This window comes from Lolium perenne, chromosome 5 (assembly GCF_019359855.2).
Source record: "Lolium perenne isolate Kyuss_39 chromosome 5, Kyuss_2.0, whole genome shotgun sequence".
NCBI lineage: Eukaryota > Viridiplantae > Streptophyta > Magnoliopsida > Poales > Poaceae > Lolium > Lolium perenne.
Window position 1 is genome coordinate 267,115,725 of NC_067248.2, and position 72,089 is coordinate 267,187,813.

At 43.1% G+C, this 72,089-nt stretch overlaps 1 protein-coding gene and 1 long non-coding RNA gene across 2 annotated transcripts; both read right to left on the bottom strand.

The window, feature by feature from the left end:
• Window positions 1–16,552: 16,552 nt before the first annotated feature.
• LOC127304446 (uncharacterized) lies at window positions 16,553–17,269 on the bottom strand. Its single transcript, XM_051335133.1, has one exon. The coding sequence runs from the start codon at window positions 17,267–17,269 to the stop codon at window positions 16,553–16,555; it is 717 nt and encodes a 238-aa protein (XP_051191093.1).
• A 6,041-nt stretch (window positions 17,270–23,310) lies between these two features.
• LOC127298433 (uncharacterized) lies at window positions 23,311–24,355 on the bottom strand. Its single transcript, XR_007849752.2, has 2 exons — window positions 23,832–24,355; window positions 23,311–23,749 (listed from the first exon to the last, which is right to left on the bottom strand). It is a non-coding gene; the product is annotated as an uncharacterized lncRNA (long non-coding RNA).
• Between the last annotated feature and the right edge of the window lie 47,734 nt (window positions 24,356–72,089).

Genomic DNA, 72,089 nt, shown 5'->3' on the forward strand with positions numbered 1-72,089 from the left:
ACAGAAAATCTGGACCGACCCACCCGAACGGAACCCACCCGATCCGGCCCAGCAACTACCCCAACCAAACCACCTTCTTTCTGGACTTCCCCCAACCCCCATCCGCATGCGCCACCGCCCACCGCCCACCGCCCAGATCCCGCTCGCCTTCTGCTTCCCGCCGCCGGTCGGTGCTGCTGTAGCTCCCCGGGCCTCCTTCCTCAAGCGGGACGCCCGCCCTACCACCATGGCGCGGCTCCGGCCTCGGACCTCCACCGCCCGACGCCGCCTCCCTTTTCCACGGCGCATCCCCGGCTTCCCACCTCCACCGCGCGGCGCCGCCTCCCTCCTGCACGGCGCGGCTGCGGCCTCCACCACCTGCTGCGCATCCTCCCGCCGCCGCTCACACCACCCGCCGCGGGCCCGCCCTCCGCCGCCCACACCACCTGCCGCGCAAACAGCCCCCCTCCTGCTTCCTGCCCCGGCCGGCCACCCACCTAGCGCGCCGCTGCAGCCGGACATCCCATAGACGGCGCGACGCCCAACCTCCCTCCCCAACGGCGTGGCCCCAGCCTCTGTCCTCCACCTCGATGGCCCCGACTCCCCCATCTTCCCTGTGACCGGCGAGCGAGGGCTCCACTGCAGCGGGTCTGGATGAGGCCCTCCCCTGCATCGCGCGTGGGGCGACGTCGGCCAATATGGCAGTTCAAGGAGGCGCGCTCCGCCTCCCATCTTCTACTGCTGTTGGCCATCACCCCCGGCGCGCCCACATCGGCAACCACCCCGGCGTGCCACTACCTGCCCCCACCCTAGCACATCGCCATGGAGCTCCCACCCCAGCTCGCGGCCACCAGACGACTCCAACGAGCATGGTCGCCGCCCCTCCATCCGGATCTCCAGCCGCACTGAACCCTAGCGGCAAGCTCGCGCAAGTCAAACCCGAGGTGCTACTCTCCCCCAACTCTGAACTTCCCGCTCCCCCAACTCTAAACTACTGGTACCTGTAGAGAGACACGACAAGAAGTGTGCACCTACTCTGAACTGAACTACCGCCCTGCTGAACTGAACTGCAATGTGTTTCGGCTGTAACAAAAGTTATCAATTTCTTGACTGAAAATGAAAATGATTGCATTTTGTATATGTAGGTGAAAGCGAAAATTACTCGGTGTGTGTAGTACGTTGCAGAGCATGTGAAGCTTATTTTCTTTCCTTTCTTGATAAACAGAAGATTAGCATGTGAAGTTCACATACGCTTTAACTTGTTACTCTTTTATTTCTTCTTAAATAGTGCCTCCACAAATGCTAGTCCGGTCTCCATCTCTCTTGATCTGTGTCCATGGTGGCAGGGCAATGTTTCCGGCCTAGAATTTCACTTCATTTTTGTATTGATTTGCTGCTGGTTGATTTTAAAATTGTTCGTGAGGTTGTATTGCTTCTGAACTACTGCAGCTGTGTCTGAAATATATATAGGCTAAGTTTGAACTATTACGTCACACAAAATAATTTCAGAAGTTCACTTTTCGGTATCAGAAAAGTTCATTGCTTGTTTCTATGACGGTGTCTTTTTTGAAAAATAGTACATGAAATATATGCATTTCCTGTTGATGTGTGTCCAATAGGAAAAGGCGTCGTATCTTATGAATCCAACCAGTTCGTGTACTCCTGCATCCGTTCAGTTCCGGCCGAGCGATCTAAGGGCCTGTTTGTTTGGGCTGTGGCTGGCTGGCTGTGCAGGGAAAGCTGCTGTATAGAGAAAGCTGTTGTGCAGGAAAGCTGCTGTTTCAAGTTTTGTTGTTTGGCAACCTGGCTAGCTGTCTGGCTGTGAACAGATAAATTGACTAAAATGCCCCAAATTTCGATAACATGTATCTGTTCTAATTTGAAATATTGATTACTATAAAATACCATGGATGTGTTTCATTTAGATTATTGCACATAATTGACTTAAAACTACACACGCACACATACCCATATAACTAACTTGGATGTGTGTCCATGGCTCAATACGTACAAAACTGCAACTCTCGTATTTAACCTGAACGGGGCTGCAGGAAATACTAGTACAAAGAATTTGCTTCTCGTGGGGCCAAGGAGATGTCGTGGTCGTGGGGGTTCGTAATCGGCGACAGGGTCTCACGCGGAGCTCGTAATCACGTTGGGCTGAGATCTTCTCTGGCCAGGACGGCAGCAGCGGCTCTCCGGCGTCCTTCCGGCCAGGCCGGCGGCGATTTCCACAGGGCGGGAGCTGCGGAAATCAGGCGCAGTCGATCTGAAAAGGCAGGAGCGGCGATAGTCAGGCGCGGAAGGTGAGAATCGGCCTGGGACGTCGGGCGTCGGTGGATGGAGGCGGGGGATGGTGGATGCGGAGTATCGCCGGCGGCAGTGGCCGAGCGGCAAGGGCTATTTTGCCTCAGGTCGCTCCTCTAGCGATGGGGAGAAAACTGTTCAGCTTGGCGGTGGCATGCAACGTAAATACTGCGAAACAACATGACCTAGTCTAAAAAACGGCTCAGCTATTAAGGAGAAGCTGCGGGAAGCACCTCCGAAGGTGCTTTGCCATCTCTGCCTATTGCCTGCTTCGGCTTTGGCAAAGCCAGCCCCCAAAGCTGGCCGTTTGTTTCGATTGGATGGCTTTTTTCTGTGGAAAGCTGAAAAAAGCCCAAACAAACACCCCCTAATCCTGTGCCTCGTATTGAGCCAATGAAAATTTTGCAATTGCACGCCCGCTTATGCACTTAAATAATGTCTCCTTTTGCAAAAATCCCCCTACCACTCTAATCACCGAAACCCCACCCGTGCTCCCCGCTCATGGCCTCGGTTTCCGCCTTCGATGTGTTCGGCGAGATCATCTGCTGGTGCAGAGAATCGAAGAGCCTCGGCGCCACCGCCGCTGCCGCCGGCGAGCTACTGCCGGAGGAGGCGTTGAGGAGCGCCACGGACATGGAAGGCAGCTAGATGAGGTGTATCCTGTGTAGGGCGCGCACCATGGATCTGCACGTCTCTGAGCTCTACTTCAGGCCCGCTAGTGTCCCGTCGCTGCTACAGGTGACAGACCTCAAATTGCTAACAAAATTGCTTCTGCATGTGTGAGATTTAACTGAATTTGTGTACCAATTAAACTGGGCAGATTTTGATGGATGCAGATTGCTTAGAGCATCTCTAGCAGATACGGCAAACCCCAAACCCAAATCTGCGTATGCAGGGCACCCAACACGGATTTGAGGTTCGAAAACCACACACACAGTTCAGATACGCGATAAATAAACTGCAAATTCAAACATTTGATACACGCCAGGGATTGTTCATACAAAACGCGGAGATCAACAGCGGAGCCTAGTGCTCCGGCCTAGTGCTCCGCTTCTCTACGTCAATGGCACCGCCGCGGCGAACAAAAAGCAGTAAAGCTCACCATACCGGAGCTACGTGTCGCAGCGGCGGAGCCGGCAGCCTAGTCGCTGTCGAGCTCGATGTAGCACTCGTCCTGCGCCACCTGCTCGCGGCGCAACTCCTGCTCTTTGCCGGCGTCGCGCGCGGACTTCTCCTCGACGAGCTTGGTCACCGTGCGGAGGGCCGCCTCGGGGACGAAGTCGCCCGGCTTGAGCGCGGGCGCCTCCTTCTCCAGCCTCGCCGCGATTGCGGCGATGTCCTCGTCCGCCGCGTAGTCGGCGGGGTCGAACCGCGGCGGTGGGGGCGGCCCTCTCGAGCTCGAGCCCTCGGAGAAGGCGAGGCGGCGCGAGGCCGGGCGGCGGAGGTCGCGCGGCGAGCTAGAGCTCGACGCCTCCATGTCTGGGAGCTGGAGCGGCGCGGCGGCGGAGCCCGCGACCTCGACGCCTCGAGGTCGCAATGGTACTGCGACTCGCGCCGCGCGAAGGCGCGCCGCGGCCTGAGCCCCTGGTGCATCCACCAGTACGAGCCGCCGATGCGGGCGGCGTCGGAGGTCCGCCGCTGCCGCTCGATCTCCGCGGCAGTGAGCTTGCGCTCGCCGGCGGAGCCACCGCCGCCCACCCTCCCTCCCCCGCGTCCTCCCCGACCTCCGCCGGACACCATACCGCCGGGATTTGTCGCCGGCGCGCGCTGATTTATCGTCGGAGCGGGGCAGATTACTCGTCGGTGGCAGGCGGAGAGGCGGAGGAGCGGATGGGGTTTGGGCCCCATCCACCTCGCCGACCGCTATATATGCGGACGTTTTGGCGATTTGGGCTGCAGCCTGGATCCAATATCCAGGCCAGACCACCGATGCGGGGTCTGGTGTGGCCCAAAAAAGGGCCGGAAACTGCATATCGGCCCGCCGCCGCGTTTGCAGGCCGATATGGCGTATCTGCTAGAGATGCTCTTAGGCGGTGTCAACAGTCCATAATAGGGGCATCGATGTCTCTAGATTATGTAACATTTACATGGAAATTACTTATTGTGTGATGTACTCCCTGGAGTTCAAGCGGACCATGTAGTGTGTGTCCATGGACGGAGGCTGCGGAAGCCGGCGGAATCAATGTCAGGGACCGGCGGCCTCGGCGTCACGGACGGGCAAGAGAAGGATCTGTCCGGAGGCCGCCACAGACCTGGACAGGGCACGAAAGATCACGTCGGGGCCGTCGAAGGGCACGTCGTTTCCACCTATGGCCAGCGCAGATGAATTTCCTTTGGGGACGCATGTTGCCGCCTTGGTACCGAGCTCATCGCCGGCGAACAAGCACTTTAGTGATAAGACGGGGCGACTCAAGTCGTGACGGTTGGACGTTCCAAGGTTAATTTGCAGCATTAATGGGCTGGACGTGGGCGCTTAAGTGCAAATGTACATGGGATTTTCGGAGCCACACACGATTTAGATCTCATGGTTGGGACGCTTCGGATGCACGGATGCAGGAAGGAGGCGGATGCATAGGATACGGCGCCATAGGAAAATAACCCAAGTTCACCTTTTGCATTGACAAAGTTCACTTCTATATTTCCAGGAGCTCGGGGAGCACATGGTCATTCTCGATTTGTTGCCGTGCATGTGGAGTCTAGGAGAAGTTCAGCTGTGGGATCCACACTGGTTGCCGCTGCGGGAGTTCGCAAGATAAGAAACGGTATGTTTCTATGTTCTTTGTGATGGTTTTTACAGACAACTAATATTTTGTTGGCACATATTATTATTCCAGCCACCTATGTAATGTATGTGGTCTCATTCAATATTCCAGTTTGGTGCGGAAATTTCTTTTCTATGTCAAAACTACTTGTTATGCTTATGATACTGACTATCATTTTCTCAACTCCCCCTTTTGATGAATGAGGGTTCGAGTAATTAGTTTTTCACAACATTGGAACAAGCATCTAGGGTCTGAAGTATCCCACGCATTGAAATGAAATTCTTTAGCAAGAGCAGCAGCATGAATCTGCATCTATTTTTCGAATGGATGATTACACTAAAAAATGATTGTTATGCAGTGCCCTGTAATAATACAAAGTATATGTCTGGAAGTGCATATAGGAGAAAATAGGTAGTTCATTGTATATAAAATAAATAGATGTGCTCATCTTTTTGTAACTTTACCTTCTTCTGTCCAAAAAGTTTCATCATATAGTTTGTTTGTTATTCACAGGAAGTTCATTCATTAGAGGAAGTTCACTTTGGATTGAAAAATAGTTATATCAGGACGCACATGGAGCCCTCCAATTGAAGAATGTCTAGTGAGGTGTTGTTCCTCGATTTGTGTAGTTTCTTACCAGAGAAAGGCCTGAACCAGATAGACTTATAACTGTGACGTCTTTCTTTTTTGCTTCTATAGTTTGAAGCCTCCATCTAAGAAGGCTTCCATGCAGCCGCAGGGAGTCCTTACCACAGCTAATGTAAATGATAATAGCACTACAACCAACACAAAAGATGATATGTTTGTGGAGTTAGATGATGTCCCACAACAGTTAGATCCTTACTTTGAATGACACAAAGCTAAACTTATATTGTCCCTTCTGACCTACCAGGGAACCAAGGACCGCTTTGGACAACAATACTCCCCAGTCTGATATTATACTCCAGGTGTCAGGGAGTTCATTTGGTCCATCACGGGAAGTTCTTTCTTTTGTTATAAGTTCATTGCCTCCATATCAAAACAATTTTATGGACTGAAACTTTACTTTTTTATGTCATGGAAAGTTATGCGTGGAAAGTCCACTTCTGCTCTCGCCAAGTTCAGTTTTTCATGTGAGGCAGTACAACAAATTAATTGCAAGTTAACCGAGTTGGTTTAAAACCCGTTGCGAAGTTCGGATTTAACTGTCTAGAAGTTTTGTTTCTCCAACTCACCTTCTTATTGTGAAATTCACTTTTTTAATTCATAAGTTGAAATCCCTTTTTTGTTGAAACATATAGAAGTTCGTTTTGCTCCAGATCTACTCACGGTTCACTTTGTTTAAAATGCCAAGTTTACATTTTATTATTTTGTGGGAGTTCATTTCATGGGCGCTGCTGTTTCAGATAAAACAAAACAATAAAATTGCAGCTGAAAAAACGAAAATAGGGAAATGTGGTTTACTTCCGAAGTTCATTTTTATTTGTCGAGGAGTTCAGAATCACCTATCACGGGGTTCACTTTTATTTTACGAACCCCATAAAATGGAAAACTTGTGCCTAAAAAGTGCATATTTATTAATATTTTTTAGTTGTACACTACTTTGTGTAATAAAGCTTGCTTCATACATCCACGGAGTTCAAACTTTTGAGCAAATTTCACTTTTTGCGTTAGATAAAAGTTTGGTCCAGAAAGTGCACTCTTTTCAGTCTGGAAGTTCTTTCTTTGATGTGACCTTTCATGGAGAGTAGCAACCTACAGTCTACCCTAAGAATGTTACTGTACAAAGATGGTATTCTTCATGGACAGTAGCAACCTACAGTCTACCTTGAGAATGTTACTGTACAAAGAAGGTATTCATATTTATACTTTACGCCTACTTTATTATAGATTTGATGAGCATGGAGGCCGCATCTTTTTAAAAATCTAGAAAAGTCAGATCTGTTGAAGCTTCTCTTTTTGAGCATGTGAGACTCAATTTAGTATCCTGCCCTGCCCCAATAAGGCATTGGAGAAAAAATTAAAAGAAAGATGAGTGCTTGATATTTTGCCATCTCTTATGGCCAGGGATCCATGAGAGAAATATGGCAACATGCTAAGATCTGTAGATGAATTATCCTCTTTTATTAACTATCACTGAACTGATTTTTGAAAGGTCAAAATTTTGAAAGAGTTGATCTCAAAGGAGATGGAGCAAAAGTGGAAACCACCACCTGCCTAGCTTCTGCTGGTGCGCTGGCCTTGCCTGCTGTCCACCGGCGCCCCTCGCCTCCTCTGACTCGCGTCTCTGCTGGGAGTCCACAGTGTTCAGCCAAGACCTATGTGTGGGCTCTGTTGGTCCACCTCGCAAGCTGTTGGCCGAACAGCGCAAGGTCTCGGTGCGGGTGTTGGATGGAGGCCTTTTTTGCAGATCTGTTTGGTATAGATGGAAAGTTTGCAATTTGTTTTGCTGGTAAGTAGTTTATTTTTCTTTGTTTGAGAAGTTCAATTCGTATAACGCAGGGAGTTCAGTATGGCGCGACGGGAGTTCAATTTGGCGGCCTCAGCAACTCCCGCCTCCTCGCTCTTGCAGCCCATCATCCAGCACCACTGTAGGCACAAGCCATCGGACGACTATCAGACTTGAGGAGCACCAGGACACCGTGTCCTGCACTGGACTCCGTATTGCGTCGCCTCTAGACTTCCCCTTCAAGCTGTGACACCTCTTGCGTGCACGTCGGCAAGCGGCCTACTGCACCCCTTGATGAGTATGAACTGCTACTCAAGATGCATCTGAACTGCACGCCTTGAGTTGATGATTCTGAACCAATTGTTGTCGTGGTGAAAGTTCACTTTTTTCTCAGACATTCAGCATGTATGAGCTAGAAGTTCATTCAGAAAATGACAGCAATTTAAAACAATCATAGACTACAGTAGTGAGTTCTCATTTTTTTTCGAGTGAATGTATGGGGATTTGTTGATTTGTAATTTGTAATTATGTATGAAGTTCTCTTATTTACTGGGAGTTAGCGTTGTTCATTTTCTTGCTTGGAAGTTCACCTTTGCCTCTATTGGAATTCGGTTTTATATTACAAGTAAGTTCACCTATTTTGACTAAATAATTTTTTTGGTCGGAATAATTCAATTGACCTAGAAAACACTTCCTGCCTTCCTGGTAATTCGGAAGAAACTGTATCTTTTCCCTGACGAAAAACATGATATCACAAGCATACAAACTGAGCTTCATGTGAATATGTTTGAACTTCAAACTAGTACGAGAACACTCCCTTCATTAAGAACTATAGCATTCTTTGCTAGGCAATGTGCCTCTTTGTTTGAAGTCTTCCTTCACGAATAGAGGAACAAGAAAGAAGATATCTGGCCGAAATGAAAGATCAATCTCCTTGATGACAGTAGCATAACGCCTAACACTTTTTATTGCATAACGGCCAGCACTTTTTATTGCATAACAGATCAACACTCAAGCCAAAAAAAGTCTCCAGAACAACAGGGTCCATGCTAGGCTGATCGTGAGCTTTTCCAATCGGCTTTGCTTCCTCTATTTGTGAGATAGCTACATTGGAGATTTGTGGTGGGCGGAGAACGAGATACAGGTGAAGTTCAGATGGCACACCAAGGAAGTTTATGGATGCAAATACTCTTACAAAAAATATTGGCAATATTCACTGTAGGAAAACCTCATCAAGAAAAAACAGCGGACAGAAGTTCACTCAGTGAACATCATAAGTTCACTTCTAGAAAATTTAGAAAACAAGCTGGAAATTTATTTTTTTGTTAATATTAACTTTGAACACGGGGAAGTTCACCGTGAACATACCGGAGATTTTCTTTTGTCAAACTTCACTTTGTATTGGCGCGAAAGTTCACTTTGCACATGTAGGAAGTACATTTTGAGCATGCTTGAAACTTTTATAATGCGATCGGAAGTTCACTAACATATATCGAGAAGTTCACTTCCATATTCGAGCACTGTATTTTTTGGACGGAAATCATATGCATATAAATCGTTCGTACAACCTCTTATTGGGAAAATCGACCGACGCCACGTAAAATTAGCACTAATATAACTCTATTAATACTCCCACATAGCGCAATGCCTCCCTAATCAATCTAGATGAGCCAATTTCGAAATGTTCTTGTGTCGGCGTTATCTTCACTTTTATGTATTTCTGAAATTAAACTAAAACCATTTAGAATTTGGAAAAATATTCAACATGAAAAAGATTCGCCTAATCAATATCTTTTCAACGCAATATCATTTGGAACATTCCGATAAGTGGTTCGGAAATAAGCCCCAAAAACAGTTCGAAAAACCGAGAAGTTCGAAAAACGTAATCACGTATTTTCAAATCTGCTCTTAAAATATAAAGAATTTAGAAAAGTGTTCTTCATGAAAAAGGTGCGCCTAGTCAGCACCTTTCCAACGGCATATCATACGGATCATTCCGATAAACGGTTTGAAAACTGGAACCCCAAAACTGTACATAAATAGAGAAATCCGCGAAAAAGTCGTTTTGTATATTTCAAATTAGTTTTAATCAATATAGAATTTGGGAAAACAATGAACACGAATAAGTTGCGAAATTTCCGTGCGAATCCAACGGTATATTATACGCATCAATCCGATAAACGGTTTGAAAATCATCATGAAAATACTGTCCGCACGAACATGCAATTTGGGTATTCCGTCGAGAAGTTCACTAGGAAAACACCCGGAAGTTCAGAAAGGGTTCGAGAATTTATTCTCGAACCGGTTCGAGAATAGCAGACCTATATATATTGTAGCAAATATACTAAAGATGATTTATTCTGTAAAAAAAAGGAGTTGCTAACTTCGCAATTTCAGTTTCTCAAGTGATCTTGTTCGGTCTTATAGCGAGGTCAGACCTCTGCGTCGTGCCATCACAATCGTGCGGCCCTCCCGCACGCGGCCGTGAGTGCACAATTTTCATTCCCCATTTTCCTCTCCTCTCATGAAATTCATTTCTTCCTCTCCTCCGTCAACTTGTTTGACTCCACTTCATGCTCGGCTGCTCCGTTCGTCGCTGCCATATCCATATCTTAGATCTCATGGGCTCGCTCATCGTCATCAACGATATTATCTATGACGTGATCGGCATGGCTTTGCATTAGGTAACTCTTCGCGTCCGGCACGGCTCATTTTTTTGTGTGATATGTGTAAGAGACATGAACTATCCACGTTGCGCTATTTGTTAGAGAGACAATTAGTATCTATGTTGTCGGTATTTGAAAACTATTTTGTGTTATGTGTGTTGTAGTTTTCGTCTTACTATGATTATTTTAATGTTTATTATGTATGGAAACTAATATATATACATTCTAATATACATATATTATTTTTTAATGTACATAGGCTTATGTTGTTCAAACTCAATAAAACATCAAATTTCATGGTTTGTATGACCAAAGAAGAATTAGAATTGGGTACACCCTTTGATCCCAGCAATTTCCAAGAACAACCAAACAACAGATCTTTTTTTAGGTAAAAACATAATATATTGAGCAAGTAAGCAGCCTCATTAAAAACCTTCCAATCCCCTTAGCTACCCTGGTAAGGAAAAAATGCGCCAGAAACTTGCTGCTCCAAGCTCAAAGTATAATTACATCATCCAGAAGGGTTTGGATAATAAACTAGGGGGCTCACCGACCCAAATACAAGAAATATGTGAAATAAAACTATTCCTAGCAATCAAATGAGCCACTTCATTAGTCTCCCTCGAACAATGCTTGTACCCGTACAGTCTGCATAAATCGTGGTTGCCTCATTCCACATCTCCACTTCTCCCGAGCAGTAGCTAATAACCTCTATCGAGTATGACTCGGCTTCGAGTGCATTGCATCCGATAGAATTTGCCAATTCAAGGCCATGAAGCATTGCCTAAGCTTCCGACATCGCTGGCGACGATACATTATGTAAGAATTTTGTTGATGCAATCACAAAGTTTCCATGGGAATCTCAAATGACCGCCCCCGCAGCACCTGGCATATGCTAAATGTTGCATCTACGTTTAGTTTCAAGAAGGAAGATCTTGGTTTCTTCCATGTACGTTTGAACACCACTCCAGGCTTCCCCTCAGCCTTAGCATAATTGGCCACTAGAGCTCTAATACACTGCATCCAAACACAAAATAAAAGGAGCTGGTTTGTTAGAGAAATAAAAGGAGAACCATATTAAGATAAGAAGTTTGTCGGCCAAGTTCGTTGGTTATTTCACTAACAAGAATAGTTGTTGGTTATGGAGGTAATCTAGAAACAATCTTTTTTTTTTTTTTTTTTTTTTTTTTGACAATCAATACCACATATATTCATAATAACAAATAGTACATGGTAGAGATACACGAGCTGTCTCCAGCGATTACAAAATAAAGTCTAAAAGATACTAGCAAATCTTCGAGGTCTTCAAACTCTTTCTTCTTCCAAGACATAATCTTGTACTTTTCTGAAGGCAGCCAAAGATAAATAACAAACCATAGACCTGTAAATACCGACGAAGGTTCTCCCATAATTTTAATTTGAGCCGCAATGCCAAGGTTGCGTGGTATGTCAGATGCGACGGAGTAGATAGAAGCTACAAAACAAGGGCGTGCATGTTCTGGTTGTTGTTGTATTGTAAATGTTCCTATTTGATATGTAAATATTACAAAGTGTGACATCATTGCAAACAGTTTTACCTTAGTAACAAAAATAGCGAATAGTTTGTATCAAGCAAAGCAATGTAAAACAAACATCAGCTCGTTTGTCGAGCTATCTGTAAATAAGATTAATCTATCCACTATCTGTATATGTCTACAAGTTAGGAGGTTTTTGATTAAAATTATTTTGCTAGAATAATTCACACCGCTCAAGTACAAACTGTTGTCCAATAGTATCTACTTTCACTGCATCTCTTGCAAAATCCTTAATTCATCCTACCACCCCAACTTCTCTTGCATGAATGATCTTTTGTAGGAACAGCTAGCTAGGTACTGTCAGTCACCATCTTTTAACCACAAAAATATTGTCACAATATATTGATTATGTTTTACGTTGTACAATCACAACATCTATAACAAAGCATTTTTCTGACTTGATAAATATAATTTCTAGTTTTTAACAATTGTTTAATTAGTTTTTCTTCTTTTCGATACATTTCCCTTAAGGATCTTTAAGAGAATCCTTTTTTATATGCGTAAAATAAAGAACAAGAAAATGCATGTCTAAAACACTGCAAATAGTGCTCTCCAATGAGTAAGTTCCAATTTATACCTACTTTTATCTTGAGCAATTCTATTTGTGATTTTTAAAGGACATTGGAGCTTATTATGTCAATTATATATCATTTCCACAACCTATATAAATATGTGACACTTGCAATAAATACTCTCTCACAATAATTAGTTTTATACTAAAATTGCATACTTCTTTTTTATTAAAAAATATTTAACTAGTTCATGTTTTATCAATTTGTTACCATAATTAACCAGAATTATATATTGTTACATTTTTCGTTATATAGTCACAAGATCTATAATAAAGTATCTTGTCTCGTGATAAATGTAATACTTATTTTCTAACAATGCTTTAGTTAGTTCCTCTTATTTTTGATACATTGCCCTTAAGGATGTTTAATTGAATCCTTTTACATGTGCATAAAATAAAGAAGAAGAAAATGCCACGTTCTAAACAGATTAGTTTGTGACAATAGCAACAAAAAAAACTCTCATGTTGTGTATATGTGTGTGTTGCTTTATTTATTTACTTACTTACTTGAGCATATTTTCAAGAAAAAGTATATAGGTTTTCTATCTCAAGGTTACCAATGGTGGATGGTAAGTATATATGTTTAATTGCACAACAATCAAGTTTATATGTTATTCTGGTGAAAATACCTAAGGCCACACATCTTCATAGTAGATATATAGTGGACAGGGTGTTTTTGATCCTATGTGCATATGCTCCCTATATTCAAAATGCATTTTAAACATATTAAATAATATCAAAATATTTCAAAAGAAAATGTTGATTATACATCTCTACATAGTGCGTGTTCATAAAGTCGTTTCATGAAAAACCGAATTGTTACGTGGCTTGTGCAAAAAAAACAAAATTCGGTGTTAAAATAAGGCATTTTGAGAGGTATTTATTTGTATTTTTTGCACATGCCACGGAAAATGTCAGTTTATTATGAAATTGTAAGTGAGCACATAGAATGTGAAGATATATGAGCTAATTTTTGTTCCCAATTTTTTTCATATTTTGAAATTTATTTTTTGAATAAAGGAAGCATCTACACCCAGAATCAAAAGTACATTTCCGATATATAGTCATTATGTAGACACCCACGTTTATAGCATGCAAAGTTGATTGGCACCTACTTTGTCTCATGTGGTGACCATGTGTAATCTCTACAAACATTATTTCCAATTAAATATATGGTTCCACTTGAGCTGCCCCGGCATGCCCTCCATGACCCACACCTCCATCTTGGCGAGCGTCTGCGAGACGTGGCTGAAGGCGCACGACGGCGAGCCTCACGTGCACCTCTGCTAGGCCCCAGCTCCCGGGCCTAGACAGAATGCTCGGGGGCGGCCTAACAGGCGTGAAGTTCTCGGTGTCGAGATCGATCGAGATGATATTTTTATTTTGAATTTCAGGTCAGATTCGGATTATATTCAAACCAAATTAAACTTCTGCGTTTGTATTGTTTCTTCAAATTTCAGATATTTCAATGAGGATCGAAATATCGCGACCACAACGCCTTTGGTGGTGGCTGCCGCGATGGCGCTGGATCCAGATGCGGTCGTTGCATCGCGGCGCGGCCTGGTCCGGGAGCGGGGGGGGGGGGGGGGGGGGTCGTTTGCGTCCACGTCGGGGCGGAAGCGGGACAGGGACGAGCTGAAAGTTCCTTCGCGCCAAGGGGGGAAATGGATGGAGGTTGCGCTCGCACAACCCCTCCGACCCGGGAACTTGGGGGTCGCGTGGCGCGAATCGGGGCGGCCCGGATTATTTTTTTGAAAATGGCGGATCTGATGCGGGATCTAAACGGTCATTTTTTTACCCTCGAACCGGAAATCGGCGGTTATTAGATGGATGGAGGTCGGATGGGGGTTCTGCAAGAGATGCCCTGAGATCGTCCACGCCGTAGATCGATGAACCCATCCCACGCCCACGTACGGAGGTGCTTGAGGTGCTCTGTGTAGCCACCGATCGACGCCGGCCGTCTTCGAGGATGCATGCATGCAAAGAGGCGCTATATATGCGCCTCTGTTTCGTGTGTTAATTAGCAATAAGCCACGCCGTGGTGTGTGCCGGTGGTGCATGAGTTGGTGCTAGCTTGTGTCGGTCCGGTGCGTGCCGTGGTGTGTGTGTCTAGCTAGCTAGGTCTAGGTGCATGAGTTAGTTTGTGTTTGGGTCGTTCTCTAGGTCTAGGATTAGAGTCCATCAAGTATAGCACGCCCGATACAACAACAAAATTATACGTCCCTGTAGCCGCCGCCTCTTGAGAAAAGCCCTAGCCGCCCCGATTCAGTCTCCTCCATAGATCGGTTTCCCCTCCTCCGGCCGGTTTCGCCGGCGTCGGGAGAAGTGGGGAACCCGATCTATGAGTGGAGTTTTCAATAAAAGTAGTCTTTTCAGTAGTCTATGTTAGGTTTTTGGTCGCCGTTTTCTTGTTGTTTTCCCCGCAATGGAGATGGCATCGTCTACAATAAGTGATCTTCGGTCTTTCGTTCGACGACGAGATCTCCTTGCCGACGTCAATGGTGGTGCTGAAAGATTACAATTATCTAGATATGGGTGTTCAGATCTTACTTCGCCAGATCGATCTTGGATCTTTTCTCATGGTTGCCGCGAGGAGGATTATCCTCGCAGTTCTTGTCCCGGTTGCTACGTCCTCGACAATGGTGATTCGTATTCTCGGCTCTCCATCAACGTCGACAAGGCAGATCGGTTTTTATTCCCTGACATACTGGTGTTGGTACTCTTGCCGATGTTGATTGACTACTTTAATGGTTGCGCGCGTGCACGCAGTCTTGGCATTGCGGCTCAAATTAAAATTATGGGAGAACCTTCGTTAGTATTTACAGGTCTATGGTTTGTTATCTATCTTTGGCTGTCTTCAGAAAAGTACAAGATTATGTCTTGGAAGAAGAAAGAGTTTGAAGACCTCGAAGATTTGATAGTACCTTTTAGACTTTATTTTGTAATCGCTTGAGACAGCTCGTGTATCTCTACCATGTACTATTTGTTATTATGAATATATGTGGTATTGATTGTCAAAAAAAAAGAGTCCATCAAGTATACGCGCGTGTGTGTTGCGGGAGCTAGGCGCGTGAGTGAGCTCGCGTTGGATTCTGCCGCATACGGTTAGCGAGAGTAGCCTGGGCGATCTGTTGCTGATCGCGTGATTCGCGTCGTGCGCGCGCGGCCTGCAGCTGGCGAGCGGATCGTGGGCATGCAACGCTCCGCGACCTGCTGGAGGCTGCTGTGATCACGGCCGGGCGACGGGCGCCCACGGCTTGCGGTGCTGCATGCGGAGACACTGCCGTGGGCGGAACCTCGAGTCCTCGACACTTCACTAAACGATGACAGGCGCGCGCGAGGACTCCAGAACCAAATGCATGCATGCGTGCTCTTCATCTTGTTCTAGCTAGCTTAATGGAGAAATGAGACGGCCTGAGAAAAAGTTCCGGCCAGGGAATTGAAGATGGGTCATTTGCTGCTAAATCACAGATATATAACAACGCGTTGACTGCTGCCACGTCAGCATTCAGCAACTCCCTGACGTCCAGCACGGGGTGTATGGATACGAGTATAGTATGAGTTCATGGGGATCAGCAAAGCAATCATAGCGTGTCGGATAGATGTTTCCCAGGTCCTGAAGCTTGGACGTGTTCATGTGATAGGCCAACCCTCTCGTCATCGATTCACCCAGAAATAGAACTTCTTTGTGAGGATGAAATCCGAGGATGGTGACACATTTCTTGTAGCCCCCTTCAATCGTATTTTTCACGCCAAGAACATCGTCGTCGTCAGAGTCCCACTTGAATCTTTCTCCCGGGGGCGCTTGTCCGCCGTAATCCGGGATTCTATCACTGTACGAATGATAGTTGACGTCTTCCAAGACCCAAGACCCGCGAGCTTCGGGATTGTAACTCCGGTGTGCTAGTATGTGCGCAAGATCGGCTTGATATGTCAAAACCCACTCAGTTTGAGCACATGACTCATCGAGGATCCAAACTCGAAGCCGGTCCCCTGAATAAGCAATTGATACAAGATACACTCCCTTCTCCGATCTTCCGAGTCTTCGGTCTTGGCCACGGGTAGCGTACAAATCATGGGGCGGTTTTATTGCTTGGTACTTGCCCCTTGACAAAGATATTCTGCGGAGGGACAGATATATAGGTCGAGGCATCAGTTGGCCGCAAAGGAAAAATTCAGAACAAGTGACAATGTGAATTAACTAAACACGTAGTACATGAGGGGCACAATTAACGTTCAACTCCACGTACGTACGTGAGTAGTAGCTAGTAGTACCTCATAACGATAATGTGGTGCACGTAGAGGTGGCCACGCCAGTAAACGCCGTACTCCTGGTCGCCGGGCCAAGGCGCCTGCAAGTCGGCGACAGTCCCCAACGCCTCCCCTTGCCGCACGAACGACCTCTTCTCCCACCCATTGGTCGCGGAGGAGAAGACGGGCAGCCTCATGAGCGACGGCGGCCACTCCAACCCGGCAATCTGGGGTTTCACCTTTACCCCCTTAGTAGGAAGGTGAGGGACTTGGACCACCTCGTAGTGAGGCGACACTGCAGGGTCGAACACGATGTAGTTGTACCGGCTGAAGCCCTCGTTGCTGAAAGGACATGGCGGCCGCGGGTTGGGCAGGGCGGCCCACCGGCGTGTGGCGGGGTTGACCACGGAGGAGGCGGCGATAAGGAGGAGGAGGCCGTTGCAGTGGTCTTGGACTTGGGCTGCGATGGTGGTCGGCATGTATTGGTGAAACTTGCCGCTGACCGGCGCCGTGGCAGAGGGCGGCGTGGGGCGGGCGAAGAACTCGGACAAATCGTGGTCGTTGAAGGTGATGAAGATCCCGGCCAGCGGGAGAGTCGGGACGAGCTGCATCAGGCGGCGGCAGTCGATGGTGGCGCGCCAGGACGTGTGGACGCAGCGTGCTGCGGCGAGGTCCTGCTCCGGGAGACGGTGGAGGATGTCAGCGAACAGATCCTCCGGCAACAGCTCCATGATCGATCGATCTCTTGATGGATCTGCTCTGTCGTCTCGATCACGTACAGGTGAGGCACTCAGTCCGGAACTCCGGATCGGGCTAGTTGTCCGTCGATCTCAGGCCGGATCCTAACGATATTGGAGCGTTGTACCCCCGGTTTCCGTGGGAAACAAACAATAATGCTACACCTACGGAGAGCTACGGACGATTTACGCGATGACAAGGATGGAATCCGACGTGGGCGTGGATGCTGAACGAGAGAAAAAACAGGGCGCCCCGCTAACTGCCGCTAAAAATCCCGCTAATTATGCACCAAAACCTGCAACTGCACCGCTGCACGTAGGTTTTCCTTTCGTTCAGATCGACCAGGGCACAAGGCCGAGCCAATAACACTAGACCTACGGACTGAGTAGCCTACAAAAACTCTACGGAATGACGTGCGGTGAATTGGTTGGCTGGGTTGTTTTTTTCTCCCTGAAAAATCGGAGCACGTTCTCGTTTTCTACATTGCCTACCTTGCCACGTCTGATTCCGTAAGCAAATTCTGTAAACTTATCCGTACGTGTTGACTTTTGCTACAGCCAAAGGTTAATTACTTCAACGATCCTAGCCGAGGGTGCAGAATAGTTGCAGCAAACGAAAATAAGAAAATGTCATCTCAATGTAACATGGTTGCATGCTTAATTCTTATTCCTATCTAGCATATATGGTGGCCAAGAGATCGGATCATATAGACTATTTATGGGGAGAGAGGGAGATATTGCAGTGATATATCTGCCTACATATCAGTCATATGGTTCAGAACTTGTATGCAGACCAACAAAAGTACATCATGTGTAATACTTTTTATTATCATTCTTTTTTGTATCTCATTACATACTAATAGAGAAGAAACCTGATAATTAAATACTTCGTGATTTGTAGGTATGGATGATCGACCTGCTAGTGTTCAAGAATCAACAGACATGTCTATTTCAAGCGATGATGATTGCATCAAGCAACAAAAGAAAAGCAATGTGGAACATGAAGAGAACCATGGTGAAGCTCAAGCATATGTGTTACTTGAAGATCCTGAAGTGGGGATGACCTTTGATACTGAGAATGATGTGCGAGAGTACTACAAGAATTATGGTAAAGCAAAAGGGTTTGGTGTGACAAAAAGAAGCTCAAACAAAGACGAGAATGGAGAACTAAGGTACCTTACACTTAGTTGCTCTCGTCATGGTAAGATCGAGTCCAACTCAAGAAATATGTTGAAGCCAAATCCAACAGCTGGCTTAGGATGTAAAGCTAAAGTTAATATTGTTCGTGGTACGGATGGAAAGTTGCATATTTCGATGGTCATTTTGGATCATAATCATACATTAAGTCCACATAAATCTCGGTTATTCAGATGCAACAAAATTTTGGACTACCATGTTAACCGAAGGCTTGAGTTGAATGACCGGGCTGGAATACGAGTAAACAAGAATTTAAATTCTCTTGTTGTGGCAGCGGATGGTCACGATAAACTTACCTTTGGTGAGAAAGAATGTCACAATTATTTAGAGAACACAAGAAGATTGAAACTAGAAAGTGGTGATGCAGAGGCTGTTCGTAACTATTTTACGAAAATGCAATCAGACAACCCGAACTTTTTTAGTGTCATGGATGTTGATGATGAATCAAGACTTAGGAATGTCTTTTGGGTTGATACTAGAAGTAGAGCAGTGTAAGACTCCTTTGATGATGTCATAACTTTTGACACCACTTACTTGGTTAACAAATACGATATGCCGTTTGCTTCTTTTGTTGGAGTGAATCATCATGGACAATCTGTGTTGCTAGGATGTGCTTTATTATCAAATGAAGACACTGAAACATTTGATTGGTTATTTAAAGCATGGCTGGCATGTATGTCAAATCGTCAACCAAGAGCTATTGTGACCGATCAAGCAAAAGCAATTCAGAATGCCGTGGAAATAGTTTTTTCTGATGCTCGATATAGATGGTGCTTGTGGCATATAATGAAGAAGCTACCTGAGAAGTTAGGTGGATACAAGGAATATGAGTACATCAAGACCGCAGTTGGCAAATCAGTTTATGATTCGTTAAGAATTACATATTTTGAAAATTCTTGGATGCGTATGCTTGAGAGGTATAATATTGCTGATAATGGATGGCTTGAAGGGCTCTATGACAATCAACACCGTTGGGTTCCAGCATTTGTGAAAGATGTTTTTCGGGCAGGCATGTCCACTACACAACGGAGTGAGAGTATGCATGCCTTCTTTGATGGTTATGTTAACGCTAAGACAACACTGAAGCATTTTTGTAGCCAATATGAGAATGCTCTTCGTGATAAAGTTGAAAAGGAGATACTTGCAGATTTTAATTCGTTCAATTCAACCATACCTTGTATCACACATTTTGACATCGAGAAACAGTTTCAATCAGTGTATACAAATTCAAAGTTCAAAGAGTTTGAAGATGAGCTAACACACATGTTGTACTTTGATCAGAACTTCGTACAAAAAGAAGGTGAAGTAGAAACATACAGATTAATCGAGGATGTTTTAATTGATAAAGATGAAGGATGAAAAAAAGATTATGTGTACCATGTATATCTCAATGAGGAAGAGTTCGAAGTTAAGTGTACATGTCGCCATTTTGAGTTCAGGGGTATTATCTGTAGGCACATGTTATGTGTGTTGACACACAAGAAAATCAAATAGGTTCCTTCAAAGTACATCCTTGATCGGTGGAGAAAAATGTGAAAAGAAAACACAACTTTATCCGGTGCACATATGGTGGCATGGAAGACACTCCTGTTCCAAAACGTTTTGACAAGTTGTGCAATATTTTCTTCCCAGTTGTAGAGTTAGGTGCCATGTCACGGGATTCATGCAATTCTATGATTAAACAGATCCATGCTCTGAAAATTCAACCATCTGGTAACTCAAGTTCTGAAATTAATAATGAAGAACATGGTATACAGGAAGGTGCACCTTCTAATGGGGAGACAACAAATAAATCATATTAAGTCCAATAGCTGTTAGATGTGCTGGACGTCCTCCTTCATTGAGAAAAGAATCTACGGTTGATAAGCTTATTCGTGTTGCAAGAGAAAAGAAGAAAAAGGCCGAACAAAGGGAGAAGAAGAAAGCTGCACAAAAGGAGAAGAAGAAAGCTGAAAAAGAGATATTTGTACAAATATTTTGTTTCGTTGAAAAGATCTAAAAATTTTAAGTTCACTAATATAGTATTTATTCAGGCTCACTCCGTGAAATTGAAAAATAAGAGATTGAATGCAAAAAAGGAAAGCATCCGAGAATGGCATTCTACAACAAGAAATGGAACATGAGGTGGTGATGTCTACGCACACTCCTTTTCCTGTAGACAGTGTTGGACCTCCAAGAGCAGAGGTTTGTAGAACAGCAGCAAGTTTTCCCTTAAGTGGATGACCCAAGATTTATCGAACTCAGGGAGGAAGAGGTCAAAGATATCCCTCTCAAGCAACCCTGCAACCACAAAGCAAGAAGTCTCTTGTGTCCCCAACACACCTAATACACTTGTCAGATGTATAGGTGCACTAGTTCGGCGAAGAGATAGTGAAATACAGGTAATATGGATGTATATGAGTGGTAATAGCAATCTGAATAAAATATGGCAGCGAGTAAATATGCAACAAAACAGTAAACAAACGGAGATTTAATGCTTGGAAGAAAGGCCTAGGGATCCTGCTTTCACTAGTGGACACTCTCAACAATGATCACATAATAGAACCACTCTACACTCTCTTGTTGGATGATGAACACCACTAATTGTGTAGGGCTACATGTGGTAATTGGTATAATATCTTGAATAATTTGATACTTGGCAATTGTTGTGCTCATGTTTAAGCTCTTGCATCATATGCTTTGCACCTATTAGTGAAGAAATACATAGAGCTTGCTAAAATTTGGTTTGCATGATTGGTCTCTCTAAGGTCTAGATATTTTCTAGTAAGGGTTTGAACAACAAGGAAGACAGTGTAGAGTCTTATAATGCTTGCAATATGTTCTTATGTGAGTTTTGTTGTACCGGTTCATACTTGTGTTTGCTTCAAATAACCTTGCTAGCCTAAGCCTTGTATTGAGAGGGAATACTTCTCGTGCATCCAAAATCCTTGAGCCAAAAACTATGCCACTTGTGTCCACCATACCTACCTACTACATGGTATTTCTCCGCCATTCCAAAGTAAATTGCTTGAGTGCTACCTTTGAAATTCCATTCTTTGTCTTTGCAATATATAGCTCATGGGACAAATAGCTTAAAAACTATTGTGGTATTGAATATGTACTTATGTATCTTATTTCTTATTAAGTTGCTTGTTGAGCGATAACCATGTTCTTGGGGACGCCATCAACTATCTTTATTGAATATCATGTGAGTTGCTATGCATGTTCGTCTTGTCTGAAGTAAGGGTGATTTATTATGATCAATGGTTTGAGTATGCATATTGTTAGAGAAGAACATTGTGTCGCTAACTTAAGCCATTATCCATGGTGGAAGTTTCAGTTTGGACAACAATCCTCAATCTCTTATGAGAATATTATTTGTTGTTGAATGCTTATGCATTAAAGAGAAGTCCATTATCTGTTGTCTATGTTGTCCCGGTATGGATGTCTAAGTTGAGAATAATCAAAAGCGAGAAATCCAATGCGAGCTTTCTCCTTAGACCTTTGTACAGGCGGCATAGAGGTACCCCTTTGTGACACTTGGTTAAAACATATGCTATAAAGTGTATATAAAACATGTGAGTATTGTCATAAAACTAGCATGGAACATAAGAAATTATAGATACGTTTGAGACGTATTAGTAGCTTAAACAGCCATTTACCCAGTAGAGCTGAATTCTTGACCTCCGGGTCATGAACTCCAAGCCCTCCTTGATCTTTGGGACTACAAACTATACTCCACTTAACCAGTCGATATTTCTTTTTCTCGCTGTCCCCTTGCCAAAAGAATCTGGATCGATAGTAATCGAGTTTATGCAGAATTCTTTTCGGTAGGATGAAGAATGATAATATATACAGTACCATATTTGTGAGTACCGAATTAATGAGTACCAATCTTCCTCCCAGGGACAACAATTTACCTTTCCAACTACTAAGCCGTTTTTGTAATCTTTCTTCCACTAATTTCCATTCCGCGATTGTAAGTCTCCGATAATGAATCGGAATACCCAAATAACGAATAGGAAATTGGCCTTGCCCGCAACCAAACAACTCTGTATACGTGGGCATTAGTTCTAGCAGCATAAATCCAAGCATAACACATCCACTACCGTATGGATCATTTGAGGTAGTTTGTTTCTCACCTATCTATTTCTAATAAATACTTCGACATCCAAATCATTTTATGATTTTTTTATCGCAACGATCATTTAACTTAGGCACTAGTACTGGCGACATGAATCCAACCATGACAGCTGCAGTACCATACGGAGCAATTCAGAGGTATCTTTGTTTTTCATCTCTTATTTCTAATAAGTACTTCGACATCCAATTCACCTTGTGAATTTGTTTGATGCAGGAATCGTGTGACTTTGGCATTAGCAACATAAATCCAACCATGACAGCTACCTTACCATCTGGAGGTTCCCCGGCCTTTGTTATGCCTCCAATTGTAGGAAAATATATAAGCATGTTGTTTCAAGTTCAACAAAGTTCTGCTGCTCTATCTAAATCACCGCAGTTACATTTTGATGGAACTGGAGGTCTCAATGATATGATGGATCATAGTGAGACATGAGTTGTGTAGTCCTTTTTGCACATGTCTAATGTAATTTAAGGAGTCCATCCATCTATTTGTTTTCATTTTCTCTCCATATCTGGAGTTGCAACGTTTATGTATTGTTGAGAGTTGAACATATTTTGTTGACAACTCTGTTGTTCTGCATTATTTTGCCCCATTGTTTTGTGGGAATGCTTCTAGTATGCTCTTATTGACTCAAGCACAACAGCACAACCTTAGTATCTCTCAGCATTATACTTTTAATTTGTCATTCTCAACAAATGATGACATAATAACGGTGTATAAACGAAGTTCCCGGCGAACATGTTTCTTATTCATGATTCTAGATCACAACATACAATTTGGAAGGGCAAGCTTTACACTCCTTAAAAATATCAAGAACTTAAAAGCCGTGTACATTAGTTTATTGCTTCACAAGACCAGAGTTTACAATGTGCCGGTTACAACCAGTTCGGTGAGTTCCTGGTATACTGGCCAAAGCAAACACCAATGTTCCTAGTTCTCCCAGAACTCCCAAGTTATGGACTGCTGTTTTGTCTTCAGATTTTTTATCTTTTTGTAGATGGCCTAAATTCTTGAGAATTTCCGACACTTGTTATTTACAGCTGAAGACAAGGTTGTGCTATCCAGCTCCAAGATTATAGGATTGTTTAGTTGCATCACGGCAAGATTCAGACCTGCTGTGGCTTCTTCAGTATACCTGCATATCCGAATGTCCCCTATGAGACAAGGAAAATTGATTTAAGCCAAAAGCCCTATAGTAAGCAAACATTGAACAGAGATTAGTTTTGTTCTTCTCACCACATTCACCACGCTCTGATGCATAGAGGCATATATGTTCATTCATACTGCATAGATACACACATGAGATGGCTCCAAGACTGCAGAGAGAGAGAGAGTCTACGGGCGGGACTCGCTTGTCATGTCGAGGGTAGAACGATGTTGTGCGGGTTGCCACTTCTCGGACGAATAGCTTGCCGCGAGGCCTTCTGCGGCTGAGAGGTAGCTGCGCCGCCACTTGCGACCAACAGCTAGCCGTACCGGCGTGCCACCGCTTGCGTCCGGCAGCCTGCCGCGCCGCCGCCTGCGACCAAAGGTACCTGAGCCGTCGCCTGCCTCTAGCCGCGCCGCCGATGCCGACGAAGAGCTGGACCCGTCGCCGCCGACGAGGAGAACCTTCTCTCAGTCGCCGCTCGCCAAGAGATGGGGATTTGGGATTTTGCGCTGCGCTAGAAATTTCCCTTTTTCCCCTCCCATTTTTCTCTCACCGGAACGGTTTCTATTCCACGCTGGGTTCCACGTCCGATGACTCGTCGCCGCGTAGAGTTTCCGTAGCCCCTTCCGTCCGTACGTGTAGCATTATTGGAAACAAATAAAGCACTTCCCGCAGGACGCGGCTTGCCTTGTGCGACCATCTGTGTGCACGTTCCTTCCGTTAATTCACCATCGCACGGTCCAGACAAATTTCCTTCCTCGGTCGCCTTGGAGCTGAGGGAGGAAGAAACAGAGAAGAGAATGGCTGGATCGGGCTGGGGCGGGCTCGCGCGGCCACACATAACAGGATGTGTGGCACCTTTGCCACGGGCGCCACACTTTCAAAGTGTGGCGCCGGTGTGAGCGGCGCCACATATCCTGCCATGTCAGCGTCGAGCACACATCAGCGTCGAGGGCGCCACGTCGGATGGGAGAGTGGCGCCGGCCGCACAGGCGCCACACAGTGAGTTGTGGCGCCAATGGGAGGGGCGCCACACAAAAAGGTTAGATGAGTGAAATAGTTTCCCGGAGCGTCAGTCTATGCTATAGTTTCAGAAAAGGGTTATTTATTTTTGTGTAAATCGACCTCTGAGTGGTAGAAATAGCAAACGTCACCTTTGTTCATAATGAAACGTGGACTTCGTATGAAACAAACTGTAGCAGAGTAGCAGCCGGTGGCCGGTGGGCCCAGGCTCAGAATGGGAGCAAGACGAGCCAAAGCCTTGACCGGACGGCGGACGCCATCTTAAGGGCATCTAAACGGACCCACTCGCCTGTCCATTCTGAGTCATTTAGGTGACCGCGGATACCCGGATAGCGGCCCGCGTCCGCGTGTTCGTTTGGGTCGCACGTTGCGCTCAACGCGCGGACGTAGCGCAAATACGAAGAAAATTGAAAAGAAATTGAAAATGTAAATTTAAAGGAGCTTTCATTAAGCATATTTTTTTCGATAAAGGATGCTTTATTACTTTAATAAGCAATTACATCCAGCCTCTGCATAACCAGGATGCACACAGCCGTTTTGTTGTCTCAAGTCCAAAAGGATAAATAATAAAAACTAGGCGAGATACATATCGGAACGATGAATCATATAACGCCTAAAACGTAGGTGGGGCATCTATCCGTAGACTATGCTGCCACCCATGTAGGGAAAAAGTAGCCCTCGCCGTAGCCTCCAACCGTGTACAGACCTCCGTACATAGCTGTCGGTTCTCCACTTGCTGTAGAGGTAACCATGAACGGAGAATACCTGTACATCTGTAGATGACCTGCAACAAAGAACAATTTTTGTCATTAAAGATCTTGTCATTTCTACATAGCCAAAGCGCTCAGATAACTGCTAGCGCCCCCACCCTAAGAAGCATCTTAAACCTTGAATCTATACCATGAAGCCAATTGCCAAAGACATTGGCGACACTAGTCGGAGGATACAAGGTAGACGCTACTTGGATGACAGACCATATAGATCTCGCGAAATGGCACTGGAAGAATAAGTGTTTGATTGTTTCGTCCTGATGACAAAAAACACACCGTGTACTTCCATGCCAATTCCGCTTAACAAGATTGTCTTTGGTGAGAATAACCCCACGACGAAGATACCATCCAAAAATTTTAATTTTTAATGGTATCTTCATCTTCCAAATCTTCTTATTGTTATCAACTGGTAAGTCAGAAAGAAGGATCGCATTGTAGAAAGATTTTACGGAAAAGGTACCAGCTACATGAAGGTTCCATCTAAATTCGTCTGGTTCAGGTGATAAATGAATATCTCCGAGCCGTTGAATTAGAGTATTCCATGCCACAAGTCTTTGTCCAAGTAAAACACGTCTGAATGTCACATTCGGAGGTTATGTAGCCATTACAGTAGCAATGGTATCACCTTGGCGACGAGCAATCCTATACAGAGCAGGATACTGTTCACTTAAGGGTGCATTGTCTAGCCAAGCATCTTCCCAGAACCGTATATGTGCTCCATTCCTGATTGAGAAAGTACCATGGCGAAAGAATACATTTTTTGTCGCCATAAGACCAGCCCAGAAGTGAGAATCCCCAGGTTTCCAAACCACTTGGGATAATGTCTTCAAACCGATATACTTTCTCCGAAGAATAGTTTGCCAAGTCTCATCCTCAGTAAGTAGCTTAAGCAGCCATTTACCCAGAAGAGCTGAATTCTTGACCTCCAGGTCATGAACTCCAAGCCCTCCTTGATCTTTGGGACTACAAACTATACTCCACTTAACCAGTCGATATTTCTTTTTCTCGCTGTCCCCTTGCCAAAAGAATCTGGATCGATAGTAATCGAGTTTATGCAGAATTCCTTTCGGTAGGATGAAGAATGATAACATATACTGTACCATATTTGTGAGTACCGAATTAATGAGTACCAATCTTCCTCCCAGGGACAACAATTTACCTTTCCAACTACTAAGGCGTTTTTTTAATCTTTCTTCCACTAATTTCCATTCCGCGATTGTAAGTCTCCGATAAAGAATCGGAATACCCAAATAACGAATAGGAAATTGGCCTTGCCCGCAACCAAACAACTCTGTATACAGAGCCGTATCGTTTTGGGCATCACCGAAACAGAACAATTCGCTTTTATGGAAATTGATTTTCAATCCTGACAACTGCTCAAAAGCCGCCAAAATTAATTTCAGATTTTGAGCTTTTTCAAGATCATGATTCATAAACATAATTGTATCGTCGGCATATTGAAGTATAGACAGACCACCATCAACCAGATGTGGAATCACTCCTTCAATCTGGCCATCAGCCTTGGCCCGCTCTATGAGTATAGCCAGCATATCCGCTACAATGTTAAACAACATCGGTGATAACGGATCCCCTTGGCGTAACCCTTTTCGTGTTTGGAAATAGTGGCCGGTGTCATCATTAACCCGGATTGCAACACTACCTCCATACACAAAATCATTTATTAGAGCGCGCCACTCTGGAGAAAAACCTTTCATCCTGAGTGTCTGCTATAGGAAAGACCACTTAACTTTATCATACGCCTTTTCAAAATCTAGTTTTAGAATAACCCCATGTAATTTCTTAGAATGCATCTCATGTACTGTCTCATGCAAGACCGCCACTCCATCAAGGATGTTCCTTCCTTGCATAAAGGTTGTCTGTGATGGCTGGACAACATGATCCGCAACCGTATTAAGTCTAATGGTGGCCACTTTCGTGAAAATCTTGAAACTTACATTTAAGAGGCAAATAGGTCTATATTGTTGAATCCTTTCTGCCTCATTAACTTTTGGTAACAAGATTACTTCACCAAAAGTTAGACGAAATAATTCTAGTTGTGCAATATGTAGGTCACTGAACAAATCTAGAAGGTCCGATTTAATCGTATCCCAGAAAGTTTGATAAAACTCCGCTGGAAAACCATCAGAACCCGGTGCTTTGTTGCATTCCATTTGGAAAATTGCCTTCTGAACCTCTCCCACAGTATAAGGTGCGGTTAGTAGACCATTTTCTTCCATAGAAACTTGGGGTATATCGTCCGTTAAGTCCTCATTAAGAGAGAAGATGCTTTCCTCCGGAGGACCAAACAGACCTTTATAATAATTAGTAATGTAAGATTTGAGTTGCTCATGACCTTCAATCAACCCTTCATCTTGAATAAGAGAATGAATACGTTTTTTCCGATGTCTCCCATTGGCTAAGCCATGGAAATATCGCGTATTTGAATCTCCTTCCAATATGAATTGAGCTTTGGAACGTTGATACCATTTGAGTTCCTCCTCGCGAAGAAGACTCGCCATCTGCGCATTTGATTGATTTTTAAGTTCAATCTCTTGCGTAGACAACGGTCTAACCTCCGCAACAGCCTCAAGCTCATCAATTACAATTGATAAGCGAGCCTTCTCTTTTTTAAGGATACCGGCCATATGGGCAGCCCAACCAGAGAGATGTTTGCGCATTGTCCGCATCATATTATTCCATCTCGAAATTGGAGTGCTGCCCCCGACCGGTCTCTCCCAAACCTTCTTAACCATATCATGAAATCCCTCTCGATGTAGCCAGCCAAGTTCAAATTTGAACGGCCGTTTACAAACAGGACGGGGATTCCCAGTAGTTAGGAGGATGGGAGCATGGTCAGACAGTTTTTCAATACGTTCTAGTGCACGGACTGACACCATAGGGTATTTATTTTCCCATTCGGTATCCATCAACACGCGATCTAGTTTCTCGTATGTGGGTTCAGGCAAGCTGTTGGCCCAAGTAAACTGTCGACCGGACATAAACACCTCTCTTAAATCAAGGCTATCAATGACAGCATTGAACAAGAAAGGCCAATGTCCATCGAAACGGCCTTTACTTTTCTCGTGAGGAAATCTCAACAAATTAAAATCGCCTCCGATTAAAATCGGATAAGGATTATCTTTTGTAAGATTTACCAACTCACGTAAAAAGTCAGCCTTAAAAGCATCCTGGGCGGCACCATACACAGCAACCAGACTCCACGTGAAACCGTCTGCTTTATTCTGAATGTCGAGCTTAATGTGATACTCTCCATCAGAACTAGCTAAGACAGTCATGGTGTCTATACGGACGCCAAGTAAAATGCCACCGGACCTACCACGAGGCGGGTGAGAAAACCACTGAAAGTTAATCCCGCCTGACAGTCGGTCGAGAAAACTTTGTGTGAAATTTCACCTACCCGTCTCTGATATAGCAATGAAATCTAAATCATAATCTCTACAACCATCGGCAATGTGGGAATGTTTAGCCAAGTCACCAAGACCTCTGCTATTCCGAAACATGCCATTCATCGAGAAACTATTTTAGATTTAGTATTCTTGCTATATCTACGAGATTTCTTTCCAGCCGACGATCGAGAACCACGTTCAGAAGCTTGTAGATCAGAACTAAGCTCCACGTGTTCTAAATCGACTTCTGAAATATTACCAATAATAGCCGAGAGAAGCTGACCATCTAGGATGTCATCCTCTTCCTCATCGTCTACTACTATTGTTTCATGCCCAGTGGAAACATTCGGAACAACCGTTAGACGGTCAAGCTCCGTCTGTCTCAACACATTGGCCGAAACTGAAATCTCATCAGACCTACTACCCAAATTAACTCCTATGCTACTCAAATTTGAAGAAATACGAGTATCTGAAAACGAATTAAACGACTTGGATGGTTGCTTATTACCTGCCGTGTCGAGGTTCTTCTCAGCCTTAAGCCGCATGGCTCTCTGCATGGCGTCCTCATCCGTCGGCCCCGCCCCATCCACCGCAAGAGCGTACCTCCCACTCCGCCTCACCGTCGGTTGAACAACGGGAGGAGGGATCGTGGGTGGCGGCTGCTGCAGGGTGGATACCGGCGATGGAGAAGTCGAGGGCGGTGGAGACCAAGCCGGTGAGGGAGAAGAGGTCGTCGATAAAGGGGTAGAAGGTGATGTAGCCCCCTGTATCACAGCAGCCCCAGGCGAGTCCCCCTTCGCGGGGGAAGAGGGTGTCGAAGAAGAAGCGCCCTTCGTCCCATCAGCCTGCCCCTCCGCCCATGGAGGCGGTATCACAGGCTCAACGGGTCTGTCCGCGGGACACGACGAGACCCTCAAGGTCCGCTGCCCCGCATCCAGATGGCGCGGTAGCGTAGCGTCCTCCGCCGCACCGTGCAGTGATGTCTACGCCCCCTCCTTTTCCTGTAGACAGTGTTGGGCCTCCAAGAGCAGAAGTTTGTAGAACAGCAGCAAGTTTCCCTTAAGTGGATCACCCAAGGTTTATCGAACTCAGGGAGGAAGAGGTCAAAGATATCCCTCTCATGCAACCCTGCAACCACAAAGCAAGAAGTCTCTTGTGTCCCCAACACACCTAATAGGTGCACTAGTTCGGCGAAGAGATAGTGAAATACAGGTGGTATGAATATATATAAGCAGTAACAACAGCACCAGAAAAGTGCTTTGCCCAGGACAGTAAACAAGCAGTAGTAACGCAGCAGTAGTAACGCAGTAAAACAGTAAACAAGCAACGATAGCAGTATTTAGGAACAAGGCCTAGGGATCATACTTTCACTAGTGGACACTCTCAACATTGATCACATAAATAAATAGATAGATGCATACTCTACACTTTGTTAGATGATGAACACCATTGCGTAGGATTACACGAACCCTCAATGCCGGAGTTAACAAGCTCCACAATTCAATGTTCATATTTAAATAACCTTAGAGTGCATGAAAGATCAACATGACTAAACCAAGTACTAACATAGCATGCACACTGTCACCTTCACACTATGTAGGAGGAATAGATCACATCAATACCATCATAGCAATAGTTAACTTCATAATCTACAAGAGATCATAATCATAGCCTACGCCAAGTACTAACACGGATGCACACACTGTCACCATTACACCGTGCAGGAGGAATAAACTACTTTAATAACATCACTAGAGTAGCACATAGATAAATTGTGATACAAAACACATTGCAATCATAAAGAGATATAAATAAGCACTTCACTATGCCATTCATAACAGTGAATAAGTATTCTGTGAACTATAGCCTAAGAGACCCACACGGTGCACACACTGTCACCTTTACACACGTGGGACAAGGATTCTCCGGAGATCACATAAGTAAAATTCACTTGACTAGCATAACAACATCTAGATTACAAGCATCATCATATGAATCTCAATCATGTAAGGCAGCTCATGAGATTATTGTATTGAAGTACATAGGAGAGAGATGAACCACATAGCTACCGGTACAGCCCCGAGCCTCGATGGAGAACTACTCCCTCCTCATGGGAGACAGCAGCGTTGATGGAGATGGCGGTGGTGTCGATGGAGGAGCCTTCCGGGGGACACTTCCCCGTCCCGGCGGCGTGCCGGAACAGAGACTCCTGTCCCCCAGATCTTGGCTTCGCGATGGCGGCGGCTCTGGATGGTTTCTCGTACCGTGGCTTTTCCGTCTCGAGGTTTTAGGTCCAGGGGCTTTATATAGGCGAAGAGACGGCGTCAGGAGGTCGAAGGGGCGCCGACACTATAGGGGGGCGCGGCCCCCCCTTGGCCGCGCCGACCTAGGGTTTGGTGGGCCTGTGCCCCCTCTCTGGCGGTTCTCGTGTGTTCTGGATGCTTCCGGGCAAAATAGGAACCTGGGCGTTGATTTCGTCCAATTCCGAGAATATTTCGTTACTAGGATTTCTGAAACCAAAAACAGCAGAAAACAGGAACTGGCACTTCGGCATCTTGTTAATAGGTTAGTTCCAGAAAATGCACGAATATGACATAAAATGTGCATATAACATGTAGATATCATCAATAATGTGGCATGGAACATAAGAAATTATCGATACGTCGGAGACGTATCAGCATCCCCAAGCTTAGTTCCTGCTCGTCCCGAGCAGGTAAACGATAAACAAAGATAATTTCTGGAGTGACATGCCATCATAACCTTGATCATACTATTGTAAAGCATTTGAGATGAATGCAGCGATTCGAAGCAATGTAAATGCAATGAGTAAACAATTGAATCATATAGCAAAGACTTTTCATGAATAGTACTTTCAAGACAAGCATCAATAAGTCTTGCATAAGAGTTAACTCATAAAGCAATAAATTCAAAGTAAAGACATTGAAACAACACAATGGAAGATTAAGTTTCAGCGGTTGCTTTCAACTTGTAACATGTATATCTCATGGATAATTGTCAATCCAAAGCAATATAACAAATGCAATATGCAAATATGTAGGAATCAATGCATAGTTCACACAAATGTTTGCTTCTTGAGATGGAAAGAAATAGGTGAACTGACTCAACAATAAAAGTAAAAGAATGGTCCTTCAAAGAGGAAAGCATCGATTGCTATATTTGTGCTAGAGCTTTTATTTTGAAAACATAAAGAGAGCATAAAAATAAAGTTTTGAGAGGTGTATGTTGTTGTCAACGAATGGTAGTGGGCACTCTAACCCCCTTGCCAGACAAACCTTCAAAGAGCGGCTCCCATTTTATTTTATTTTTGTGTGGCACTCCTTCCAACCTTTCTTTCACAAACCATGGCTAACTGAATCCTCGGGTGCCTGCCAACAATCTCATACCATGGAGTGCCTTTTTATTTTAGTTTTATTATGATGACACTCCTCCCCACCTTTGCTTACACAAGCCATGGCTAACCGAATCCTTCGGGTGCCGTCCAACAATCACATACCATGGAGGAGTGTCTATTTTGGTTAATTAATTTGGGTCTGGGAATCCCATTGCCAGCTCTTTTTGCAAAATTATTGGATAAGCGGATGAAGCCACTAGTCCATTGGTGAAAGTTGCCCAACAAGATTGAAAGATAAACACCACATACTTCCTCATGAGCTATAAAACATTGACACAAATCAGAGGTGATAAATTTTGAATTGTTTAAAGGTAGCACTCAAGCAATTTACTTTGGAATGGCGGAGAAATACCATATAGTAGGTAGGTATGGTGGACACAAATGGCATAGTGGTTGGCTCAAGGATTTTGGATGCATGAGAAGTATTCCCTCTCGATACAAGGTTTAGGCTAGTAAGGCTATTTGAAACAAACACAAGGATGAAGCGGTGCAGCAAAACTCACATAAAAGTCATATTGTAAACATTATAAGACTCTACACCGTCTTCCTTGTTGTTCAAACTCTTTACTAGAAATTATCTAGACCTTAGAGAGACCAATTATGCAAACCAAATTTTAGCAAGTTCTATGTATTTCTTCATTAATAGGTGCTAAGTATATGATGCAAGAGCTTAAACATGAGCACAACAATTGCCAAGTATCACATTATCCAAGACATTCTACCAATTACTACATGTAGCATTTTCCGTTTCCAACCATATAACAATTTAACGAAGCAGTTTCAACCTTCGCCATGAAAATTAAAGGCTAAGAACACATGTATTCATATGAACCAGCGGAGCGTGTCTCTCTCCCACACAAGCATTTATTCAAACAAAAACAAAAACAAAAGCACACAGACGCTCCAAGTAAAGTACATAAGATGTGACCGAATAAAAATATAGTTTCAAGAGAAGGAACCTGATAATTTTGTCGATGAAGAAGGGGATTCCTTGGGCATCCCCAAGCTTAGACGCTTGAGTCTTCTTGATATATGCAGGGGTGAACCACCGGGGCATCCCCAAGCTTAGAGCTTTCACTCTCCTTGATCATATTGTATCATCCTCCTCTCTTGATCTTTGAAAACTTCCTCCACACCAAACTCAAAACAACTCATTAGAGGGTTAGTGCATAATCAGAAAAATCACATGTTCAGAGGTGACACAATCATTCTTAACACTTCTGGACATTGCCCAAAGCTACTGGAAGTCAACGGAACAAAGAAATCCATCCCACATAGCAAAAGAAACAATGCGAAATAAAAGGCAGAATCTGTCAAAACAGAACAGTCCGTAAAGACGAATTTTATTGAGGCACCAGACTTGCTCAAATGAAAATGCTCAAATTGAATGAAAGTTGCGTACATATCTGAGGATCACTCACGTAAATTGGCATAATTTTCTGAGTTACCTACAGAGAATTTTGCCCAGATTCGTGACAGCAAAGAAATCTGTTTCTGCGCAGTAATCCAAATCTAGTATGAACTTTACTATCAACGACTTTACTTGGCACAATAAAACACTAAACTAAGATAAGGAGAGGTTGCTACAGTAGTAAACAACTTCCAAGACACAAATATAAAACAAAGTGCTGTAGCAAAATAAACACATGGGTTATCTCCCAAGAAGTTCTTTCTTTATAGCCATTAAGATGGGCTCAGCAGTTTTAATGATGCACTCGCAAGAAATAGTATTTGAAGCAAAAAGAGAGCATCAAGAGGCAAATTCAAAACACATTTAAGTCTAACATGCTTCCTATGCATAGGAATCTTGTAAATAAACAAGTTCATGAAGAGCAAAATAACAAGCATAGGAAGATAAAACAAGTGTAGCTTCAAGATTTTAAGCACATAGAGAGGTGTTTTAGTAACATGAAAATTTCTACAACCATATTTTCCTCTCTCATAATAACTTTCAGTAGCATCATGAGAAAACTCAACAATATAACTATCACATAAAGCATTCTTATCATGAGTCTCATGCATAAAATAATTACTCTCCACATAAGCATAATCAATTTTACTAGTAATAGTGGGAGCAAAATCAACAAAGTAGCTATCATTATTATTCTCATCATCAAATATAGGAGGCATATTGTAATCATAATCAAATTTATCCTCCATAACAGGCGATACCAAAAGACTACTATCATTATAATCATCATAAATAGGAGGCAAAGTATCATCAAAGTAAATTTTCTCCTCCACGCCCGGGGGACTAAAAAGATCATGCTCATCAAAACCAGCTTCCCCAAGCTTAGAATTTTCCATAGCATTAGCAACAATAGTGTTCAAAGCATTCATATTAATAACATTCCCATTAGCATGCATATAAAGTTCCATGGGTTTTTTAATTTTCTCTTCAAACACATCATGTCCTAATTCAAGATAAAGTTCATAAAGATCTCTCATATTTTTGTTGTTTTCCATTATGCCTAACTAGTGTAAACAAGAAACAAAAAGATGCAATTGCAGGATCTAAAGGAAATAGCTTCGAGCACAAACACAATGGCGCCAGAAAAGCATCACACTGGAACCGAAGTATGAGTGCCTTTTACCTTTCCTCCCCGGCAACGGCGCCAGAAAATAGCTTGATGTCTACGCCCCCTCCTTTTCCTGTAGACAGTGTTGGGCCTCCAAGAGCAGAGGTTTGTAGAACAGCAGCAAGTTTCCCTTAAGTGGATCACCCAAGGTTTATCGAACTCAGGGAGGAAGAGGTCAAAGATATCCCTCTCATGCAACCCTGCAACCACAAAGCAAGAAGTCTCTTGTGTCCCCAACACACCTAATAGGTGCACTAGTTCGGCGAAGAGATAGTGAAATACAGGTGGTATGAATATATATAAGCAGTAACAACAGCACCAGAAAAGTGCTTTGCCCAGGACAGTAAACAAGCAGTAGTAACGCAGCAGTAGTAACGCAGCAGTAGTAATAAAGAAACAAAGAAACAAGCGATAGCAGTATTTAGGAACAAGGCCTAGGGATCATACTTTCACTAGTGGACACTCTCAACATTGATCACATAAATAAATAGATAGATGCATACTCTACACTCTTTTGTTAGATGATGAACACCATTGCGTAGGATTACACGAACCCTCAATGCCGGAGTTAACAAGCTCCACAATTCAATGTTCATATTTAAATAACCTTAGAGTGCATGAAAGATCAACACGACTAAACCAAGTACTAACATAGCATGCACACTGTCACCTTCACACTATGTAGGAGGAATAGATCACATCAATACCATCATAGCAATAGTTAACTTCATAATCTACAAGAGATCATAATCATAGCCTACGCCAAGTACTAACACGGATGCACACACTGTCACCATTACACCGTGCAGGAGGAATAAACTACTTTAATAACATCACTAGAGTAGCACATAGATAGATTGTGATACAAAACACATTGCAATCATAAAGAGATATAAATAAGCACTTCACTATGCCATTCATAACAGTGAAAAAGTATTCTGTGAACTATAGCCTAAGAGACCCACACGGTGCACACACTGTCACCTTTACACACGTGGGACAAGGAGTCTCCGGAGATCACATAAGTAAAATTCACTTGACTAGCATAACGACATCTAGATTACAAGCATCATCATATGAATCTCAATCATGTAAGGCAGCTCATGAGATTATTGTATTGAAGTACATAGGAGAGAGATGAACCACATAGCTACCGGTACAGCCCCGAGCCTCGATGGAGAACTACTCCCTCCTCATGGGAGACAGCAGCGTTGATGGAGATGGCGGTGGTGTCGATGGAGGAGCCTTCCGGGGGCACTTCCCCGTCCCGGCGGCGTGCCGGAACAGAGACTCCTGTCCCCCAGATCTTGGCTTCGCGATGGCGGCGGCTCTGGATGGTTTCTCGTACCGTGGCTTTTCCGTCTCGAGGTTTTAGGTCCAGGGGCTTTATATAGGCGAAGAGGCGGCGTCATGAGGTCGAAGGGGCGCCGACACTATAGGGGGGCGCGGGCCCCCCCTTGGCCGCGCCGGCCTAGGGTTTGGTGGGCCTATGCCCCCTCTCTGGCGGTTCTCGTGTGTTCTGGATGCTTCCGGGCAAAATAGGAACTTGGGCGTTGATTTCGTCCAATTCCGAGAATATTTCGTTACTAGGATTTCTGAAACCAAAAACAGCAGAAAACAGGAACTGGCACTTCGCCATCTTGTTAATAGGTTAGTTCCAGAAAATGCACGAATATGACATAAAATGTGCATATAACATGTAGATATCATCAATAATGTGGCATGGAACATAAGAAATTATCGATACGTCGGAGACGTATCATGCAGCTGCGTATCGACCTCCGAAGTCGGCTGCTGCGATGAAGGTGGCGACATGGCCGGCTGCTGCATAGCCGACCGGTGCATCGGCCCCAATGCCAGCAGGCCCGTGGTCAGCTGCAGCGACACTGGGGTCACCGCGGCCGACTGCTGCATGTTGTTGATAGGGACGCAGCGAGGCGCCTTCTGCACAGCCATCACGGCCCGACCGAACCAGGCCCATCGACTTTGCGGCCCACTAGAGGAGGCCTCCAGTGCCGCATCCGCCGGTTTGAACCGCGGCTCGAGACCCGCCGCGATCAACGGCCGCACCGCCGGCTCCTCGGCCATCACCGAAGGCGAAGCTGCCGGCGTCGCCTCCACCACCACGCAAGGGCGAGCGGCGGTGGTGAAGATGACTCTGGAACGATACGGGACCTGGTCGATCTCCCGTGATCGTATGCTGTTGTCGATAGGGACGCAGCAAGGCGCCTTCTGCACAGCCATCACGGCCCGACCGAACCAGGCCCGTCGACTTTGCGGCCCACTAGAGGAGGCCTCCAGTGCCGCATCCGCCGGTTTGAATCACGGCTCGAGACCCGCCGCGATCAACGGCCGCACCGCCGGCTCCTCGGCCGTCACCGAAGGCGAAGCTGCCGGTGTCGCCTCCACCACCACGCGACTCAGCGTCGGAGACGCCCAAGCACCACGGAGGTAGCAGACCCCAACGATGGATCCACCGGCGCGATCGCCGCCGGCCGACGTGTCGTGGCTGCAGCGAGGAAGTCCCCAAAGACAGGCGCCGGCGTGACTCGACGAAGCGGAAGCGGGCCTCTCCAGGGCTTCATCCGCGGCATCCGGGAAAGCCGCAGGCCTACCGGCGACGAGGACGCCGCCCTCATCACAGACCTCTTGACCTTCTCCCTCGGCGGCGACGACGCAGACCTTGCCCGCTCCGACAACCTGCACGACGAAAAACGTACCTCCGGTGACGCAGACCTTGACCATTCCCTGGACTCAGACGTCGGGAATCCGATCTTTGTCCAGAAGTCTTCTCTCACCTCCTCTAGGGACAATTCCGGCAACCGCCCGATCTGCTGCACTGCTGGTTCAAACCCAAGCACCGACCACGTGATACGTCTCCGACGTATCGAAAATTTCTTATGTTCCATGCCACATTATTGATGATATCTACATGTTTTATGCATACTTTATGTCATATTTATGCATTTTCCGGCACTAACCTATTAACGAGATGCCGAAGAGCCGATTCTTTGTTTTCTGCTGTTTTTGGTTTCAGAAATCCTAGTAAGGAAATATTCTCGGAATTGTACGAAATCAACGCCCAGGGGCCTATTTTCACACGAAGCTTCCAGAAGACCGAAGGGAAGACGAAGTGAGGCCACGGGGCGCCGCCACACTAGGGCGGCGCGGCCCAGGGGGGGCCCGCGCGGCCCTAGCGTGTGGGGCCCCCGTGACGCCTCCTGGCCCGCCCTTTCGCCTACATATAGCCTTCGTCGCGAATACCCCAGTACCAAGAGCCACGATACGGAAAACCTTCCAGGGACGCCGCCGCCGCCGATCCCATCTCGGGGGATTCAGGAGATCGCCTCTGGCACCCTGCCGGAGAGGGGAATCATCTCCCGGAGGACTCTTCACCGCCATGGTCGCCTCCGGAGTGATGAGTGAGTAGTTCACCCCTGGACTATGGGTCCATAGCAGTAGCTAGATGGTTGTCTTCTCCTTATGTGCTTCATTGTCGGGTCTTGTGAGCTGCCTAACATGATCAAGATCATCTATCTGTAATGCTATATGTTGTGTTTGTTGGGATCCGATGGATAGAGAATGCTATGTTATGTTGATTATCAATCTATTACCTATGTGTTGTTTATGATCTTGCATGCTCTCCGTTATTAGTAGAGGCTCTGGCCAAGTTTTTACTCTTAACTCCAAGAGGGAGTATTTATGCTCGATAGTGGGTTCATGCCTCCATTAAATCTGGGATAGTGACAGAAAGTTCTAAGGTTGTGGATGTGCTGTTGCCACTAGGGATAAAATATCGATGCTATGTCCGAGGATGTAGTTGTTGATTACATTACGCACCATACTTAATGTAATTGTCTGTTGTTTGCAACTTAATACTGGAAGGGGTTCGGATGATAACCTGAAGGTGGACTTTTTAGGCATAGATGCATGCTGGATAGCGGTCTATGTACTTTGTCGTAATGCCCAATTAAATCTCACTATACTCATCATATCATGTATGTGCATGGTCATGCCCTCTCTATTTGTCAATTGCCCAACTGTAATTTGTTCACCCAACATGCTATTTATCTTATGGGAGAGACACCACTAGTGAACTGTGGACCTCGGTCCATTCTTTTAATCGAATACAATCTACTGCAATACTTGTTCTACTGTTTTCTACAAACAATCATCATCCACACTATACATCTAATCCTTTGTTACAGCAAGCCGGTGAGATTGACAACCTCACTGTTTCGTTGGGACAAAGTACTTTGGTTGTGTTGTGCAGGTTCCACGTTGGCGCCGGAATCCCTGGTGTTGCGCCGCACTACATCTCACCTTGGTTTCTTACTGAGGGAAAACTTGCCGCTGTACGCATCACACCTTCCTCTTGGGGTTCCCAACGGACGCGTGCTGTACGCGTATCACCACGCCGCCCCCTCCGCCGTCTCCCGCGTCTTCTCGTCAGAATCCTCGTCCTCCGCTAAGCAGCAGAATCTGGATCCAACGGTTGGCCGCGCCGGCGAGGGAGGAGCCGATGCGCCGGCGGCACGCGCAGGATCCGACCGAGCCGCCCCATCACGCGCAGGCCCCATCACGCGTCACAGAACTCCAATTCTTCGATCCGATCGAATTGCGGGCGATGGGACGGATACGTTGCCTCCGCCTCGCGATCTGGACGTGCAGGGCCGGCGGGATTGGGGAGACCTGCCTGGAGTGTTGCGGAATTGTACTGCGATTGCCCCGGCTTGCCGCTGCCGGCCGGCGACGTAGGCTTCCGAGAGCGATCCTGCGCACACCTCGGAGGAGCTGGGATCGGCAGGCGGGATCTAGCCCCACCTGAGCATCGGGTACCGGGCGAATCTGGCACTGCCGGCTCGGCGCCGTCCGGTTGATTCGGCTCCGTAGGCACGCGCGCGAGCGAGCGTCTGCGTGGCCCGGCCGGCTGGTGGCGCAGCGAGATCTCGCGTTTGGGTATGCAATATTTTTTTTGTACATAGCACTATTTTGGGCAAATAAACTACCAAAAGAAGCCCTCTATATGGGCTTTAAAATTTAAAACAAATATAAAAAACCCTCTATTAGGGTTGACGAGGACGTGGTGGCCGCCGCTGCGCCGCCTAGTCCCTGTGGTCATCGTCGCCGTCGTCGTCGACGACGTCCCCGGGCGACGAGGCGCTGTTGTTGCTCGACCACGCCGGGGACTCCAGCCACGGAGACCACAGGGCCTCCTCCCAGGCGGAGTGCGGGTCCGGAGCCGCCCGCTGCTCCGCCACAGCAGCCCAGAGCTGGGCCTCCTCCCTGAGGCATTGCTCCCTCTCCTACCAGGCGAGGCGCCTGGCCTTCTGGCGCCTCTCCTCCTCCGCGCGGCGCCTGGCCTCCTGTCGCATCTACTCCTCGCGGCGGAGACTGGCCTTCTCATGCCGCTGCGCCGCTGCCTCCTCCGCGCGGGCCTGCTCGAGCAAGGCCCAGGCCTCGGCGTCCTCCACCTGCTGCCAGGCCTCCTCCTCCATCGCGAAGGTGCGAATGACCGCCGCGAGATGCGGCCACTTCGCCTCCTCCTTGGCCGCTGATGTCTACTCACGCTTCTTTTCCTGTAGACAGTGTTGGGCCTCCAAGAGCAGAGGTTTGTAGAACAGCAGCAATTTTTCCCTTAAGTGGATCACCCAAGGTTTATCGAACTCAGGGAGGAAGAGGTCAAAGATATCCCTCTCAAGCAACCCTGCAACCACAAAGCAAGAAGTCTCTTGTGTCCCCAACACACCTAATAGGTGCACTAGTTCGGCGAAGAGATAGTGAAATACAGGTGGTATGAATAAGTATGAGCAGTAGTAACGGCGCCAGAAAAGTGCTTTGCTGCCCAGGACTGGCGTGTGATTGATGGTGGTAATATTGCGGACAGTACAGATGCAGTAGAACAGTAAACAAGCAGCGATAGCAGTATTTAGGAACAAGGCCTAGGGATCATACTTTCACTAGTGGACACTCTCAACATTGATCACATAACAGAATAAATAGATAGATGCTAGACTCTACACTCTCTTGTTGGATGATGAACACCACTAACTGTGTAGGATTACACGAACCCTCAATGCCGGAGTTAACAAGCTCCACAATATTCGATATTCATGTTTAAATAACCTTAGAGTGCATGACAGATCAACACAACCAAACCAAGTACTAACATAGCATGCACACTGTCACCTTCACGCTACGAAAGGAGGAATAGATCACATCAATACTATCATAGCAATAGATAACTTCATAATCTACAAGAGATCACAATCATAACCTACGCCAAGTACTACACGATGCACACACTGTCACCATTACACCGTGCAGGAGGAATAGACTACTTTAATAACATCACTAGAGTAGCACACAGATAAATTGTGATACAAAACACATTGCAATCATAAAGAGATATAAATAAGCACTTCACTATGCCATTCATAACAGTGAATAAGTATTCTGTGAAATATAGCCTAAGAGACCCACACGGTGCACACACTGTCACCTTTACACACGTGGGACAAGGAGTCTCCGGAGATCACATAAGTAAAATCCACTTGACTAGCATAATGACATCTAGATTACAAGCATCATCATATGAATCTCAGTCATGTAAGGCAGCTCATGAGATTATTGTATTGAAGTACATAGGAGAGAGATGAACCACATAGCTACCGGTACAGCCCTTAGCCTCGATGGAGAACTACTCCCTCCTCATGGGAGACAGCAGCGGTGATGAAGATGGCGGTGGTGTCGATGGAGAAGCCTTCCGGGGGCACTTCCCCGTCCCGGCGGCGTGCCAGAACAGAGACTCCTGTCCCCCAGATCTTGGCTTCGCGATGGCGGCGGCTCTGGAAGGTTTCTCGTACCGTGGCTTTTCCGTATCGAAGATTTAGGTCAGGGACCTTTATATAGGCGAAGAGGCGGAGTCGGAAGGTCAACGAGGCGACGACACAACAGGGGGGCGCGGGCCCCCCCTTGGCCGCGCCAGGGTAGTGTATGGTGGGCCTGTGGCCCCCCTCTGGTGGCTCTCGGGTGTTCTGGAAGCTTCGTGTGATTCTAAGATGCTGGACGTTGATTTCGTCCAATTCCGAGAATATTCCCTTACTAGGATTTCTGAAACCAAAAACAGCAGAAAACAACAACTGGCCCTTCGGCATCTCATCAATAGGTTAGTGCCGGAAAATGCATAAATATGACATAAATTATGCATAAAACATGTAGATATCATCAATAATGTGGCATGGAACATAAGAAATTATCGATACGTCGGAGACGTATCAGCATCCCCAAGCTTAGTTTCTGCTCGTCCCGAGCAGGTAAACGATAACAAAGATAATTTCTGGAGTGACATGCCATCATAACCTTGATCATACTATTGTAAGCATATGTAATGAATGCAGCGATCCAAACAATGTAAATGACATGAGTAAACAAATGAATCATATAGCAAAGACTTTTCATGAATAGTACTTCAAGACAAGCATCAATAAGTCTTGCATAAGAGTTAACTCATAAAGCAATAATTCAAAGTAAAGGTATTGAAGCAACACAAAGGAAGATTAAGTTTCAGCGGTTGCTTTCAACTTATAACATGTATATCTCATGGATATTTGTCAATGTAAAGTAATATAACAAGTGCAATATGCAAGTATGTAGGAATCAATGCACAGTTCACACAAGTGTTTGCTTCTTGAGGTGGAGAGAGATAGGTGAACTGACTCAACAATAAAAGTAAAAGAAAGGCCCTTCGCAGAGGGAAGCATCGATTGCTATATTTGTGCTAGAGCTTTGATTTTGAAAACAAGAAACAATTTTGTCAACGGTAGAAATAAAGCATATGTGTTATGTAAATTATATCTTACAAGTTGCAAGCCTCATGCATAGTATACTAATAGTGCCCGCACCTTGTCCTAATTAGCTCGGATTACCTAGATTATCATTGCAATACATATGTTTTAACCAAGTGTCACAAAGGGGTACCTCTATGCCGCCTGTACAAAGGTCTAAGGAGAAAGCTCGCATCAGATTTCTCGCTATTGATTATTCTCAACTTAGACATCCATACCGGTACAACATAGACAACAGATAATGGACTCCTCTTTTATGCATAAGCATTCAACAATTATTAATTTTCTCATATGAGATTGAGGATATTTGTCCAAAACTGAAACTTCCACCATGGATCATGGCTTTAGTTAGCGGCCCAATGTTCTTCTCTAACATTATGCATGCTCTAACCATTCTAGCGGTAAATCTCCCTTACTTCAGACAAGACGAACATGCATAGCAACTCACATGATATTTAACAAAGAGTAGTTGATGGCGTCCCCAGGAACATGGTTATCGCACAACAAGCAACTTAATAAGAGATAAAGTGCATAAGTACATATTCAATACCACAGTAGTTTTTAGGCTATTTGTCCCATGAGCTATATATTGTAAAAGTAGAGGATAGAAATTTTAAAGGTAGCACTCAAGCAATTTACTTTGGAATGGCGGAGAAATACCATATAGTAGGTAGGTATGGTGGACACAAATGGCATAGTGGTTGGCTCAAGGATTTTGGATGCATGAGAAGTATTCCCTCTCGATACAAGGCTTAGGCTAGCAAGGCTATTTGAAACAAACACAAGGATGAAGCGGTGCAGCAAAACTCACATAAAAGACATACTGTAAACATTACAAGACTCTACACCGTCTTCCTTGTTATTCAAATTCAATACTAGAAATTATCTAGACCTTAGAGAGACCAATTATGCAAACCAAATTTTAGCAAGCTCTATGTATTTCTTCATTAATAGGTGCAAAGTATATGATGCAAGAGCTTAAACATGAGCACAACAATTGCCAAGTATCACATTATCCAAGACATTTTAGCAATTACTACATGTATCATTTCCTGATTCGAACCATATAACAATTTAACGAAGAAGATTCAACCTTCGCCATGAATATTATGAGTAAAGCCTAAGGACATATTTGTCCATATGCAACAGCGGAGCATGTCTCTCTCCCACACAAAGAATGCTAGGATCCATTTTATTCAAACAAAACAAAAACAAAAACAAACAGACGCTCCAAGCAAAGTGCATAAGATGTGACGGAATAAAAATATAGTTTCACTAGAGGAACCTGATAATGTTGTCGATGAAAAAGGGGATGCCTTGGGCATCCCCAAGCTTAGACGCTTGAGTCTTCTTGAAATATGCAGGGGTGAACCACCGGGGCATCCCCAAGCTTAGAGCTTTCACTCTCCTTGATCATGTTGTATCATCTCCCTCTCTTGATCCTTGAAAACTTCCTCCACACCAAAGTCAAAACAACTCATTAGAGGGTTAGTGCACAGTCAAAATTTACATGTTCAGAGGTGACATAATCATTCTTAACACTTCTGAACATTGCACAAACCTACTGGAAGTTAATGGAACAAAGAAATCCATCCAACATAGCAAAAGAGGCAATACGAAATAAAAGGCAGAATTTGGCAAAACAGAACAGTCAGTAAAGACGAATTTCTAAGAGGCACCAGACTTGCTCAAATGAAAATGCTCAAATTGAATGAAAGTTGCGTACATATCTGAGGATCACTCACGTAAATTGGCAGAATTTTCTGAGTTACCTACAGAGAATTAGGCCCAGATTCGTGACAGCAAGAAATCTGTTTCTGCGCAGTAATCCAAATCTAGTATGAACCTTACTATCAAAGAATTTACTTGGCACAACAATGCAATAAAATAAGATAAGGAGAGGTTGCTACAGTAGTAACAACTTCCAAGATACAAATATAAAACAAAATTACTGTAGTAAAATAAACACATGGGTTATCTCCCAAGAAGTTCTTTCTTTATAATCATTAAGATGGGCTCAGCAGTTTTAATGATGCACTCGCAAGAAATAGTATTTGAAGCAAAAGAGAGCATCAAGAGGCAAATTCAAAACAAATTTAAGCCTAACATGCTTCCTATCTGTAGGATAACGTTGCATAGAAAACAAAAAATTTCCTACCGCGAACACGCAATCCAAGCCAAGATGCAATCTAGAAGACTGTAGCAACGAGGGGGTATCGAGTCTCACCCTTGAAGAGATTCCAAAGCCTACAAGAGGAGGCTCTTGTTGCTGCGGTAGACGATCACTTGCCGCTTGCAAAAGCGCGTAGAAGATCTTGATCACGATCGGTTCCGGCGCCACGAACGGGCAGCACCTCCGTACTCGGTCACACGTTCGGTTGTTGATGAAGACGACGTCCACCTCCCCGTTCCAGCGGGCAGCGGAAGTAGTAGCTCCTCTTGAATCCGACAGCACGACGGCGTGGTGTCGGTGGTGGTGGAGAAGTCCGGCGGAGCTTCGCTAAAGCTACGCGGGAGTTATGGAGGAGAGGGGGGCGGCTAGGGTTTGGGAGGGGGTGGCCGGCCACTCAAGGGGGGCGGCCAGCTTGTTGTCTTGGGGTGGCCGGCCCCCTCCCTTGGCCCCTCATTATATAGGTGGATCCCCAAGTGTTGGTGTCCAAGTCTTCGAATAAGACCCGAACCAAAAACCTTCCATAAGAGGGGAAACCTAGCCCAACTAGGACTCCCACCAAAAGGTGGGATTTCCACCTCCCATGTGGGGGGTGGCTGGCCCCCTATGGAGGAGTCCACTTGGGACTCCTCCCCATCTAGGGCTGGCCGGCCATGGAGGTGGAGTCCCATGTGGACTCCACCTTCCTTGGTGTGGTGACCCGGCATACCACTGCATGGTGTAGTATGCAAGTCTGATACAACACCAATGAAACACCGTTCCACTAGTATTATATCGCTCAGAGTAGTACAACAGAAACATATGCGGGTCCAAGGCATGTCTATAGAATTACAACATCGACTCTGTTACATAAGATCATCACAGCCTCCTACTTTACAATGAGGTAAAACTGCAAATAAACTCCAGAAGAATGACTCGTAGTCTAGTCTTATCACGAACTCTATTTGTAGAGTATTTCCCTAACTACAAAGGCTAAGAATAGACTCTAGCTAAATAGGAGCTAGGTTTAGGAAGCTAGTTCCCTTCTATGGCTAAACTAGGTTTTCTCCTTGTTGGATGTGGTATCTGACTCCTTTGACAGGGTTCTGTCTCTTGAAGTAGTTGTTGACTCCTCGGCCTTCGAGTTGCACTGTAGATCCTCCTTCGATGCCTCCATATCTAAGCAGGGGATTTAAGAGTGGGATGAGTACGAGCGTACTCAACAAGTTCATTATAGGAAAGAGGTGTTTGATGCACTAGCTACGGCATTAGACCAGAAAGTCTAATACCAATGCAGATTTTTATAATCATTTCTTCAAAAGGTTGCTTTTATTCAGAAGAACTATGTCCGTCAGCCTTCACCGGTTTACTAGAACTTCATGGAGCTCCTTTCCGGCCGCTGTCGCAGCTCCATATCCTGGAACAGGAGTGACAGTCACGGTTCTTTACACTCTGCAGAGGTGTGTTGCTTTACCCATAAGAGATCTTATCCTTGGTGCCAACCGAGCTTAAGTTCTCGTCCACACTTCCTTTGGTGTGAGGCCCGGTATAAGGTCATAGTCAATCATATTCCTCCGCTACCTCGCACACCCACCCTTTGTTGCATGCCCCGACCCTGGGTCCTCGCCGGTCCCATTATTCCCGTAATTTCAGGGTGGACCCCGGCCACGACGACGATGCCTGGGATCGAACCAAACTCCTTCGCCGGTAGCCGCAACCCATCATAGACCACATTACCGTGGGGACTTAGAATGGGTTCCCCACCCACAAGTTGTTCCGCAAGCCGCAATCGCTACGGTATGCACAGCATAACCGTGGGGACTTAGAATGGGTTCCCCACTCCACAAGTTGCTCCGCAAGAATACAACCGCTACGGTAAGCGCATCCGTTGATGTACAAGAGGTGGAAATACGATTGACTAGTCCGTCCCACTCCAGATCTTATGGTTAACACGGGTATTACGGCACAAGAATCAGCGACATTTGTTGTTTAATCCTAGATGGATATAAACCCTTGCAATGGAACCTCCACCATATCAACACAATCCATGGTTCCATTGCCCACCACATAGTCATATTCATAGTTATGAAAATAGTGGTTTTGGTTTTTGTGCAATAGTGATAATCATAGTACTTTGCAAGTAATTTGATAAAGATACTCAAATAACATGAGCAAGTGATGAACTTGCCTTTCTTGACTGCAAGATTATGCAGGCAAGGTCTTCGATACGTAATAACTCCAAATTCTGAAATAGCATCATCGTCCAAGAAGGACGATGTTTAAAAGATTGGCAAGGATGCAATAATGCATAAGTATGAGATGCAATCGCTTCTAAGCGTGACCTAACCCCGATGATTTAGGATCAGTGAGTTGTAATGATTGGTTCGGGTGTGTTGCACTTTTAGAGTGATTCACAAACAAGGTTCTTATTCAGGTTTGTGTTGATTTAGACTCATAAGTAAGCGGTAAGATGCATAGTAACAATCATATACATCAAGGGATAGTGGTTGTATAATAAGTAAAGAGCAGCTTGTCAATTTTAAGTCCTATAGTGCATGGTTGATGATTACTTATTATATAGTTCAAAAGAATAACTTTTGAAGAACATGTTCTTTAATAAAGAACAAGTATGATAATTAGGTTGAGGGGTTCTATGGTTGACTATGGTTCTAATTGGTTTCTGGAGTAAGTAGTAGATGGATCACAACCTAGTTGGATTCATCAACATCTAGGGCTTGTAAGGTTAAGATAAGCCTAGGTATCCTAAGCAATTTATTATACATGGTTGTTGTCAAGGTTGGTTTATCTTGCTATTGATAGCTGGCTAGGGTTTATAGGTCCTTATAAGGTGGTTGGTGATGATTCTTTATTTACTTCAAAAGAGTAACTTTTGAAGAACATACTTCTTAAGTAATAAGAAGTATATCAATTAGGGTTGAGGTTGTCTAGGGTTTGCTATTGGATCTACTAAGTAAGGAATGGTGGTTTCCTAGTTAGGATGATTAATAATTATCTCATACTGATAGGGTTTAGTGGAACATGGTTAGGTAGTGATAATTAGTGGGCATAGGTGCTATTGGAGTTCATCACAATGGTGTGATGCTAATTTAAGGATGAGTAAGGATAAGATTCTTGGTAATAAGGACTAGGGTTGGTCCTGTTTGATCATCTAGATAGGATAGGTGTGCATACATGGAATACTAAATTAGGGATAATAGGACTCCTACATTTTACGTGGACATGGAAAGTATTTAATTGCCAATTATGGTTCTATGGATTAAAAGGAAAATATCATGATCATATCTACTAACCTAGGGTTTAGGTTAGAAACAATTTAGGGTTCCTATGAATTAATGGAGCTAGGGTTCTTAATGGTATTAGGGTTTTAGGGTTTCACATGCAATGATAATGTTGTAATACCATCAATAATGAATTAGGGTTTGCTATTTACCATATAGTTCTATGATTAATAACTTCAATTAAAAGTTGAAGTTATTAGTAACATGTAAATAAAATAATATTGAATTTGGCATTTTATTATTTTTACTGAATTTAATATTTAAGGTAATTATTAATTAGGGTTTAAATCCTTCTAATAAGGATTTAACAAAATAACAATTAAAGAAGATTAGTTTTAATGTTTTCTTTATTTATTTACTGGTTTTTATTTACTTTTGCAAATTTTTACTAATTATTGAATTTTAATTGAATTTAGAATTAAAATTAAAGGCTTAAATAACAAGTATTAAATAATTGAATTTTTATTAAAAATAAAAATTTCATTTTATATTTTTATTGGATAGGATTTATCTTTTTAAGAATTTTGATATCTTATATTTATTTTTCTGAGCTATATTGGATTTTCTACAATTTTATCAAAGTTTCAGCAATAATTGGTTTGAAATAAAACAAAGGAAATGCTATTTGCACCCGGCCGTACTACCGCAGGCACTGACCGGTGGGCCAATGGCCACGTCAGACGCCACGTTGGCGTGGATTAAGTCCAAATCGAGTTCATGTCCAGGGTGGTCACTGCCGGCGGAAATCCACGACGGCGCCGCCGATCCTGGGCATGCTTGGACGGGCAAGGGGTCTCTATCGAAACCGCACGTCACGGGGAACCTACTGAACCTAGCGCCGCTACCTAAAGGTCATCGGAGCATGGTCGCCGGCGAGGTGAAGCGGCGGAGCTTGCAGGTTCACGGTGAGGCGATGATTTAGGACGTAATTAAGCGGGCCGAGGGTGCTGAGAGATGCAGGAGCTCACCAGGAGCACAGAGCGCTTGGCGGCGAGGCGAATGAGGGTCGGTATCGCCGGAAATCATCGGCGCCGGTGTCGGGGAAGATGAACTCATCGGCGGGGATATAGGTTGCCCCGGCTCAATTCCTTTTGCACCTTGATCATGTCGAGTACGGCGGTCACGTGGGTGGTCACAGCTTGGCCTGGGGAGGTCTCCATCGACGGCGATGGCCGGAGACAGGGTTGGCTAGGGTTTCGGGATTCGGCGGTCTGAGACGAAAAGAGGAGAAATTAAGGCTTCCGCGGTGCTTTATAGGGTCGACGGCGTGTGCTGGCGGTCAGCAATAGCGGCGACGACCGCGGGACGTGGCCCTGGCCATCGCGGTGGCGATCTCCCGCGCGTCCTGTGGAGGAGACGAAGACGACGACGTCTCCTCGTCTTTATCTACGCGAAACGGTATGCTGGGCCACGACGGGCTGTGGCCGGGCCGAGGCTGCCGGGCTGCTTGGTGGGCTGCCACGTGGGCTGCGACAGCAGTAAGTCCAGTGAGGTTTTTCTTCTTTTTCTCTTTTATTCATTTCCTCGTTTTGTATTTCTATTTTTGAATTCTCGTTTTCAATTCAAATTTGCATCTTTTTATTTTGTAGGTGTTTATAAATTTGGCTTTCAAGAGAACTAATACAAGAGTCATTGTATTATTGTATTGTTTCCAAATAATCATTTAACATATGTGAACTTTGTTGTAATTTTTAATTACCTATGATTTTAGGCACTCACTTTAATCCCCTTTTTCTTGTAATCAAATACTTTGGAATGATTAGATTTGATACTTTGAACTCAGAGTATTTCAGAGATTGTTATTAGGGCTTGGTTTCTATTTTGAGGATTTTGTCACTTGTATATGATTTTATGTGAGCACATATTTATTAGGGTTTTATCATTTCTAGTATAACCCCTTGTTAAGGTTAATACTATCACTACATTTAAAAGTATCTCAGTAGGGACTGTTTCCATCATGGTTTATCTTGTTTACAAAGATGAATGGTTGATCACAACACATATGGTTTAATTATAAAACTTAGCATTAGGTGGTTCTTATGTTTTATAATTGAAACATTGGATTTAATTAATGAACCATTAGGGTTCTAATGATATTTACCTAATGATACATGGTTTGAATCTTAATTGTGGTTTAGGTTTTATTTGTGATCACCCAAATGATACTCAACAAGGGTTGAGATATAATTCTAGGTTATAGAGATGGAATGACCCCATATTGCATGTGCTAGGGTTTAATCTCCCTAATCATGATAATATGGTTACTTGCTTAATTGTTTCTCGTTCTCTTTTAATTGCTAAGTACTTGAGAATTGGTTTTATCTTCTACCAATAGATTTCTAATATTAGCCATAATCTATCATTAAGGTATTTAAAATGGTTATGGTTCTTTTTATAGTTAACTTTGGTTATAATGATGGATGGTTTCTCACTACATAAAGTATAGTGTTTAACTCTAAGGTTCTCTTGGGTTCCTTAACTTAGGAAATATAGATATGGTAGGATTCTAATTGTGAGCACCAAGTGGTTCACAAGTAAAGGTTGGGATATAAGTCTAGGGTTGCTTACTAATGATTTCCCCATGATTTCATGTGGTGAATGATATCTACTTATTCTATCAAGTTTATCTTATCCCCACATATCTCAAGAGCATGATCATGGTTAGACATGATCAACTTGTTCTTGATATCATTTCCTCAAGTTCTTAGGTTTTATGATCATCATTCAATTTATAATGTTCAAGGTTGGGCTTCCTAAAGTATTTCTAATGGAATGGTTTTCACTTCCATGATCAAGTGTTGTCTTGATTAACTAAACATAATATCTCCCTTATAGTTTCTTGGGTGGACATGGCTATGGTTGTCTCTATAGGTTATATCCCAGGAAAATGCCTGAGATATTTTGTTATGGTTCCACTTAAATAAGGTTGATATTATCATCTGGGTATATGGTTAGTTCTCTCCCTCAAACTCAAGTGTTGCCTCAACTAACTTGAGTGTAACACCATAATTGTTCTCTCTTATATAAGAATGGATTATTCTAGGTTATGGTGTACTCCTAATACTCTAGTTCAATTGTTGTCCTTTATTCTTAAATAGATAAAGCTATGTTTTGTATGACTGATCTCTCTCATTTTGGAAAGGACTTTAATACTAACTTAAGGTTAGGCTCTATAGAGATTGATGTGATCATCAATGTCTATGTTAAATATAAATGGTTTATCTCTCTAGGAATTGTCTTGGATAATATCCTAGGGTTTCTCTTAGAGATGATGATTTGAATACTTGGATGTATATCCAAGGTTTAGCTCAAGGTTTGTTATTGCTTCTCTAAAAATTATAATAGAACTCTCACCTCTCTAGGTTTGATGCTTAATAATTTGGAATAGAGAAGAATATATATTTCTAGAGTTAATCTCCATGTCCTGTTTCCAAGAATGAAGTGAAATAAATACCATGAGGTTCATGGTAGGATCATGGATTAGTTTAAGACATGGAAAAGATAAGTCAAGAATGGTTTTCCCATTTTATTGTTACTTGGTTTGTAATTGAATTGATGTTCAGATGTTATGACAAGGATTGCCATATTGTGATCTTTTATAAGATCAAGTAGTTGATCATTGAGTAAAGTGTTGGTGTGTTGATTATTAGTTCCATTTGATCTAACCCCTTAGATCAAATCATCTCTTCCCAAAACAAGGTTTTTGCAAAGTCACTTTGAGGTTTATAGCGCCTGACTTGATGAGCTACTTCAATTCCACCAAGGTCAAGTGTAACTTCGATTGTGGACTGTTTTACTTTAAAGCGCGAAAATTCCCCAGATTTTCTATGCATGAATGCAATGCACACATCTGTTTCCTCTATTTTTTGTAACCCCATTACCTGGGATATTACAGTCTCTACCCCTTAAACTAAACTTCGTCCTCGAAGTTTGATATCTCTCACGTTTCGGAGTGTAGATCTGACTTGTGCAGACTTAAACTTTTCTCGAACTCCGTGGTGATCCTTTTGGATATAATTGAATATATCCCTTGTCCAGATTCTTCCTGGAATCCATTAGAGTTTGTCTCTGAACCATGGTTCTTACTTTGATTCTTTGATTTCTTCCAACTCTATAAACTTGTTCCACTTCTCATTGAAGATTCAATGATTGAGACTTCTTCTGGTGCTGTTGGTCTTATTTGAAGGCTAATTTGATAATAAACTCCTAATTGCTAAATAGGTCTTTGTTTTCCCTTACTACCAAGAGTGCAATAATGGTACTTAGTAAGGTACTAACTATGAAATTGGTCGTGATAGTTTATTTTCCTAATAATGGATTAGACTCTCTTAGTCCATCCAATCATGGTTTATAGTTGATACCTATAACTATTTTGGGTTATTTAGGTTCCATGAAAGGAATCATTCTATTAGTCTGTGTTTCTGGTATGGTCAATTTCCTTCGGTCTTTGGCCTTCTTGAGCTGTATTTGGTCTATGGTATTTTCTTCGTCCAACTTCTTTATGCTTAACTTACTTGAGCTTTCGTACTTCTGAGTAAACACTACTCACTTTCTCAAGTTATAGTCCGCTTCTTACTTCCTCGAGGTATGAACCTCGGCTTCCGGTCTGACATTCTTCTGAAAGTAGTGTTCCACAATCTTATGAAAATAAGATCGAACTTCCTCTCAGTGCAGACCTTCTTCTCCATCTTACTCAAAGTATTGAGTCATTGTACATCCAACTCAATATTTTACTCTACCCCTTAGAGTTTTCTTATGGTCTTCAACTCCTTTTCTTCCAACTATTGGACTTATGATTAGAATATTGATCTAGGTCTTGTTTATAATTTATATTCCTCTAAGGTTTTGCGAAGAAACTTTGTGGTGTATCCACTCAATTGTGGATATCCACTGTGAATCCTTTGACTAAATGTTTATAGATCTAGCTATTTGGCTGACAAGATTTTTATTTGTTCACAAACTATTGTTACAACTAATTAAATCGTGGACTATTTGTAATACCAACTGATACCAGCTGTGGTTATTATACCAACTGTGGCTATTTGATATCTAAAAAATGGATTCTATTATAGGTTCTGATCAACTGGACGAGACATCTTCTACTTTATCTCGCAGTATTGATATTATACCAATTGTGGTCTTCTGATATCGACTATGGTCTTCTTATGTCTGCTATGATTTCATATACCACCTTCCTTCATTCAGGGTTTATTTTGCAATAGAACCACTAGCTGACACTATGATTATAGTATCCTAAGTGATTTCCCATGCACTCCCTCTTCCATAAAGACTATGGTTCTACTTCTACTTCTCCATTATCATCATATTTCTCACCTTCATGCTTCTTATGTACTAAAGTACTCCTCTGTTGAGGAAAAGCATGAGTTTCGATTGGTACTTCCTTCAGAGTATTGTGGTTACTTCCCACAACTTTGTTTCTTTCTCTGATGAACCTTTATCTTGTCTTCAGAATTTTCAGAATTCGTCACTTCCTCACACGAATATTATTACCCTCTAGATCTATAGCATCAAGTAAGAACTTGATATTGCAACATGCATGTGCATATCAAAGTCAAACTTCATGTATGGATCTAGTCAAACAAGGAAAATCCAATAAAATCCAAGAAGATTCAGCTTTGTGCTTATAATACACATCATCATAAGCCTGAATATACTAGTTGAGTAAGACATCTCTAAACATCAGGCTCTGATGTGTAGTATATAACACCACATAATATAGGTTTATATTGTGATACTTAGCACAAATATATGGAATTCTACTATTTGTCTCAACATTTACCTTAATTGCACAATTGCAATGAGATAAACTTGACACAAAGTGGTTTGGGGATGGTTAAGGTTAATCTAATTTTATCTGGAAGTACTACTTAACTTCCATTTTGTTGAGGACTACTACACATGCTATCTCTAGATTCTAATATAGCTACTCTAAATTACTCCTAACTATTAGAGCATAGTTCCTATACTTCCAAGTGTTTATACTATCATAAGACTATGGTTATGATGTGCTTGGCACACTTCTTATGATTTTGGAACACAAATCTTGCACTATTATTGAACACTGGATTCTTAGTATTCTCCTCCTAAATAATTATGAGGTTCTAGTCCATCACATATTGATTCTCAAGTGAATCTTATATGATTACTATCTCTACCATGTAGATAGACATATTTTATTCCTATCACTCTTCCTTACCTCCCATGATTGACTCATCATGGTCTAAACTACCTCATATCACTTGTTTGCATCACTTACTATCAGTTGTTTCACAAGTTTAGATAAATTTTACTTACTCATTACTTAACTATAACATGTGTTGGTACACATCTTCCAATAGGATAGCTTCCTTATGGTTGTATCCTCTCTTTGAACTACCATGTATTGTATACCAACTGTGATCTACTCATCTATGGTTTGAAAGACTTAATGGTATCCTACATGTTTGGGATTAGCTAACTTTACTTAGTAAAGATAAGTAAGAAATATTGACTCAAGTGTGTCAGGATTATTCTCAAGTGAATACCCATCTCAAGTCATAAAAATATTTGGTTTACTAAGACAACTTCCTATAGACACTACCAATCCTATAGGTCTCCTTTAAAGGGTTTTAATCCTAGGGTCAAAGCATTTGCTCTGATACCAACTGTGGTGACCCGGCATACCACTGCATGGTGTAGTATGCAAGTCTCGATACAACACCAATGAAACACCGTTCCACTAGTATTATATCGCTCGAGTAGTACAACGAAACATATGCGGGTCCAAGGCATGTCTATAGAATTACAACATCGACTCTGTTACATAAGATCATCACAGCCTCCTACTTTACAATGAGGTAAAACTGCAAATAAACTCCAGAAGAATGACTCGTAGTCTAGTCTTATCACGAACTCTATTTGTAGAGTATTTCCCTAACTACAAAGGCTAAGAATAGACTCTAGCTAAATAGGAGCTAGGTTTAGGAAGCTAGTTCCCTTCTATGGCTAAACTAGGTTTTCTCCTTGTTGGATGTGGTATCTGACTCCTTTGACAGGGTTCTGTCTCTTGAAGTAGTTGTTGACTCCTCGGCCTTCGAGTTGCACTGTAGATCCTCCTTCGATGCCTCCATATCTAAGCAGGGGATTTAAGAGTGGGATGAGTACGAGCGTACTCAACAAGTTCATTATAGGAAAGAGGTGTTTGATGCACTAGCTACGGCATTAGACCAGAAAGTCTAATACCAATGCAGATTTTTATAATCATTTCTTCAAAAGGTTGCTTTTATTCGTAAGAACTATGTCCGTCGGCCTTCACCGGTTTACTAGAACTTCATGGAGCTCCTTTCCGGCCGCGTTCGCGATTCCATATCCCGAACAGGGAGTGACGGGTCACGGTTCTTTACACTCGCAGAGGTGTGTTGCTTTACCCATAAGAGATCTTATCCTTGGTGCCAACCGAGCTTAAGTTCTCGTCCACACTTCCTTTGGTGTGAGGCCGGTATAAGGTCATAGTCAATCATATTCCTCCGCTACCTCGCACACCCACCCTTTGTTGCATGCCCCGACCCCGGGTCCTCGCCGGTCCCATTATTCCCGTAATTTCAGGGGTGGACCCCGGCCACGACGACACCGGGATCGAACCAAACTCCTTCGCCGGTAGGCCGCAACCCATCATAGACCACATTACCGTGTGGACTTAGAATGGGTTCCCCACCCACAAGTTGTTCCGCAAGCCGCAACCGCTACGGTATGCACAAGATAACCGTGGGGACTTAGAATGGGTTCCCCACTCCACAAGTTGCTCCGCAAGATACAACCGCTACGGTAAGCGCATCCGTTGATGTACAAGAGGTGGAAATACGATTGACTAGTCCGTCCCACTCCGCATCTTATGGTTAACACGGGTATTACTAAGCACAAGAATCATCGGCGACATTTGTTGTTTAATCCTAGATGGATATAAACCCTTGCAATGGAACCTCCACCATATCAACACAATCCATGGTTCCATTGCCCACCACATAGTCATATTCATAGTTATGAAAATAGTGGTTTTGGTTTTTGTGCAATAGTGATAATCATAGTACTTTGCAAGTAATTTGATAAAGATACTCAAATAACATGAGCAAGTGATGAACTTGCCTTTCTTGACTGCAAGATTATGCAGGCAAGGTCTTCGATACGTAATAACTCCAAATTCTGAAATAGCATCATCGTCCGGTAAGGACGATGTTTAAAAGATTGGCAAGGATGCAATAATGCATAAGTATGAGATGCAATCGCTCTAAGCGTGACCTAACCCTGATGATTTAGGATCAGTGAGTTGTAATGATTGGTTCAGGGTGTGTTGCACTTTTAGAGTGATTCACAAACAAGGTTCTTATTCAGGTTTGTGTTGATTTAGACTCATAAGTAAGCGGTAAGATGCATAGTAACAATCATATACATCAAGGGATAGTGGTTGTATAATAAGTAAAGAGCAGTTGTCAATTTTAAGTCCTATAGTGCATGGTTGATGATTACTTATTATATAGTTCAAAAGAATAACTTTTGAAGAACGTGTTCTTTAATAAAGAACAAGTATGATAATTAGGTTGAGGGGTTCTATGGTTGACTATGGTTCTAATTGGTTTCTGGAGTAAGTAGTAGATGGATCACAACCTAGTTGGATTCATCAACATCTAGGGCTTGTAAGGTTAAGATAAGCCTAGGTATCCTAAGCAATTTATTATACATGGTTGTTGTCAAGGTTGGTTTATCTTGCTATTGATAGCTGGCTAGGGTTTATAGGTCCTTATAAGGTGGTTGGTGATGATTCTTTATTTACTTCAAAAGAGTAACTTTTGAAGAACATACTTCTTAAGTAATAAGAAGTATATCAATTAGGGTTGAGGTTGTCTAGGGTTTGCTATTGGATCTACTAAGTAAGGAATGGTGGTTTCCTAGTTAGGATGATTAATAATTATCTCATACTGATAGGGTTTAGTGGAACATGGTTAGGTAGTGATAATTAGTGGGCATAGGTGCTATTGGAGTTCATCACAATGGTGTGATGCTAATTTAAGGATGAGTAAGGATAAGATTCTTGGTAATAAGGACTAGGGTTGGTCCTGTTTGATCATCTAGATAGGATAGGTGTGCATACATGGAATACTAAATTAGGGATAATAGGACTCCTACATTTTACGTGGACATGGAAAGTATTTAATTGCCAATTATGGTTCTATGGATTAAAAGGAAAATATCATGATCATATCTACTAACCTAGGGTTTAGGTTAGAAACAATTTAGGGTTCCTATGAATTAATGGAGCTAGGGTTCTTAATGGTATTAGGGTTTTAGGGTTTCACATGCAATGATAATGTTGTAATACCATCAATAATGAATTAGGGTTTGCTATTTACCATATAGTTCTATGATTAATAACTTCAATTAAAAGTTGAAGTTATTAGTAACTTGTAAATAAAATAATATTGAATTTGGCATTTTATTATTTTTACTGAATTTAATATTTAAGGTAATTATTAATTAGGGTTTAAATCCTTCTAATAAGGATTTAACAAAATAACAATTAAAGAAAATTAGTTTTAATGTTTTCTTTATTTATTTACTGGTTTTTATTTACTTTTGCAAATTTTTACTAATTATTGAATTTTAATTGAATTTAGAATTAAAATTAAAGGCTTAAATAACAAGTATTAAATAATTGAATTTTTATTAAAAATAAAAATTTCATTTTATATTTTTATTGGATAGGATTTATCTTTTTAAGAATTTTGATATCTTATATTTATTTTTCTGAGCTATATTGGATTTTCTACAATTTTATCAAAGTTTCAGCAATAATTGGTTTGAAATAAAACAAAGGAAATGCTATTTGCACCCGGCCAGACTACCCGCAGGGGCACTGACCGGTGGGCCAATGGCCACGTCAGACGCCACGTTGGCGTGGACTAAGTCCAAATCGAGTTCATGTCCAGGGTGGTCACTGCCGGCGGAAATCCACGACGGCGCCGCCGATCCTGGGCATGCTTGGACGGGCAAGGGGTCTCTATCGAAACCGCACGTCACGGGGAACCTACTGATCCTAGCGCCGCTACCTAAAGGTCATCGGAGCATGGTCGCCGGCGAGGTGAAGCGGCGGAGCTTGCAGGTTCACGGTGAGGCGATGATTTAGGACGTAATTAAGCGGGCCGAGGGTGCTGAGAGATGCAGGAGCTCACCAGGAGCACAGAGCGCTTGGCGGCGAGGCGAATGAGGGTCGGTATCGCCGGAAATCATCGGCGCCGGTGTCGGGGAAGATGAACTCATCGGCGGGGATATAGGTTGCCCCGGCTCAATTCCTTTTGCACCTTGATCATGTCGAGTACGGCGGTCACGTGGGTGGTCACAGCTTGGCCTGGGGAGGTCTCCATCGACGGCGATGGCCGGAGACAGGGTTGGCTAGGGTTTCGGGATTCGGCGGTCTGAGACGAAAAGAGGAGAAATTAAGGCTTCCGCGGTGCTTTATAGGGTCGACGGCGTGTGCTGGCGGTCAGCAATAGCGGCGACGACCGCGGGACGTGGCCCTGGCCATCGCGGTGGCGATCTCCCGCGCGTCCTGTGGAGGAGACGAAGACGACGACGTCTCCTCGTCTTTATCTACGCGAAACGGTATGCTGGGCCACGACGGGCTGTGCTGGGCCGAGGCTGCTGGGCTGCTTGGTGGGCTGCCACGTGGGCTGCGACAGCAGGTAAGTCCAGGTGAGGTTTTTCTTCTTTTTCTCTTTTATTCATTTCCTGTTTTGTATTTCTATTTTTGAATTCTGTTTTCAATTCAAATTTGCATCTTTTTATTTTGTAGGTGTTTATAAATTTGGCTTTCAAGAGAACTAATACAAGAGTCATTGTATTATTGTATTGTTTCCAAATAATCATTTAACATATGTGAACTTTGTTGTAATTTTTAATTACCTATGATTTTAGGCACTCACTTTAATCCCCTTTTTCTTGTAATCAAATACTTTGGAATGATTAGATTTGATACTTTGAACTCAGAGTATTTCAGAGATTGTTATTAGGGCTTGGTTTCTATTTTGAGGATTTTGTCACTTGTATATGATTTTATGTGAGCACATATTTATTAGGGTTTTATCATTTCTAGTATAACCCCCTTGTTAAGGTTAATACTATCACTACATTTAAAAGTATCTCAGTAGGGACTGTTTCCATCATGGTTTATCTTGTTTACAAAGATGAATGGTTGATCACAACACATATGGTTTAATTATAAAACTTAGCATTAGGTGGTTCTTATGTTTTATAATTGAAACATTGGATTTAATTAATGAACCATTAGGGTTCTAATGATATTTACCTAATGATACATGGTTTGAATCTTAATTGTGGTTTAGGTTTTATTTGTGATCACCCAAATGATACTCAACAAGGGTTGAGATATAATTCTAGGTTATAGAGATGGAATGACCCCATATTGCATGTGCTAGGGTTTAATCTCCCCTAATCATGATAATATGGTTACTTGCTTAATTGTTTCTGTTCTCTTTTAATTGCTAAGTACTTGAGAATTGGTTTTATCTTCTACCAATAGATTTCTAATATTAGCCATAATCTATCATTAAGGTATTTAAAATGGTTATGGTTCTTTTTATAGTTAACTTTGGTTATAATGATGGATGGTTTCTCACTACATAAAGTATAGTGTTTAACTCTAAGGTTCTCTTGGGTTCCTTAACTTAGGAAATATAGATATGGTAGGATTCTAATTGTGAGCACCAAGTGGTTCACAAGTAAAGGTTGGGATATAAGTCTAGGGTTGCTTACTAATGATTTCCCCATGATTTCATGTGGTGAATGATATCTACTTATTCTATCAAGTTTATCTTATCCCCACATATCTCAAGAGCATGATCATGGTTAGACATGATCAACTTGTTCTTGATATCATTTCCTCAAGTTCTTAGGTTTTATGATCATCATTCAATTTATAATGTTCAAGGTTGGGCTTCCTAAAGTATTTCTAATGGAATGGTTTTCACTTCCATGATCAAGTGTTGTCTTGATTAACTAAACATAATATCTCCCTTATAGTTTCTTGGGTGGACATGGCTATGGTTGTCTCTATAGGTTATATCCCAGGAAAATGCCTGAGATATTTTGTTATGGTTCCACTTAAATAAGGTTGATATTATCATCTGGGTATATGGTTAGTTCTCTCCCTCAAACTCAAGTGTTGCCTCAACTAACTTGAGTGTAACACCATAATTGTTCTCTCTTATATAAGAATGGATTATTCTAGGTTATGGTGTACTCCTAATACTCTAGTTCAATTGTTGTCCTTTATTCTTAAATAGATAAAGCTATGTTTTGTATGACTGATCTCTCTCATTTTGGAAAGGACTTTAATACTAACTTAAGGTTAGGCTCTATAGAGATTGATGTGATCATCAATGTCTATGTTAAATATAAATGGTTTATCTCTCTAGGAATTGTCTTGGATAATATCCTAGGGTTTCTCTTAGAGATGATGATTTGAATACTTGGATGTATATCCAAGGTTTAGCTCAAGGTTTGTTATTGCTTCTCTAAAAATTATAATAGAACTCTCACCTCTCTAGGTTTGATGCTTAATAATTTGGAATAGAGAAGAATATATATTTCTAGAGTTAATCTCCATGTCCTGTTTCCAAGAATGAAGTGAAATAAATACCATGAGGTTCATGGTAGGATCATGGATTAGTTTAAGACATGGAAAAGATAAGTCAAGAATGCTTTTCCCGTTTTATTGTTACTTGGTTTGTAATTGAATTGATGTTCAGATGTTATGACAAGGATTGCCATATTGTGATCTTTTATAAGATCAAGTAGTTGATCATTGAGTAAAGTGTTGGTGTGTTGATTATTAGTTCCATTTGATCTAACCCCTTAGATCAAATCATCTCTTCCCAAAACAAGGTTTTTGCAAAGTCACTTTGAGGTTTATAGCGCCTGACTTGATGAGCTACTTCAATTCCACCAAGGTCAAGTGAAACTTCGATTCGTGGATTGTTTTACTTTAAAGCGCGAAAATTCCCCAGATTTTCTATGCATGAATGCAATGCACACATCTGTTTCCTCTATTTTTTGTAACCCCATTACCTGGGATATTACACTTGGTGGTTTCTTCCGGACTTTTCTAGAACCTTCTAGAACCTTCCATAGAACCTTCCGCGACATTTTATTTCACATAAAATGACATCCTATATATGAATCTTATTCTCCGGACCATTCCGGAACTCCTCGTGATGTCCGGGATCTCATCCGGGACTCCGAACAAATATTCGAACTCCATTCCATATTCAAGTACTACCATTTCAACATCCAACTTTAAGTGTGTCACCCTACGGTTCGAGAACTATGCGGACATGGTTGAGTACTCACTCCGACCAATAACCAATAGCGGGATCTGGAGATCCATAATGGCTCCCACATATTCAACGATGACTTTAGTGATCGAATGAACCATTCACATATATTACCAATTCCCTTTGTCTCGCGATATTTTACTTGTCCGAGGTTTGATCTTCGGTATCACTCTATACCTTGTTCAACCTCGTCTCCTGACAAGTACTCTTTACTCGTACCGTGGTATGTGGTCTCTTATGAACTCATTCATATGCTTGCAAGACATTAGACGACATTCCACCGAGAGGGCCCAGAGTATATCTATCCGTCATCGGGATGGACAAATCCCACTGTTGATCCATATGCCTCAACTCATACTTTCCGGATACTTAATCCCACCTTTATAGCCACCAATTTACGCAGTGGTGTTTGGTGTAATCAAAGTACCTTTCCGGTATAAGTGATTTACATGATCTCATGGTCATAAGGACTAGGTAACTATGTATCGAAAGCTTATAGCAAATAACTTAATGACGAGATCTTATGCTACGCTTAATTGGGTGTGTCCATTACATCATTCACACAATGACATAACCTTGTTATTAATAACATCCAATGTTCATGATTATGAAACTAATCATCCATTAATCAACAAGCTAGTTTAAGAGGCATACTAGGGACTTCTTGTTTGTCTACATATCACACATGTACTAATGTTTCGGTTAATACAATTCTAGCATGATATATAAACATTTATCATAAACATAAAGATATAAATAATAACCACTTTATTATTGCCTCTAGGGCATATCTCCTTGATCTCCCACTTGCACTAGAGTCAATAATCTAGATTACAGTGTAATATACCTAACAACCATGGCATTCTGGTGTTCGTCATGCTTTGCCCTAGGGAGAGCTTTAGTCAACGGATCTGCTACATTCGGATCGGTGTGTACTTTGCAAATCTTTACTTCTCCATCTTCGATGTACTCGCGAATCGAGTGGTAACGCAGCTTGATATGCTTCAGCCTCTTGTGTGACCTTGGCTCTTGTGCATTGGCGATGGCACCCATGTTATCACAAGAAATGATTAATGGGTCCAATGCACTAGGAACCACACCGAGCTCTACAATGGACCTCTTCATCCATACCGCTTCGATGAAGCCTCTGAAGCCGCTATGTACTCTGATTCTCGTTGAAGACTTCGCCACCGTGCAATCGCTTCGAGCTTGCCCACCATCGCAGCACCATTCAATATAAACACGTACCCAGCATTGTGACTTAGAGTCATCGGGATCGGTGTTCCAACTTGCATCGGTGTAACCGTTTACAACGAGCTCTTGGTCACCTCCATAACAAAGAAACATATCCTTAGTTCTTTTCAAGTACTTCAGGATATTCTTGACCGCTGTCCGATGTTCCATTCCCGGATCACTTTGATATCTGCTAGTCAAACTAACGGCATGTGCTATATCCGGTCTAGTACATAGCATGGCATACATGATAGATCCTATCGCCGAGGCATAGGGGATATTACTCATCCTTTCTCTTTCTTCTCGCGTAGCCGGTCCTTGAGTCTTACTCAATACCTTGCACGGTAACATAGGTAAGAACCCTTTCTTACTTTCGTCCATTCTAAACTTCTTTAGAATCTTGTCCAGATATGTACTCTGTGATAGCCCTATTAGGCGTCTTGATCTATCTCTATAAATCTTGATGCCTAATATATATGATGCTTCACCAAGGTCTTTCATTGAAAAACTATTATTCAAATAACCTTTAACACTGCTTAATAGTTCTATATCATTCCCGATCAATAATATGTCATCTACATATAATATCGGGAATGCTACAGAGCTCCCACTCACTTTCTTGTAAATACAGGCCTCTCCATGACCTTTGTATAAACCCGAAGTCTTTGATCACCTTATCAAAGCGTCGGTTCCAACTTCTTGATGCTTGCTTCAGTCCATAGATTGAACGCTGAAGTTTGCATACTTTGTCGACATTTTTAGGATCGACAAAACCTTTGGGTTGTACCATATACAACTCTTCCTAAATGTATCCAATAAGTAACGCCGTTTTGACATCCATCCGCCAAATCTCATAATCGAAAAATGCAGCTATTGCTAACAAAATCCTCACAGATTTTAGCTTCGCTACAGGTGAGAAAGTCTCATCGTAGTCAACTCCTTGAATTTGTCGGAAACCCTTTGCGACAAGTCGAGCTTTATAGACGAATATTACCATCGGCATCTGTTTTTCTCTTGAAGATCCATTTATTCTCGACAGCCTTTCGGCTATCAGGTAAGTCTACCAAAGTCCATACTTTGTTATCATACATGGATCCCATTTCGGATTTCATGGCTTCTTGCCATTTGTTGGAATCTGGGCTCATCATCGCTTCTTCATACGTCGCAGGGTCCTCATCATTGTTATCCACAATCATGACATTTAGACAAGGATCATACCAATCAGAGTGGCACGTTCCCTTGTCGATCCGCGAGGTTCAGTAGTTTCCTCGTTCGAAGTTTCATGATCATTATCATTAGCTTCCTCTGTTGCCGGTGTAGGCGATGCAGTATAACTTCCGATGCGCTACTCTGATCAACGAGTATAGATTCATCAATCTCATCGAGTTCTACTTTTCTTCCAAATACTTCTTTAGTGAGAAATTCTTTCTCAAGAAAGGTTCCGTTCTTAGCAACAAAGATTTTGCCTTCGGATCTGTGATAGAAAGTGTACCCTATAGTTTCCTTAGGGTATCCTATGAAGACGCATTTCTCCGCTTTGGGTTCTAGCTTGTCCGGTTGTAACTTCTTTACATAGGCTTCGCAACCCCAAACTTTCAGAACGACAGCTTAGGTTTCTTGTTAAACCATAATTCATACGGTGTCGTTTCTCACGGATTTTGATGGTGCTCTATTTAAAGTGAATGCGGCTGTCTCTAATGCATAACTCCAAAATGATAACGGCAAATCGTAAGAGACATCATACTACGAACCATATCTAAGAGAGTTCGATTACGACGTTCGGACACACCGTTTCGTTGAGGTGTTCCCGGCGGTGTCAATTGTGAAAGTATTCCGCATTTCTTTAAATGCATGCCAAACTCATAACTCAGATATTCACCTCCACGATCAGATCGTAGAAATTTAATCTTCTTGTTACGTTGATTTTCTACTTCACTTTGAAATTCCTTAAACTTCTCGAAAGTTTCGGATTTATGTTTCATGAAATAGATATACCCATATCTACTCAGATCATCTGTGAAGGTTAGAACATAACGATAACCACCGCGCGATGCTACGCTCATTGGTCCACACACATCGGTATGTATGATTTCCAATAAGTCGTAGCTCGCTCCATCATACCGTAAAATGGAGTCTTTGTCATTTTTCCCATTAGACATGCTTCGCATCTATCAAGTGACTCAAAGTCAAGTGATTCAAGTAATCCATCAAGATGGAGTTTCTTCATGCGTTTCACTCCAATATGACCAAGACGAGCAGTTGCCACATATAAGTAGAATTATCATTAAGTTTAATTCGTTTAGCATCAATGTTATGTATATGCGTATCACTACTATCGAGATCTAACGAAATAAGCCATTCTTTTGTGGTGCTCGACCATAAAAGATATTATTCATAAAAATAGAACAACCATTATTCTCAGACTTGAATGAATAACCGTCTTGCATTAAACAAGATCCAGGATATAATGTTCATGCTCAACGCAGTACATAATAGCAATTATTTAGGCTTAAAACTAATCCCGAAGGTAGATGTAGAGGAAGTGTGCCGATCGCGATCACATTGACCTTGGATCTGTTTCCAACGCGCATCGTCACTTCATCTTTCAGCGGTTGTCGTTTATTCTTTAGTTCTGTTTCGAGTTACAAATATGAGCAACCGAACCAAGATCAAATACCTGTACTAGAACGAAAACCAGTGAAATGAACATCTATAACATGTATATCAGATATACCTTCTTTCTTCTTCTTGACAAGGCCGCTCTTCAGATCAGCCGAGATACTTGGAGCAATTACGCTTCCGTGTCCCTTCTCCTTGCGGTAATAGCACTCAGCATCGTGCTTAGGGCCGTTCTTAGGTTTCATAGGAGGCGTGGCAGCTTTCTTGCCACCCTTCTTGAATTTTCCTTAGACTTGCCTGTTTCTTGAAACTGGTGGTCTTGTTGACCATCAACACTTGGTGCTCTTTCTTGATCTCAATCTCAGCAGCTTTTAGCATGCCAAAGAGTTCAGGTAACTCCTTGTTCATGTTCTCGCATATTGTAGTTCATCACAAAGTTCTTGTAACTTGGTGGCATGATTGAAGGACATGATTAATCCCCGGTCTGTTAGGAATCACTATTCCCAAGTCATCGAGTTTCTTCGCATGCCCGGTCATGGCGAGCATGTGCTCACTAACGGAGCTGCCTTCTTCCATCATACAAATCAAGAAATGTTTCGATGCTTCATAGCATTCCACGGCCGCATGAGTCTCGAATATAGCTTTCAGCTCATTCATCAACTCATGAGGATCATGGTGCTCAAAACGTTTTTGAAGATCGGATTCCAGATCGCACAGGATGGCACACCGAACTTGAGAGTACCGAGTTTTCCGAGTTGCGTAAACAGCTTTTACTTCATCGGTTTCATCTTCTGCGGGAGGGTCACCTAGCGGTGCATCAAGCACAAATTGCAGATTTCCGCGAGAGGAAGATCCTCACATGACGGAACCGATCGGTGAAGTTGCTACCGTTGCTCTTAAGTTTCTCTTTCTCTAGGAACTGATTAAAATTGATTGGGGACGCCATCTCTACAACATATATTTGCAATAGTTTAGACTAAGTTTATGACAAATTGAGTTCAAATTTTAATTCAACATAATTAAAAACCTAAGTGAACTCCCACTCAAAAACAATATCCCTCGCATTGTCTTAGTGATCACACGAACCAAATCCACCGCACCTAAACCCGATCATCACGAGAAAAGGTGTGATTTCAATGGCGAACACTCAAAGTGTTCATCATATCAACCATATGATTCATGCTCTACCTTTCGGTATCACGTGTTCCGAGACCATGTCTGTACATGCTAGGCTCGTCAAGGCCACCTTAGTATCCGCATGTGAAAAACTGTGTTGCACCCGTTGTATGTACTTATTGAATCTATCACACCCGATCATCACGAGATGCTTCAAACGACAAGACTTGGTAACGGTGCTACTAAGGATGAACACTTTATTATCTTGAGATTTTAGTGAGGGATCATCTTATAATGCTACCGTCGCGATCTAAGCAAAATAAGATGCATAAAAGGATTAACATCACATGCGGTTCATATGTGATATGATATGGCCCTTTTGTCTTTGCGCCTTTGATCTTCATCTCCAAAGCACGGACATGATCTCCATCATCTTCGGGCATGATCTCCATCATCGTCGGCGTAGCGTCAAGGTCAATGGCACCGTCTTCATGATTGTTCTCCATGTAGCAACTATTACAACTACTTTGAAATACTACTCAACATGAAATTTAAAGACAACCATAAGGCTCCTGCCGGTTGCCACAATACAATAATGATCATCTCATACATATTCATCATCATATTATGGCCATATCACATCACCAAACCCTGCAAAAACAAGTTAGACGTCTCTAATTTGGTTTGCATATTTTACGTGGTTTAGGGTTTTCGAGAGAGATCTAATCTACCTACGAACATGAACCACAACGTTGATACTAATGTTTTCAATAGAAGAGTAAATTGAATCTTCACTATAGTAGGAGAGACAGACACCCGCAAAGCCTCTTATGCAATACAAGTTGCATGTCGAACGAGGAACAAGTCTCATGAACGCGGTCATGTAAAGTTAGTCCGAGCCGCTTCATCCCACTATGCCACAAAGATGCAAAGTACTCAAACTAAAGATAACAAGAGCATCAACGCCCACAAACCATTGTGTTCTACTCGTGCAACCATCTATGCATAGACACGGCTCTGATACCACTGTAGGATAACGTTGCATAGAAAACAAAAATTTTCCTACCGCGAACACGCAATCCAAGCCAAGATGCAATCTAGAAGACGGTAGCAACGGGGGGGTATCGAGTCTCACCCTTGAAGAGATTCCAAAGCCTACAAGAGGAGGCTCTTGTTGCTGCGGTAGACGATCACTTGCCGCTTGCAAAAGCGCGTAGAAGATCTTGATCACGATCGGTTCCGGCGCCACGAACGGCAGCACCTCCGTACTCGGTCACACGTTCGGTTGTTGATGAAGACGACGTCCACCTCCCCGTTCCGGCGGGCAGCGGAAGTAGTAGCTCCTCTTGAATCCGACAGCACGACGGCGTGGTGCTCGGTGGTGGTGGAGAAGTCCGGCGGAGCTTCGCTAAAGCTACGCGGGAGTTATGGAGGAGAGGGGGCGGCTAGGGTTTGGGAGGGTGGCCGGCCACTCAAGGGGGCGGCCAGCTTGTTGTCTTGGGGTGGCCGGCCCCTCCCTTGGCCCCTCATTATATAGGTGGATCCCCAAGTGTTGGTGTCCAAGTCTTCGAATAAGACCCGAACCAAAAACCTTCCATAAGAGGAAACCTAGCCCAACTAGGAATACAACCAAAATTTGGTATTTCCACATCACAAGTGGGGGTTGTGTCCGGCCACCTAAGGAGGAGTCAACTTGGGACTCCTCACCATCTAGGGCTGGCCGCCATGGAGGTGGAGTCCCATGTGGACTCCACCTTCCTTGGTGGTTTCTTCCGGACTTTTCTAGAACCTTCTAGAACCTTCCATAGAACCTTCCGAGACAATTAATTTCAAATAAAATGACATCCTATATATGAATCTTATTCTCCGGACCATTCCGGAACTCCTCGTGATGTCCGGGATCTCATCCGGGACTTCGAACAAATATTCGAACTCCATTCCATATTCAAGTACTACCATTTCAACATCCAACTTTAAGTGTGTCACCCTACGGTTCGAGAACTATGCGGACATGGTTGAGTACTCACTCCGACCAATAACCAATAGCGGGATCTGGAGATCCATAATGGCTCCCACATATTCAACGATGACTTTAGTGATCGAATGAACCATTCACATATATTACCAATTCCCTTTGTCTCGCGATATTTTACTTGTCCGAGGTTTGATCTTCGGTATCACTCTATACCTTGTTCAACCTCGTCTCCTGACAAGTACTCTTTACTCGTACCGTGGTATGTGGTCTCTTATGAACTCATTCATATGCTTGCAAGACATTAGACGACATTCCACCGAGAGGGCCCAGAGTATATCTATCCGTCATCGGGATGGACAAATCCCACTGTTGATCCATATGCCTCAACTCATACTTTCCGGATACTTAATCCCACCTTTATAGCCACCAATTTACGCAGTGGTGTTTGGTGTAATCAAAGTACCTTTCCGGTATAAGTGATTTACATGATCTCATGGTCATAAGGACTAGGTAACTATGTATCGAAAGCTTATAGCAAATAACTTAATGACGAGATCTTATGCTACGCTTAATTGGGTGTGTCCATTACATCATTCACACAATGACATAACCTTGTTATTAATAACATCCAATGTTCATGATTATGAAACTAATCATCCATTAATCAACAAGCTAGTTTAAGAGGCATACTAGGGACTTCTTGTTTGTCTACATATCACACATGTACTAATGTTTCGGTTAATACAATTCTAGCATGACATATAAACATTTATCATAAACATAAAGATATAAATAATAACCACTTTATTATTGCCTCTAGGGCATATCTCCTTCACTATCAGGGTCGGCCCTATGTTTTTCGGGGCCCTTGGGCGAAGTCGACAAAAAGGCCCCTCGAGGCTCAGTTTATACGCATACTTTCAATAGAAATAAAAATAATAAAATGGTTGAAAAACATAATAAGTGTTTTCTCAAATTTTCCTAATGAAAACAATAGAAGTGTATACAAATAATAATATGCAACTGAAACATTTGGATAGCAATCGACTGAAAAATATTTATTTAAAGCACCCTTTGCGATTCAATAAATTTATTGGCTAGCTTTCTCTTTTTCGTTTTGGCAGTACCCAACATTTATTTTGGCATTCTAACACCTATAACAATGAAGGAATATACATCAAATTACAATGCTAATTATTAAGAGAGTAAATCATGAATTAGATAAAAAAATTAGATTGAAGATTTAATCATCTTCTTACAGAGGGGCAGGACGACATGTTGCCGATCGACGAGCGGTTGACTGGGCGAAGCAATCGGCCAACAGGGAGGGCGGTTGAGCGAGGCGATCGACGAGATGCAGAGACGAGGAAGACATACGAACTGGCGATCGTCAATATTCTTTTTCCCAAGGAAATCGATCGACGCAGGGCCGAACCTTGGCCACGCGTACTGGTAGCCTCTTGGTTTTTTCAAGGGAACCAATTCGTTCCTGACTAATGAAGGTCATGCATAGTGGTGGCCTCGTGGAAGATATCCGATGGGAGTTGGACCAATCGGGGACTTGTTGTCTGGCTTAAGTACTTCTTCCATCCTTTTCTTAGTGGGCATATTGACTTGTATTAATTCTTTTCAGCTCATAGTATAGAGAAGCTACGATCCTGACCCCCCTCCCGACCTGGGCCCTTGGCGGCCGCCCATGGCTGCCATGGGTCAGGGCCGGCCCTGCTTCCTATGAAAAGGAATCTTGTAAATAAACAAGTCATGTAGGCATAATGCAACAAGCATAGAAAGATAAAACAAGTGTAACTTCAAAATTTTAAGCATATAGAGAGGTGTTTTAGTAACATGAAAATTCCTACAACCATATTTTCCTCTCTCATAATAATATCCAGTAGCATCATGAGCAAACTCAACAATATAACTATCAAATGAAACATTCTTATCATGAGTCTCATGCATAAAATTATTACTCTCCACATAAGCATAATCAATTTTACTAGTTGTAGTGGGAGCAAATTCAACAAAGTAGCTATCATTATTATTCTCATCATCAAATATAGGAGGTATATTGTAATCATAATCAAATTTATCCTCCATAACAGGTGGAACCAAAAGACTACTATCATTATAATCATCATAAATAGGAGGTAAAGTATCATCAAAGAAAATTTTCTCCTCAATGCTTGGGGGACTAAAAATATCATGCTCATCAAAACCAGCTTCCCCAAGCTTAGAATTTTCCATAGCATTAGCAACAATAGTGTTCAAAGCATTCATATTAATAACATTCCCATTAGCATGCATATAAAGTTCCATGGGTTTTTTAATTCTCTCTTCAAACACATCATGTCCTAATTCAAGATAAAGTTCATAAAGATCTCTCATATTTTTGTTGTTTTCCATTATGCCTAACTAGTGTAAAACAAGAAACAAAAAGATGCAATTGCAGGATCTAAAGGAAATAGCTTCGAGTACTTACAACGGCGAAAATAGCTTAGTAGCCGAGATCCGGAGTGTGAGTACCTTTTACCTTTCCTCCCCGGCAACGGCGCCAGAAAAGTGCTTGATGTCTACTCACGCTTCTTTTCCTGTAGACAGTGTTGGGCCTCCAAGAGCAGAGGTTTGTAGAACAGCAGCAAGTTTTCCCTTAAGTGGATCACCCAAGGTTTATCGAACTCAGAGAGGAAGAGGTCAAAGATATCCCTCTCAAGCAACCCTGCAACCACAAAGCAAGAAGTCTCTTGTGTCCCCAACACACCTAATAGGTGCACTAGTTCGGCGAAGAGATAGTGAAATACAGGTGGTATGAATAAGTATGAGCAGTAGTAACGGCGCCTTAAAAGTGCTTTTTGCCGAGGACGGGCGTGTGATTGATGGTGGTAATATTGCGGACAAGACAGATGCAAGAGAACAAGAAACAAGCAAATGATAGCGATATTTAGGAACAAGGCCTAGGGATCATACTTTCACTAGTGGACACTCTCAACATTGATCACATAACAGAATAAATAGATAGATGCTAGACTCTACACTCTCTTGTTGGATGATGAACACCACTAACTGTGTAGGATTACACGAACCCTCAATGCCGGAGTTAACAAGCTCCACAATATTCGATATTCATGTTTAAATAACCTTAGAGTGCATGACAGATCAACACAACCAAACCAAGTACTAACATAGCATGCACACTGTCACCTTCACGCTACGAAAGGAGGAATAGATCACATCAATACTATCATAGCAATAGTTAACTTCATAATCTACAAGAGATCACAATCATAACCTACGCCAAGTACTACACGATGCACACACTGTCACCATTACACCGTGCAGGAGGAATAGACTACTTTAATAACATCACTAGAGTAGCACACAGATAAATTGTGATACAAAACACATTGCAATCATAAAGAGATATAAATAAGCACTTCACTATGCCATTCATAACAGTGAATAAGTATTCTGTGAAATATAGCCTAAGAGACCCACACGGTGCACACACTGTCACC

Coding starts and splice junctions, on each gene's coding strand:
- LOC127304446 (XM_051335133.1), bottom strand. CDS start 17,269: ATGGAGCTGTTGCCGGAGGATCTGTTCGCTGACATCCTCCACCGTCTC.